The sequence below is a fragment of the Hippoglossus hippoglossus genome, chromosome 15, assembly GCF_009819705.1.
Source record: "Hippoglossus hippoglossus isolate fHipHip1 chromosome 15, fHipHip1.pri, whole genome shotgun sequence".
Taxonomy (NCBI): domain Eukaryota; kingdom Metazoa; phylum Chordata; class Actinopteri; order Pleuronectiformes; family Pleuronectidae; genus Hippoglossus; species Hippoglossus hippoglossus.
The window spans coordinates 6307146-6366077 of record NC_047165.1 but is presented as its reverse complement, the minus strand read 5'-3'; the positions used below and the strand labels follow the sequence as shown (position 1 = coordinate 6366077).

The 58932-nt window shown below is 41.6% G+C and overlaps 4 protein-coding genes across 5 annotated transcripts; all 4 read right to left on the bottom strand.

The window, feature by feature from the left end:
- Positions 1-9271: 9271 nt before the first annotated feature.
- Positions 9272-21400, bottom strand: tnfaip3 (tumor necrosis factor, alpha-induced protein 3). 2 transcript variants are annotated; one of them, XM_034608168.1, is made up of 9 exons: positions 21057-21400; positions 19027-19441; positions 15247-15437; positions 14892-15033; positions 14355-14525; positions 13917-14097; positions 12748-13745; positions 12414-12619; positions 9272-12218 (listed from the first exon to the last, which is right to left on the bottom strand). In XM_034608168.1, the coding sequence occupies exons 2-9, from the start codon at positions 19331-19333 to the stop codon at positions 11943-11945; spliced, it is 2472 nt and encodes an 823-aa protein (XP_034464059.1). In that variant the 5' UTR covers positions 19334-19441; positions 21057-21400; the 3' UTR covers positions 9272-11942. The 2 variants fall into 2 exon arrangements, with proteins under 2 accessions (XP_034464059.1, XP_034464060.1); XM_034608169.1 differs by lacking the exon at positions 21057-21400 and adding an exon at positions 20743-21001.
- Positions 21401-29933: 8533 nt separating this feature from the next.
- Positions 29934-38689, bottom strand: perp (p53 apoptosis effector related to pmp22). The gene is made up of 3 exons (XM_034608195.1): positions 38345-38689; positions 31465-31605; positions 29934-30281 (listed from the first exon to the last, which is right to left on the bottom strand). The coding sequence occupies exons 1-3, from the start codon at positions 38550-38552 to the stop codon at positions 30070-30072; spliced, it is 561 nt and encodes a 186-aa protein (XP_034464086.1). The 5' UTR covers positions 38553-38689; the 3' UTR covers positions 29934-30069.
- A 3418-nt stretch (positions 38690-42107) lies between these two features.
- Positions 42108-46524, bottom strand: LOC117775236 (transmembrane protein 26-like). Its single transcript, XM_034608196.1, has 6 exons — positions 46334-46524; positions 45099-45210; positions 44828-44896; positions 43862-44070; positions 43576-43655; positions 42108-42663 (listed from the first exon to the last, which is right to left on the bottom strand). Exons 1-6 carry the CDS (start codon positions 46522-46524, stop codon positions 42374-42376), a joined length of 951 nt encoding a protein of 316 aa, XP_034464087.1. The 3' UTR covers positions 42108-42373.
- A 3692-nt stretch (positions 46525-50216) lies between these two features.
- Positions 50217-56092, bottom strand: LOC117775595 (transmembrane protein 26-like). Its single transcript, XM_034608913.1, has 6 exons — positions 55816-56092; positions 54551-54692; positions 54304-54378; positions 53345-53562; positions 53059-53138; positions 50217-51307 (listed from the first exon to the last, which is right to left on the bottom strand). The coding sequence occupies exons 1-6, from the start codon at positions 56004-56006 to the stop codon at positions 51018-51020; spliced, it is 996 nt and encodes a 331-aa protein (XP_034464804.1). The 5' UTR covers positions 56007-56092; the 3' UTR covers positions 50217-51017.
- Positions 56093-58932: the final 2840 nt, after the last annotated feature.

Sequence of the window (58932 nt, the reverse complement as noted above, 5' to 3'; positions counted from 1 at the left end):
GAAGAGAAAACACAAGCAGTGAAGAACTGGCCCACCCCCAGTTCTGGACAGGACCTAAAGAGCTTCCTCGGCCTGTCCTCCTACTACAGGAGGTTTGTGAAAGGGTTCTCCTTCACAGCTGCCCCCTTGTTCTGCCTGCTAAAAAAGGGGAGGCGTTCTGATGGACAGACAAGTGTCCGGCAGCATTCACTTGGCTGCAGAAAGCCCTGCTGGAGGCACCGATCCTCTCCCCTGAGTGACACCTGGGGGAGAAAGAGTGGTGGCGTACTACAGCAGGACATTCAACAAGGCTGAACGTCGCTACTGTGTCACCAGGCGGTAACCGCTCGCTGTGGTCAGCGCCATCCGGCACTTCAAATGTTACCTTGGGGGCCTCCACTTCACCGTCGGGACTGATCACTCCACTTTAAACTGGTTGATGTCCTTCAGGGAGCCTGAAGGCCAGCTGGCACGCTGGATCGAGGAACTACAGGCATATGATTTCACAGTGGTGAACAGACCAGATCAGTGTTTGAAACCCTGCGCCTGTTTGATGGGGTGCAACAAAGCGGGTGGAAAGAACCAGCTACAGGAGAGACACGGTGGCACGTGGTTGTACCAGGGGCTCTGAAGGAGACTGGACTCCGGGCGGTACATGGAGCTCCTGGATCTGGTCACTCTGGGGTCTCTAAGACTCTCTGCCGCCTCCAACAAGGATTCTACTGGAGCCAGCGAAGAGCAGAGTTTTCCAGCTGTCTGATGTTCTTGATCTTGAGCTTGCTGAGCTCTATCTCTGCCTCTAGACCAATGGCTGTGTGGTTGTGTGAGACGGCCGGCTCTCATTGGGGTGCGAGTGTGAAGAGACTAGTGTTACACGTGACGAGTGTCGGAGCGATACGAGTGTTGCATGTTCTTTAGACGACGTCCCGTTTTGTCTCTAAAGCTGGGACGCTACAATACTTTTTTAAACCAATTTAAGTAGTTCCCCTTTTTAAAGGATTTAAGTCTGAGGGTTAACTTTCTTCTTTTCTGCATATTGAAGTACAGTTCAGTATTTCAAAGTAAGCTGAACTTTGAATTGGATTAACATCCTTCTTTCTCTATTCACATAAGAAAATTAGTGGGTAGGATTTACTGTCTCTTTCTGAGTGCCTTTCTCTTTGGCCTGAGCCAGACTCTGCTTCAGGACGTTCACCTCTCGTTTCAGCTGTTGGCTCCTTCATTATTTGCATGATAACTATGTGCAACCTAAGTTCCAATGACATCTAAGGCTACATGTTGACTCAATGCTTTCTTGCACACATACTGTACCGTGGCATTGTCTTTGTCCTGGTCAATAATATGGGGACAAGCATTTTCCAGCTGATTGGTCAGCGAGCTCTTGTCTCTTTGAGCTCTGCCCAGCTGCCCTTCCAACTCTGCAACACGCTGGTGGAGGACACATGGTACACACAGTGTTATATTCATATTTCATTGAACAGGAAAATGCATGACCAGCATTAAACACAACAAAGGGGTTTTAATTTTTGGGGGGAAAATGTCCCTGAACTAAATACAGAATGTTATAATACTGATCTATTTGGCTACTTTTACCATAGTAATTATACATCAACCATGTTTAACTATGGAACAGAAACTAAACCGGATTCATACATTCATACACTGTGTAGTACCTTTATTTTTACTATTACAACTTATCATAAACAAAAAAATAAAAGCACTTAATGGTATTGATATAAGTATGTGGCCAAGAAATAATAAATCAGGGTCCACTATGGAACAGAAACTAAACCTGATATTGATCCGTTTTTTTTTGTCACAACACTTCTGCAGGGTATCAGATTTGCTGAAACGCAACAGCTGAACATCAGTCTTTCAGTTAAATCCAAATATCAAAACTTATTTATGTATTATGTATGTTGAATTACCTGTGAAATCTTGACGTCGATGAAACTTTGCTACCATCCAGTGGATTTACAGGGCCATTACAAGTAGACAACACTAACTGCATCTGAGTATCAGGGGTGATCTTTACCCCTGTTCCTTCAGACTGATAGCCATCATTTTTAGGTGCTGGTCTAGCAGCATTTCAACCTCTCACTTCAGCTGTATTTTACCAAAATACTAAATTACTAAATCTGAATGATGTTAATTCAAACTACTCAGTGGAAACCCTAATACAGTTTAAAGCAATAAATGGTAAATATCTTTGTTATTTGTACAATTCAATCCAATAACTAAATTATATTTCATACTTTGTTTAAACAATTTAAGTAGTTCCCCTTTTTAAAGGATTTAAGTATGAGGGTTAACTTTCTTCTTTTTTGCATATTGAAGTACAGTTCAGTATTTCAAAGTAAGCTGAACTTTGAATTGGATTAACATCCTTCTTTCTATATTCACATAAGAAAATTAGTGGGTAGGATTTACTGTCTGTGCCAGCTCCTCTTTCTGAGTGCCTTCCTCTTTGGCCTGAGCCAGACTCTGCTTCAGGACGTTCACTTCTCCTTCCAGCTGTAGCCCCCGTCGAGCTAGACTCCTTAACAGCAGCTCACGCTGCTGCACCACCTGCATGCACACAATCAGATACAAAAGGGTTGAAAGAGGTAACCAGCCACAGTAGAAAGAGGAAACACATGTTTATAGTGCAACCTAAGAGGAATTTTTTTCGTTATTGAAAGAGCTCTACAAATAAAAAATGCTGTTTAAGCGAGCACAGCAGCAGATTTGCGTGGTCTCCCATCTCCTCAGCCTTTATGACCTTGAGATTTGCATTTTCCATACCGTCCCAACTTTTTCTGAGTTGGGGTTGTAATACAAGCAGGTGATCCTATTAAAAATTAACTCATTTAGAGCTTATGTTTATTAGATTATCAACACCTATTTAGGCAAGTTTACATTCCCTTTAAATCACTTTACAATGCAATGCTGAACATTTACTTAGTTGTTTACTTACCTCAACAGCTTCCAGTAGCTTTTCCTCATTAATCAAATCAGCACACAGTTGAAAGGGCTGCAAATATAAACACACAGACACATATATATACATTGTGCACATACCTTGCAGAGTCTGACCTCAGCCTCTAGGAGCCGAATATAGTCTGATTGATTGTGAAGCATTCGGACTAAATCCTGAAAGGCACCGGACCGTCCCTCCTGTTGCACTGTCATTAGAAATTGCGAAACAGGAGTTCTCCATCAGGGTTCAGCGGTTCCAGAAAACGTACAAATTAGAATGAGAATAATAGAAGCGGTGCACGGGCAAAAATACTTGCCCGTCACCCAACCAATATTTACGCCTTTTTCGCTCAGCTTTAAAATAAAAGACTTGTATTTAATCACCCTATCAAATGAAAATGAATAACAAGTAAACAAAACAGTATCTCAGACTATTACCGATACCAACCGAGCCAAAACGCTCTGCATCCTCCGCTGAAGTAAATGTTGTCGTCTTTCCATTATGCTCAACGTGCAGCTTATCAGGGAAGCGGAATATGAAAACTACTCTCCACCTGTCACCGTACTTTAACTGGTGCAGTGCCTGTTCGAACATTACTGTTTGGAATGGGCTGTGTGCTTGATCTGCGGTAATAATGGTTACAGCTTTCTTTCTGAAACAGTAAAAGTGAACTGCAGTAACTGAGCAGCAGCAAGTGAAGACCTGCTGCTGGACTGAAACTGTGCGGCTGTTACAAAAAGAGCCGTTCACCTGTTTATTCAAAATTCAGTGAAGCTCCACTCAGTGTGCAGATCCCTGAACTGGAGAAAACTGCTGCTGCTACAGAACACTGTCTGTTTCTTCAGTTTACTAATATTTAAAGTATTGTGTGTCCAAATCCACTCTGCACTTCCTCGGGCCTAAACAACACAGCAATTGTGAAGCCAATACGATGAATAAAGATATGTGAGCCACAGAGAGACAGACAGACATTTCAATTATTAGCAGAGAGAAGAAGGTCATGCATGGTGGGCCCAACAAATGTTTAGCCCCAAGGCCTCCTGGGAGTTTAATCCAGCCATGGATACTTTATAGCAACAGTTGTACTTTGCATACCATGAAAACTTTGAATGTCTGATGTTTCTCCAGTTTTACACAAACATATTGACAAAAATGTGCAGGGCATCTGATAAGAATAATAACAATAGCTGTTGTTCTGCCTTACTGTCACTTTACTTGGTGCCCAGCTTTTAATAATATTTCTAAAGAAATGATAAGGAAATGTTAGCTGCTGTTTCATGAAGGTGTATTTGTCTACATGGAAACGAGCTGGTTCATTTCTACCAGGATGATTCTGACAGGAGAGTCAGCAACAGGTGGCAGTGACACTTTATCTTCTCAATAATAGCAAACACTAACACTACAGCTCCAGGTATAACTGGCATATTCACTGTTTTAGTCACTGGCTCTAACACAACTAGGTGCATGTTATTTACCATTGAGCTTCTGTTCTGTGTGAAGTACCTGAAGTTATCTTATGTATCATATTCAAACTTACTTCTCAGTTGTTTCTGGTAGACAGTCAGCTGCTCCAGGTCATCCTCGTCTAAGTGGAACTGTGTCATTGCTGCATAAACTTTCCTTAATTCACGTTAATTTACCAACTAAACATGCTAAGCTAATCTCACACAGTAAGGGCTAGCTCAAATCGTAGCAGTGGAGGCACTTCCGGTGGCAACAGAAACTGCCTTTGATGTCCCCCTGAACGAAGACTGTCTTTGTTCAGGGGGACATCAGAGATAAAACTTAAAACATGATAAAACATGTCTTAAACTTTACGACATGTCCACCTCAAGGCCCGAGGGCCACTTCCGGCCCGTGGTACAATTATATCCGGCCCGCGATAAAATGTCATACGTCTATCCTAACTGTCCCGCATCGTGAACGATCAACTGAACGAATCAGTTTTCATATATGATGAACGTTAATTTTTTTAAATCATCATCGTATCAGGCCATCATGTCAAATACCAGCAGGGGGCGAGTGTGTGTGTGTGTGTGTCATTTCCACAAAGTGCCTGTGTCTGAAGTGCGGTGATATACTGAAGGTCTCGTTGGCCTTCACGTGTGTGACCGAGCCCTGAATCTGAGGGGAAATTAAATGATTAATGGTAAATAAAAGAATATCAGGAAATAGGACATTTGGTCAAATTGTGGAGATTTCACATTTGGACCTTGGTCCTTTTTTAATTCGTCCATGGCTGCTTTTTGATTGGAAAAACCTAAATACTAATGTGTCTTATTTATAAACAGCTAAAGTATCAAAAACTAAAAATTGTTTCTCTTTGTTATTGTGTTGCCATGTGAAACAGGTTTGACAGACACATGTCACCAGCTCCACCTTAAGAATATAAAGGGCATGGTGTCTCAGGAATGTTTCTTGGGAGTTTCTGTGCCGCCCAGTGGTCACAATTATCTCACTGCAGCTTGGAGACAAAGAATCAAAACACAAATAAATAGCTGACGTGTAATTATTTAAAACAACTTGGTCATTTGTATTCTTTGTATATTAGATTTGATAAAAGTGCTGGGGATCCCCATGAGGGAAGTACTGCTGCAACAGAGAATATTATGCTGACGATAAAAACATCTAGAGTTACTGTTGCAATAAAACTAGTTGCTGCATAAGAAAACTGCAGAAAGGAAAGAGCCGTGTAGCTACAGGGTCAAATATCACCTGATGCGCTGAACTCTGGCTTCTGTCACTTTCATTTCTCTTTTCATTTCATCACCTGTCACCACCAACACTCCCACATGCATGTTGCAGGATTGGACAGAATTATTTTGAAATCATAAATAGTCATTTGGTTGTGAAATTGTGGACATTTCACAAGAAGACATGAGAACGAAAAAAGAAAAGAAACAAACTACAAGTATAATACTTGTAGTCATAACACACTATAATGTATTTGGAAGCAATTTTAAAGACTTTAAAAAGTTATACTAAGAACTTAATGAATTATTATAACTCCTCTTTAAGGGTATCAACTGTTTGAAGAGATAATGAATGACTGACAATGAATAATATAATGTAACAGTTGTAATCATCTACGTTCATGTATATTAAAATATTCCATTCTTTTTTATGACATTTATATATTATCTGTGTGTTATATTGATAAATATTCCTTTATTTAGAAATACTATTACAACTGAGCAAATCTCTCTCCTGACGAAGGCCACAAGATGTGACTGAAAGTCTAGAAGGAATCTAGTAAGTGGACTTTGAGTTAATAAGTTAGATACTACCTGTACTTGTACTGCTCAATAATCATTCTTCATGCTAAACATGTCTTAATGACTTATCAACACATCCATACAGTTTTAAATTGGTTAATGTGTAATTATTAAATATTGTTACTGGCTTACTAACAATATTAAGCGATTCCTTAATTGTTAATTAATTCATTAATTCGGTTAAACACCACTTATTGATATGATTATAAAAACTGACAATTATTGCAAGTACCTGAAATTTGCTCAGTCTAGATGATAAGGTTTGATCATATTTCATTTAGTGGAAAATGTTAATAATCTAAGATCTGAGACACACTGTGTATATGGAGGCTATTAATTTCCACCTTAAGGTGAAAGTTCCCTGCAGAAATGTCACAGACTTAGTGTGTATTACTGTTCAGTGGAAGGTTTTATCTCACCTCTATGTTTGTTGCTGCTTGCAAATACGGCTAGAAATGGTAACCATGGATACACCCTCTTCCTATTGCACAACAACAGACTTCCTTTCCAATGACTCTCCCCAGTGCTTTTGATTTTTGCGACATTTAAGTTTTCAACAGACGTGAGTCAGACTTCAATGGGCTCATTCATAAATAGACACTGTGTTGAAATCCAGATTTGACATTTTCATTGGCAGTTTAAAGTGACGGCTCAAACAGACTCTGGGTCGTATGGATTTTTGTCTCTCTGTGTAAATTTGAGTTTAATGTCTTTAAACTATTCCACAGACATTATGGTGAACGCTTTACTGTACAACTCACCACGTCACAGCATTGATAGAGATGACGTATTCCTCTCATCAAGGCTGCAGTACAAACCAAGCAAAGAATACCTAGAATACCACACCAGCCCCAACACTCTACATTGAAGAAAAAAAAGGTAAACGACTGAACTACCAGTGGGGGAAGTACATGAAGTCGTATACTCAGAAGTCAGAGGGAAACGTTTTTCTATTTACAGCACTACATTTACCTAACAACTGTTGCTACGGTACTTTGCTGATCGTGATCAGCAAAGTATTTACTTTGCTGATCGTGATCAGCAAAGTACTGATAACTGCTGATTTCAGATTAAATGAAGAAACACTACATAAAAAGTTCGCACAACTAATGATGTATAATATTTTACATTAACATGAGCCATTTTCCTGCATTATTACTTTTGATACTAAGCAGTGGCAGATCCAGGGATAAGGGGGGCCACTGGTACCATGCAGCTAAAATCGGATTGGCCCCTGAAGTGGGCCCCTGATATAGAAAAATCTGAAGTCCGCCACTGATATGAAGTACTGATACTTTTACTCTGAAATCATTTTTGAACAGCAGACTTTTACTCTTACTCTTTTATTCTTACTTTTAGAATAATTTTTCCACACTGTGGTTTTGATACTTACACCTTTCACTGTTGTAAAGTACAATATTAACAAAGGTGGCTCCTGTTTAATTACTTAATCTTCTCATATTGAGCCTGTGTGCTGCTGCAGTTGTGTTCAACCACAAATTACCACACACTGTGGCACACAGCCTATTTCTCAAGAATACGCCATTTATAATCTTTTGTCTAAATTAATAACAGCCATGGCCGCCCATATAAAGGTATATAGATCATGTGATCTTTCTACACGTCTGTTATTAAAATTACTGAGGAGTAGATTAAAGATTTCTGGCTCAACTTTACCCCCTTCTCAGGTTGATGGTAATGGGATGTGAGAAGTGAGGAGGTCAAAACTCCACTCCAGGGTCAAAACGTTTCAACGGTTTGAAATCTTCAGTCCAAATTTCCTGACTTCAAACAAACTGAATTTAGAAAAGTGAGAATTAAATTAATGATATTTTTGTTGTATTTTTTGCATCAGATTTATTACATTTGATATTTATTTAGTTTGATCTTGCAAAACAGTTTCCACCATGAATTAAAAAAAAAAGCATTGTTAATGTTTTCATTCATAATGGTGATTTCCACCACATCTCCCATACAGCTTTTAGATAATGCATCTTTTCTTGGACACACACTTCTGTATTTGTTATTTTAAAGAACAGCATTTCTTATAACTGTTAGATATCTGCGACCTTTTTAACCACAGATCTTTAGTGATGAAAATAGGTCACGTCAGTGAAGCTGTCACACGTCAAGCCAATCTGCGCTTGTCTGCAGAGGAGCAGTTGGGGTGTTTGGGGAGTGTTTGCAAACTGGGGTATTTCCAGGAAACCACATCAGCCTACCAATCTGACTGTGGTAGCTGCCCACGCACGCACAAACCTGCAGCCCCACGCATGTTAAATGTCACCTCTGCCCTGCCACATGTATTTATATTTATATATATAAAACCCCCTCCCACTGCATGATGCACTCCTCCTGAGTAAACTGGTTGAGGGTGGGGGTTCACATTTATTTTATTTTTAAAAACAGGACACTCTAATAAAAGCCTGGAAAGAACAGATTAGAGAGAAAAGAAAGCACCTAAGAAAAAACCTCTTTGAACTTTCTGTTGTGGAAATGTGAAACAATTAAAAAGTAAATACTAGGTAGAGAGAGAACAAAAGAAAAAAACCTGCTAACCCAGTTAAGCAGAGGAAAATGGTGCACGCTGCACATCTAAACCAGGCCTGTGATCTGTACCTGCTACACTGGTGATGAATTTGGTGCCAAAGGTGAGCGGCTGCTTTTCAGCAATAACCGATTTATGCAATACACAGCACAGCAGAGAGGCAATGCTGTAATAAGAGTGCAATGTTGAAATCTGACAAAAACAAACATACACACAAGCAAACTGTATGTGCAAGTGCTTGCCTGTGTGTGTCCCATATACACACAGGTTTGTGCAGGTATACTTTTTAAGACTTTCTTTCATTGTGGACAGCCCAATCAAAACCATATCCCTTAACTTACCCTCAACCAAGTCATGCACTGTATGAACAGGTGAATGGTGCTGTACTGTCAAGACTAGAAACATACAGACCACCTTTACAAGGTCAGTGTTTGTATTGGACCGGGTCCTAAAGAGGTGACAAATGCAAGTACACACAAAACAACAGAGACAAGAACCACAGGAGACAGATTTCAGATTTCTTAATAAAAATAATTCATTTCAGGACGACATATAAATAATTATTGAATCACACAATACAGATATCTTGATATGAATAAATACTTAACAAATAAAATCAGGCTTTTTTTTCATACAATACCCTATTGAAAGGTCACACAAAGAAACTTCCACACCGTTTGCATGTTTTTGTTACACCTTCTGCTCTTACGCGGATGCTCCTCCTACTGTTGGAATGTCCCTAAGCGAGTCGGAGTACCATTCCTAAATGCCTCAGCAGCTTACACAAGTCATGTGCAACTTACGTGATCATCTCCCAGTCGAGCTCGGCCAGAGCCCCGAAACCTTATTAAGGGGTACTGATGAGCCGACCACTAATTGGCCTTTAATTGATTAAGGTTTGTCTAGAGGTGATTAAAGCACACAGAGATCTACGTACAGGCTGTCAACACGTGGGCCGGCTTGACAGCTTTAGATACAGTTGAATGAAAAGGCAGACCGAGAGCCTGTTTGTCTACGCTTATCTAACTAGAGCCACAGATGGACATCTGCCTATTGCAGCTGAGTTCTTCAGCAGACGTATGAGGGGAATAACTCTTCAACGTCACATTGCATTTGATTAACTTTTTATAGAAAGGTTATCTCTGTAGGTAAATATGTCTTCATATTTAGATAAAATAGACACGGAAAGATGGGGGACTTCAGCATAAGCAAGCTTGATAAGCTCTAATCTGTGGTTACACAGGACTGGAGATGTCTATCTGTGGCACTCTTATTAGTTCAGAATGGTCCAGGCTGGCCATTTTTAAGGAGGTAACAACAACTGTTTGGTGATTGATGGCACATGTTTTTTTTGGCAGAAACAAAACCAAATGTATCAAAATACAATTAAAAATTTCCAAAAACAAATTAAAAACAAAAAAAAACAAACAGGAATGTCAGTTTTGCGTATTCCAGACGCACAAATGCGTGCACTATGTGTGTGTGTGTGTTGGAGATGAGGCATCGGGTTAGAGGGTCCTACAATGTGGACCAAGATCCATATTCACAAAAGCATTTAATAGGTGGGGGCACTGATCTAGGATCACTGATCAGGCCCCTCTGGTCCATATATTTTTTAATCACTACTTAAAGGCAAAACTTGTTGAGGATCAGCCCCAATACTGTGCTGTTGTAGCAGCAGCACAAAACACATTCAGATAAACAAGATTAGCCAAAGCAGGCGATGGGATTGCTCTCTGAAGTTTTAAACTTGTCGCCTTGGCCCATCCAGTGGAGCGGAGCCAGAGAGGGATGCATTCTGGGTTTGTTTACCGACACATCACCTCTGGCAGGGGTGGGGCGCATACAATCTCTCAGAGCTGTGTTTGCATGTGCAAATTGTGTGCGTGTGTGTTGGTAAGGTGAATAATCATCCAGACTGCACTGGTCATTGTGTTCTCAGTTGGCAATCCCCATTTACAAAGGACTGGAACCACAACATTTGCGTGTGTGGGTATGTGAGCGCATGTGTCTATTCTAGGTGCTCGAGTGGTCCGTAAACAGGAAAACAATGTCCAAGGCAACAGATCTGTTTTGGACATGAAGAGGGGGAAATAAGGAAGGGAAGCAGGAATAGAAAGAGAATGAGTCCTGTCTCCACTGTGTTCTCTGCCTTCTGTCCGCTGACGCCGCCAGCATGTTGGCTACAATGAGAGAGGCTTGTATTTCTGTACATGTAGCACCAGAACTAGCAGGGACCTGCCCTGTCTGTCTTGCACTGTTTGGACACATGATCTGTTCTTACTTTACATATCAAACAACTCACCATGATAACTTCATTTAACAGAGAAGTAACAATACTGAGGTCAATTGAACTCAAAATATAAACCAACACTGCTATTGATTGACTAATGGAAGAAAAATAATTCTTGAAAATTTTTACAATATTGATTGCAAGAGCCTTTTTTTTTGGCAAAACTACTGTGGAAGGACATAAATGGATGATTTTGGAGAAGTAAGCTAAACGGTGGTGACATGTTGTTTCATGTCTAGCACGTCACTTACTTTGCTTTTGCCCAGTTTGGCTCACTTCTGCTTACTACTTCCACAGCTTTGTTGCTGGGGTTCACCCAACTACTGCATCCCTCACTCTACAGAGCACATGCTAGACAGACAGGCAGACAGATACACAGATGGGTGAAGACGGACAGACAGTCGGACAGACAGTCGGACAGACATAGGGGTATAAATCCTTGGCTGTGGTCTAGAAAGCAATGTCAGATGCTTCTTGTTATGTCGACATACAATCATTTTGTCCGGCACGACCTCTAAATACATATTGTACACAAGAATTGAGTCAGTTGCTTTGACATGTAGCCAAACCTCTCACCGTGTCGGTGCGCAGGGCACATCAGATGATAATAATTGCACAAAGAGGTATTCTGGAGGCCATGTCTACTGCGAACACACACACACACACACACACTCACTCCCCCCCACGTACACACATTCTCTCTTCACATTCTACATGGGGGGTTTGATTTTCAGGCCATAAGGTTACTAGTTAGTCACTAGCTAGTTAGTTAGTTGGTTAGTTAGTATCAGAGGTGCATTGACTGGCATGGGGCGCCCAGAGCAGGGCAGCGGCTCTAGCGTGCTAGCAATGTGTGTCATCATCGTTGTTGCGTGCATGGGAATGTGGTCAACCGCGGTAGATCTGTTTGAAGTGGTCGCACTCGTTGCAGTAGCCCTGTTTCTCTTGGTTGGCGTAGTGGTCGCAGCCCTGCGTCCGACACCGCTGCTTGGACTTTTCCTTGGGCGCCTGCGCCCGCCTGCCCACCTCTCTGCCCTGGCCTCGTGTGTGGCACTCTGGGCAAAGGTCTGTGCAACCCGGGGACACGTTACTGCAGCCACTCCGCCGGCACTGAGTCTGGGTCTGGGATTGCTGCGAAGATCTGGGTTTAACTGCTCGGTCACGCTTTTTGTACAAAGACAAAGAGGAGGGAGCAAAGAGAAAGAGATGAGGGGTCAGTTGGCATCTGTGGATCAGCTGGAAATTGCAAAAGTTGAGAAAATAGGAGAGAATCACAGAAAACGACAGAAGCAAATAACAGAAAAAGATTAAGAAGAGTAGATCAAGAGAGACAGCAGGGCTGTGTGGATGATCCCCTACCATGACTAAAGGAGGCGAGTGTGGTGTGCGATGTGCCACTTGGTTGAGCCGTGTGCTTTGCTCTTTGACGTAGCACTTGTCGCAGTAGCCCTCCAGCATTGTCTTGCCAACCGCACCACACCCAGGCCCACGACACCTGGTGGCATTCTGGAAGCCTGCCTCCAAACCATGCCGGCTCTGGGCCGGGGCAGCGGGAGGTGTCATGTCTGAAACAGAGAGTGGCCCACATAAGCAAAGGAGAAATCCAATCGAAAATTACATAAACAAATTGGCGGACTTTCATAAACAATACACTTTATTTTCTGAAAACCCTTAACTTGATTTCAGGACTTACGGTGGTTGGTCTGATAGTCTACGTAGCAAATAGTGCAGAAACCCAACTTCTCTGGCGTCCCAAAGAACTGGCAACCAGATCTTTTACAAGGCCGTGCGAGAGGGGCCTGCCAGGCTGAGGTGTGTCCTGGTGTTATGGTGAGGCACGGCCGCTCAGCGTCCCTGGCCTGGCTCCAAGCTGAAGACGAGGCCTCAGTCCTGGGGTTGCTCTGCTGAGGCTCTCCCCTCTCTGGAGCCTGCTGTCTCTGCATGCAGGGTGGACACAGGCCATTGAATATCCTGAACGCCTCCTGTCTACACATGCTGCAGCGCTCTGTCTCTGTCTCAGAGCCCCCCCACTGGGTCCAGCCGGAGCCCTGGGCTGGGTGGGGAACTGTAGGCCCCCCATTGGGGCCTGGGAGTCCTGTGGCAGCAGTTCCAGCTCCAGGGGCTCCTTGGCTCTGCCTGGAGTTGAAGCAGCGCTCACAAAGTCCATCATGCTCTACGCTAAGAGTGAAGAGGCAGCCGGGTGTCTTGCACTTCATGGCATGAGTTTCACTGTACAGGCTGAGGCTGGGGGCGGTGGGTGGTGCTGAGCGGGGGCTAGAGATCACCACCCCTCTTCCAGACGAGGAGGACGGAGGGCTGCTGCTTCGAGCTCCTCTAGAGTTCACCTCGGTCTCTGATCCCACCATCACACCAACCCCACCTTGTACCCCTCCTCCCTTGGCCTGTATCACCCCTTCTATCCTTGCTCCTCCACCGGTGGTGACCTGTCGCTTCTCAAAGCATTCGTGGCAATGAGGCTGCGTGTCAACAGAGACGTAGAAGGTGCATCGTGGTGTGGCACAGCGGATTTCGATGAGGGAGAGCTGGGAGACAGAAAAGGGTGGTGGGCGCTGTGGCTGGGCAGCCCATGCCTGCTCCTTGTCCTCCTGCCAGCGCTGGTACTCGTGGTTGACGAGCTGCAGGTAGTCCTCCATCAGGTTCATGTCTTCAGGAAGATTGCCCTCGTCCAGCCTTCGGACAGAGACATACAAAGTGGTTCTTTATTATTATTATCACATAAATATATTAACAATATAAAGCTCTTGAAGCTTTTGACATTATGGCCTACATCTGGGACATTATTCTCTTGCTTTTTCTCTTCCATTGGTCAATTCATAGGCAGAGTTTACAGGCTTTACGTACCTTGCAGCGTTGATGATCCGTAAAACATCGTAGCCCAAGCCTATGACAGGGATCTCTATCAGGAACAGGTAGTCTTTGAGAAGCCTCTCTTTCTGCTGCTGCTCTTTCTCCATCAGGAAGTGAACCTTCAGCTCCTCGAAGTCCCCCCGTCCTGGGTTGATCAGCGGCACAGCACGGATCTCTGGGAAATACAGACCAAGACATGGCATTGAAATAAAAGTATGAGCAAACCTCATAACAAGGCTCTGTCTTTTTTTCCATTTGTCAGGTCAGCTACATAACACCAGTTTCCCCCTTTTCCACCCATTAACATCTGTTTTTTGTCTGCAATGGGAATGGACACAATCAGCACTCACTCCCGGGTCACATTGCTCCGCAGTGACGGAAGCAGGACACCTGGGTGAGCGCGCTAGTGAAAGAGGCATTAGTGCTTCCTACCTGGACCACTGTCTTTGATGGTGATGAGGGGTGCAAAGTGCTGGGAGTCATAGCCAAGCACTATTGGGTATTTGTAGCACTCTGTGGGTGGCCAGTGCAGCGGCAGATAAATCCCACCCACATTCAGAGGAGAGATGGAGGAGCCAGATTTCATACTTCTGACCACCTGGTCTGTTGGAAGAACAGAGATTGAAGTTATTTAAAGAAAGTCCAAGAACAACTTGTGTGTAATGCACATTTCATCGGATGTGTTTTGTGCATGTTCATTAACGAAATCAAACTTTAGAGGGTAAATACTTAATATAACTGAATATTCATCCTCCTTATATTTACTTTTCAACCACAATATCTACTCTACATCTGCACACCAGAGTTGATGGGAGGTGATGCAGTGGAATCAAACAACATGAAAACTACAAAACAAATAATAGAAAAATTGTTGTTGAGTAGATACTGTCTTTATTCTACATACAGGACCAGTGAGTCTTCAATGGCCAACAAGGAGCTATATACATAGAGAAGGTAGAAGGTGACTACCTGCAATGACGATGATGGGTCTGCGGAGAATGTTCGAGAGGACGAAGATGTGAATGTCCTCCAGAGAGTCAAACTGGAGGCCGTTGCTACTGGAGATGGGAGACGCCATCTTCACAATCTTTTCCCACTCGTCCTCCCAGTTCTGGGACGGTGCACACACATAAACGCACAAAAACTTAGGATACAAACTTGTACATACCTATGGAAGGATTTTACTCACATTTGTTTCATTAGACAAGATACTTTCTTGGTCGGAAAATAAAAAGAAATTTGTATGGGTACAAAATATATTTGCAGGTAATGATGCAAAGTAATGGAAAAGGCTTTTAACATGGAAGTTGTATAGTCTTCATACCATGGTGGTGTATCGGAGTCCGGTCTGGGTGAACTCCTGGGACTGGAGCAGCTCTGCCTGGAAGCGAGCTCTAAAGCCACCAGTGTCCGTCTCCTTCAAAACGCCATGGAGGGCTTTCCGAAGAACAAGGTCTGTGTCCTGAACGCCCAGCATGTACTGAGAGGCCGCGTGGAGCAAACAGTTCCCATCTCCTGTACACACAAAGGAGGAACACATACAATATTAGCACAACGAGTAGTTAGTTTTGTACATGCACGCAAACTTCTACAGTTGTGTAGCAGGACATGCATGTGAATGTGCAAATTTAATAGGTGCACAGCATACACAACAGACAATTGCAGTGTGCGCACACAAACACACAAGTGTAACAAAAGCAGGGGGATTTCCAGGCTGTTGGGCTGGTTGTCACACTATCTGGCATCTAGACTATTATATGACCCTCACATGTCTGAAAGTATGCACACACACAAAGCTCAACTTCTACCAAGCTGGCCTGAGAAATGTGGCCCTTAATTCACCTCAAAAACATTATTGAAATATGAAATGTTACTCCTTTAATATCCCTAATCTGCCTGGAGAATCTCCATAAATAGTGTTGTCTGGTCTCATGTCAAAGAAAAGTACCTCTTCTACATTCTACAAACCGTCCAGAGAGATAAAGAGTTGGTTTCTCAAAAGGCATTTGTGCGTAGGATAGGGTTATAGCGTGAGAGAGCATGAGTGACTAAAACCCCTGGAATTTCTTTATTCTCCTATGGCCGCTCCGGGTCTTTTTCTAGTTGAGAAACAGGAGAGCCCATGTTTGTCAATGTGTGCAGTGCTGAAAGAAAAAAAAAAACCTGCTGCACACTAACACAGGAATTTCCCTGTGCTAAGTTCTGCCTTTGTGCGTGTGTCCCCCCCCCCCCCCATGATCCCGATGCATCAGAGCTACTCAGATGGTCCTGGACTTTCCACAGGGGTGTGGCTTGGACAGGATGGAATGTTATCTTTTTAACTACGGCTATCAACACCCAATGAAAGCTGCGATTACGGAGCATTGAGATAACGCATGCAAAAAGTCTACAGTAATATGCACTCATGTGCAAAACGTTCTCTTTATCTTTATGATCTGCTGTTTCGTTCGCTGATGTTTACCCGGCAACGGTTCACATGCACCTAATGCAAACAGACCTTGCAGACCAAGATACCCCTAATCTAAGAGTTGTTCATGTTACAAGAAAGAACATTCATTATAACTTATATTAACAAGAATTCTAAGTAATGGTTGATGTCGTGACATTCACCAAACTGTGATTTCATCCCTCAGAATAACATCACCTGTGCTGCAAGGTGACCGTGATGTGATACACAGTTGTCATTCAGGAAATCCCACTGTACTTTGAGAAAAATAACACATGCACTTCTATTTAAGACCAGCTAGCTCTTGTTGCATTTCGGCACTCTTGCATCACTCTCAACAAAAAATATATTATATGCACGGCACTCTGGTGAGAAAAGGCAACAGAAATACACACGCACAGGTGTAAAAAGAAATAGGAACTAACACGCATGTGCAATCAGTTCCCTTTTGTGCACAAAAACACACTTTTGACCCTGAATTAAGCTGCCTGACGACTGAGGATGAAAGATGGTCTGCTGGTCCCATCAGTCTAAATATAGACGCTTCCTCTGTGGCAAGCTGGGACACTTCCTGAAAACACTAGCATAGGACCAGACATAATCCTCATCCGTTTGCCATCCAGGTGATGGAAGTTAGCAATGTTGTTTGTATTCCACGCTTTGTCTGAAAGCTGCGTATTAAAACAAGTCCTGGCCAAGACTAGCTTTGCTACTGCTCTGGAAAGAACCCGAGTGCATCTGGCCAAACAATCTGGATTCTACATGACCTGAAACATGAACTGGAGACAGTGTGTCCTCTCTGCGACTACAGTGTTGTAGACTCAGTGTATTGTAGCTGAACAACTCACTGCGTGTTGGGAACACATGACAGACATGGGATGCTGCTTGGGAAAAACCCTCACATGCATCTTCAACACAGATGACACACTGAATTTGAATTATGCATTTCTTCAGTGCGTGGAAAAGTTGAATGAAGCCAGAAAAAGGATGTGACCCAGTTACTTTTTCCAGGGAGAGAGTGTCTTAAAGAGGACGTCAGATTTTGGAAATGGATTGAAAAGCTGTTTTAATAATATTCATTCACGTAGATGAAGGGTTGAGGAAAAGATTTTGTGCTTAAGGTGGAATTTGTGTCCCAGATGATGTGTTAAGACTCGAAGCTTGATTAATATGACCTACAATCGCTGGACGTTCATGGATGGACTTCTGTTCTCTCACGTTCTGTGTGTGTGTGTGTGTGTGCGCTGAGAGCCAGTGACTCAGCAGCAGTCAGTCCTTTGTGTGTGTGCGTGTGTGTGTGTGTGTTATCCGTCCTATGCTCAAAGTCACGTCTGGGTCCTTCAGAGTTAGACAGTCCAGCTCTAAATTCTGTCTCATCTTTGTGACATCATCTCTGCGGGCCATGAAATTCCATCCAGGTTACTGGAAGCAGAAGTCAAAAGAGTTTGTGACCAGTTCAGGGGTCTTTTCTGAAGAGGAACCATGCTGAGAGTTACAGTAACTCCTACAGAAATGACTAACTTCAGAATCGGCAGGGCCCCTCGTTTCACTCTTTATGAAAGACATACATCAGGACATAGCACAAACCAGTTCCTCATCCATCCGGTTACTGTTGCTAATTACAGGATGTGATTGATGCAGGAATGTCTAACTGCTGAGTGTCAATCGCTTCTAATGAGAAAGAAAGATACTTTGGAAACTCACAGGTTTAAAACAAACTTAACACCACTTGATTTCTGCTTTCTTCTTCTGCTACGGCTGACGTTTCCCTTCAAACAACTGTTTTTTTCCGCTCGTCTAAAAAAGGACCCGAGTCTGATGTGCACACCACATGTGTTTAAACTCTTGCCATGTAGATGGCAGGAGACAATGAGACACAGTTGGATTTGGCCACATTGGATTTGACGAAGGCTTCTGGGCTGTGACACATCTCAGAGTCACAAAGGCAGCGACATAAACCTACATCAGTCTGGCAGGTAAAATGACTTGAGATGTTTTCAGATCCTCTGACATTCACACCTACACAGAACAAAGGTTGTAAAAATGAAAAACGGTGGAAAGAGCTGAGCCCGAAACATCCTTAACAGTAAATAATAGTCCCACGTGTGACGCCAGAGAATTTCCGAGTACAGAGCAGTATGATCAGAAGCAGTCAAGCCTGTGTCTAAATGTTTGCCCACTCCGGGATGTTCCAATGTTGCAACAGCCACGAAACAGAAAACATGACTTGGCAAAGGCCAAGACCTCAAACGCTCAGCTCAGTGAAATGAAAAGGGGGCTAAATGAATGTATGTGAAATGGAACCTGTGTCACTCGCTGGTTGTCACTTACGGTAACCCTGCCTGTGAGTAATAACATCTGAGAAGTTACAGAGCACATCTCCGCTGTTATAGAAAGTGAAACAAAACAACAAAAAAAAGACGTCTCCCCTGGGCAGATCACCATACTTGGTGAAATCAAGGAATTTAAGTTTGACATCAGCTCTGTGACCGGCTGTTGAATCTGTTGATGCCACCAGAGACAAACCACAAATCCCAAAACCTCACTTAAGTGCTCACAAACTTCCTGGAGTTTCACACCCAAGTAAGAAAACCAAAGAAATCTGGTTTACTGGAGACTTCAGACACCAGCTTACCATCAGTAAAAAATCGTTCTTACCATTGGTGCGTAAGGGCACCATCTTCTTCACCTCCCGACACCAGTTGAGCTTCTTCTCCTGCTCCAGGGAGGCCTGCATGGCTCGGTCCAGGATGGCAGCCTGCACCACCTCCCTGAAGGCCTGCGGGAAGTGGTTCATGGCGATCATCTCCAGAGTGTACCTGTGCATGCCCCGCAGGTGGTGCATCAGGCCGCCGCTGGCCGCCGGCTTCACCACGTCGTTGGGCACTCGCTGACGGATCTTCACCGCCTTCAGCAGGTTGGAGACAAACAGGAATTTGGGGAGGAAGTTCTGACCCTGCGACATGGCGGATGGGTGGCCCGGTGGATGGAAGGAGGGGGACGAAGAGGAACGAGGAACAAGGAGAAGGAGGAGGAGGTGGCGCCAACCGCCGATGGCCGCACAACGTGGAAACTGGATGGAGAGAAGGGGAGAAGGGGATATTTTATTTCAAAGTAGTGTACAGTAGAAAAGAACAGAGACGACTGGTGGGAAATTTTCAGCGGAGAGTCCCCGTCCTTATTAATTGAGACTCAAGACACAACTTAATTTACAGTTTGTCCGGGAAATCACCCAACGCACAGGATCATCCCACTGCGGAGGCTGCCGGGGAAGCTGGTGGGCCAAACACAATAAAGTACACAAAGAACCCTTTTCATCCTTGTTAGTTCTTTTAATTCTCTCTTTCGTCTTGACGGGGTTTGAGAGTTTCCCTGTGTCCCACTGAGCTCAAAGTCCTCGAACAACAAAGCTGGTGTTTTCCAGACTTCAACCCGAGGCCACCCAGGGCTTCCCAGGCTGCGATAAAGGTCACACCGACGGCCCCAAGGCCTCCTCCCTTTGCCCGCTCCTTCCTCTAGAAGGCAAAACTGTCTGGATTCAGTGTTTGTTAGAAATATAAGACAAGGCAGGGAATTGTTTGATCAATATTGATGTCTGTGCCGTAGCTAATACAAAAACAATACTGTCTCGATAACATTCTTTGAGGAGGATAGAAGTTTATTTTTTTAGCATCTAAAATAAAATCCTGTTCTATCCCATCTGAAAATATGTAACACATTCCAATTGACCGCTGTTTGAATGTTTTCTTTACACAAGCAGCTATTACATAACTTCAAACTCAAATATAAAGTTTCCTGGTTTGAGTTGTGAAGTTCAGATTGAACAATGAACTCCAAAGACAAAGAATATAATGTGTAACTTAACAATTTCAATACTTTGCACCCTACAGTAACCGTTCTTCTGGATGGCACTTAAGGGTATGAAGGTTCAGTGCCACTCCTTTTTTTAAAAAGGGCACATTTCACCCAAAACGAAGAGCCAGTCAGCACATTGACAGCTCACAGGAAGCAGAAAGTGATGGTCAGCATGCAGGCCTGGAGTTTTGCTGACTTTCTTCTTCTTTGACTTGCAGTAACATCCTCTCTGCAGACATTTATACCTGGATACTTGTCTTCCTGTGGCCTCTGAGCCTTTTACAACTCAAACAGCAGCAGCAGCAGCAGGTGCAGGTGCAACAGCAGACTTAGGCCATCAAGCTCCAGGGCTCCTCGGTCACATGAGGGACCGAAACACCTGGAGGAGCCACTGAAGGCCCCTGGTTTGGTTGGAAGTGCCACCGGAGGAGTTTAGATGGTGGCGGCTGCACACACACACACACACACACACACACAATAACAGCGCACGTCCAGTTACGTAACTCCAATGACAACTACCTCCGAGACAATGTGGCGACGAAGCGCGTCTCGCACCGCGGGGACCGACACGGCGGCGGCGTTACCCGACGCTGCACTCGGCTGTCGGGGGGTGGTGGTGGTGGGGGGGCCGATCCGCCGGAGGGTGACGTCTTTGTAAACAATGGCTGTCGTGAAGGGAGGCTCCGAGCTTCCTCCACGTCCCCCGGCCACACGTTACATTCAAGGCCCCGGACGACGTTGGCAGCCGCCGAGTCTCAGCCTCCGTGTTTTCACGGTGTCCACATGTGGAGGAGAGAGAGGGGGGGTGGGAGGAGGGAGGACGGCCGCCTTACCTGTGTAATATGTCGGGGTAATAACAAAGCCCTCCCGGATGCTCGGGCTAGTCCTCCACTTCACTCTGCCTCACCGCTGCGGTCCACGGCGCCATTCAACCCGCTCGTCCCCTCGGTACCAGCTCGAGCCCGGAGCCCTCGCAGGTTGCGAAGCGTTTCAGAGCAGCACGCATGTCCGCCACCGATAGTTTTTCTTTTTTAAGCAAACAATCATAAGGGGATTTCCACACGGGGACTTTCCGTCCACCCATTCCCCCCCCCTCTCTCTCGCTCTCGCGCACTCTCTCTCTCTCTCTCTCTCTCTTTCTCTGTCTCTGTCTCTCTCTCTCTTTCTCTCTCTCTATCTCTCAATTTTTTCTATTCAATTCAAAGGAGCTTTATTGGCATGGGAAACAGACGTTGACATTGCCAAAGCAAGTGTAGAAACAACAGACATGTACTTGACTGTGCTGTGAGAAATATATACATATAAGTTAAAAAATAGCTTAAAACAAAATAGAAAAATGTGGATTTTCTGTTTGAAATACACAACTGTAAATACAAGTAAGTTAGAGCTATATAAACTTAAACACTTGCTGTAAATGAATGTATTTACAGCAAGTGTGTCTATGTACAGATATCAGCACAGTGCAAATGGTCAGAGAACACACAGGTGATTGACAGTCATTGATGCACTCCTCTGGTCACAACAGCTATTGTGCTGCTGTGTTTGCACATTGCTATAATAGTTTTCTTTTTGTTTTTCTTATAATTTGGTTTAATCTAATTGGGGTTTTGTTGCTTTGTTGAAGTTACCTGTGGTGCTGATGTTTAGGCCGAGGTACATATAGGTTTTTGTTTGTTCTAGAGCAATAGTATATATAAACAATTTGTATTTGTGGTGTTGGAGGCTGGGTCTTTTTTGGAATATCATAATTCTCTCTCTCTCTCTCTCTCTCTCTCTCTCTCCCTCTGTGTCAGAACCGGTGTAGTTGCAGCCCCCCGCCGCCAGGGGGGTGTCTTCTAACCGTCTGAGCATTTCCCACCTGCTGTGCACAAAGCAGCGTCACAGACAGGTCGCGTCATCCTCTGTTTCATGATTCAGAAACAAACCATCATCCTGCAGCAGGCATCATCTCCGAGGGGATAAAAACCCACTCAACCCAGAAACACTCCGTCTTTAGCAGAGTCTGACTGTACTTCAGAGTTCATGCTGGTGTGTTTTCACTGTGGGGAAATTCTCCTGTCAAACCCACTTTCTGGTGTCTGGCTCAAGGGCACCTCAGAAGCAGATGTGGACTCTGTTGCAAAGCTGGATGCAGAGGTGCAAGATTCCTTTATCTGCTTCTCACTCGCTTATTTCTAATTATTTCCCCAAGTTATTTTAGTGTATAAAATTATTTGATTTACGTTTCACTGGTGAAACATGTCAGACAACCTGTAGAACAAAAGATTCCACCTGTGAAGCAATTTACTTCAGGCGATTGATAAGCAATAGATGCAGCTAATAATAAATAAAGATAATGATAGAATAAAGTTAAGGTAGTAAAAGATATATCAATATATAAAAAGGCAGTATAACAACCATGAAAAATATCAAAGTACTTCATAAAATAATTTAGACTAGGATAGTAAAAGGCCAATAACATGAAATGTTTTGTAAAATAAAATTACAAATGATAAATGTTGAAAAAGTAACTACAAATAATAAACCATAAAATTACAAAACGCCAAAAACCAGATTTAATAGGTGTGTAAAAATATCAAATTTCCCTCAAAGGCTTTTCCAGCGACTCAGAGCGTGAGAGACTTTTTTTTTTACTGTCAAACCAGAAAACTCTCCTGGAAAAGTGCATTCATTCTCCTAAATAACACTCAAACCTTCAGGTTTCCATAGCTCATGGAAACGTACCTGAACAGCCCACATAGAAATCTCAGACTTTTGGTCACATTCTGTTTCGCGTATGATGCAATTCAGTGATTTTTCTTTGTTTAAGTTCACACTACTATTAAAGACAAAATGCACAACATCCAACATCCATTTCATGTGTCAAGTCCCAAATGCCCTTGTGGCCCTCGATGGTTATCATGGTGTGTTATCAGTGACACTGTTGTGTGTTAACGTGTCCCAGCTGTTTTCTGTGGTCTACCAGCATAGAGGCTGTTTCTGTGTCAACTGTCACGTCTGACATGTGACTGCTGTTGCATGACAGGTGTTACATTTAGCTGGAAAGAACATTACGGTCAGGGATAAGAAGTTGGTTAGTTCACAATGAATGGAAGTCAATGCAAAGTCCTAATAAGGATATCTGTACAAACCCAGTGCCTGAGTTGTGGTCTTCAAACTGCCTGATCAACAGTTTAAAACCCCAAAGTTATTCAGTTCACAGTGAGTTAATGTTCCCATCAGGAAACGAAGAATGAAGAACTTCAGTAATTGTTAATTAACACAGGAAATCTGTCATCTATAGTTTTTCCGAACAGATTAATCAGTCAATCCATTTGTCTTTTCTTTGATAAGAATGTTACTTTCACACAGACAAAAACAATAATCCTCCACATAATCTTTTCAAACTAAACTTAAACGGTAATTTGTTTACCAAGAATCTATCTTTCCATTCAAGAAAATCGTACGAAACCCACTGACCTGGTTCACTCTGAGCTTCTATTTTCTAAGAATCCTCATAAGGTGTTAGTTTCCGACCTGCTCATGTGAAGAACAGAAAACGATAATCACCTGACGGCTGGATTCATGAGGGAAGAGATCACTCAGTCACTTTTACCTTTCAAAGTTCGAAACAGGAACAAGGCCCTCGACCTACAGTTGACTTTTAGACTTTTAGCATATACTATCACATGTACAGTTTTCACATATGCCATCATGACTCATCATTCGATAAGATCTCGTGACTTCTTTGCATTCACTCTTCGCACATTGTTAACTACTGATGAGGCTGTTATTAAAGAGGCCGATGATTTAACCGTGCAAACTTGCTACCTGCTCCTCACAGGATCACATGCTGCTGACTCACAGGTCGGGATGGTCAGTTCGAGCTGGTTGTGGAAGCGATGAAAGTAAAACACCGCAGCCACACACGGGAAAACCCAGAACTAATTTATTCACTCGCTTCATTGTTCCAAATCAGCAGGTGGTTAAACATGAGCAGCGGTGGTTTGCTGTTCGAATCTTTCACAACATTACTGCACATGAGAAGGACACACACAAGGCAAAGAATATCACCTGTCCTCATTACAGGCCCTTTATCTGACCTACACCCCACACTACAGCCGTCCGGCCTGTCTGGCTGACACTGTGAATGTCCTTAGAAACTCTGAACACATTTAAAATCAGTTGGATAGATTAAATAGTTCTAAGTTTCCCTTTAACACAGTAGAACAGCCCCTGACAAGCCAATCTGTTTTATTTGTAACTGTGGCGCAAGATTCTTATTTTTTAAATCGATGTAACAAAGTACATTTACTGTTTTATTCATACCACACATAATAGGAGAAAACACACGTGTAGATGTATACGTCTCAACTCACCAACACAACCTGTCTACTTGTATGTTTAATGTTAACCAGCCTCCGTCATGTTGATGTTATTTGTCCGTTTATTATCTAGAAAGGAAAGCTGAGGTTACGGCCAAGTTGTTTGGAAACTTGTTGAAACACGAGTTGAGGAAGAAATACAATAAAAAGTGACATCAGCGTGTTTCCTGAGTAGTAGTGGTGGGCTTTACTCAGAAAAGTGGCAGTGACCTTGTGACTCAGTTAGTGTGAATATGACATGCTTGAATCTAGAACGGGATGGTTGTCACTCGTCGTCCTTTATCCTCCTCAAGTCTTTTTCTCTACATATAGTGTACTCTACAAAAGTGTGTGAGCTCTATTAACAGTATCTCACGTTGACAGCACTTTCTCCTCCTTTGATAAAAAAAAAAACAAACACATGGGACAATTGGAGTTCATGGTTTTCTACTGGTAACCCAGGTACTTAACATTCACGTACAGGCCTCAGAATACATAACCTCCCGACTCATCCGTCTCTCGTGTTCTGACGGTGTGGCCAGTCCCTCGGAGTGACTTCTGAACCCAGCTCGTTCCGCCAGAGCCCCAAAAGCCTTGGGGCCGCGTCCCGATATGAGGTGGCAGAACAGTGGGGAGAACCCTGAAGAGAACTGTTCGAGCTCTTCTTCTCAGTGGAAAGCACCTCGGAGGCGGATCGAAACCAACCCCCACTGACAGTCACTTGACACAGCTCTGTGTAGGGGTGAGGGCTGACTCTAACTTTACATTGTTCAATCAACAGGTTTGTCTTTATCCGGGGGGGTCAAAGGTGTAGTTGACCTGGAGAGAGGAGGGTGGGTTAAGGCTCTGGAGCACCAGGCGCCAGTGTACTACCAGTCAAGCCTGAACCCTAGTGGCATTCATGTGGAAGTACACCGACAAAGCACATTTACTCAAGTATTGTGTGTAAGTGGAATTTTAAGGTATATTTTTCAACGTTTTCTGTCATTTTCTGCTTCTATTTTACAAATGAAGACGGAAATATGGAACTTCTTACTTCACTACATTTATTTAATAACTTTTGTTACTTTTCTGATTCAGATTAATAATGTAAAGAAATAATCAACAAAGGAATTCTGATCTTTTGTAGATTAAAACTAAATATATGTAATGTGGAAAATGGTCCACTTTGCATAATAAGTACTTTTGTTTATGACAATAAACTCTTGAATCTTGAATCTTGTTTTTAGTATTTTAGGAATATTATTGATGTTATATAATTGAAAAGGTTTTGGAGTCTGTCCATCTCCCAATAACAAAATCAGTTGTATGAAGAATCAAACATCTTCATCCAACGCATAACTCTAAAAATGTAGAAACATGTCTATATCCTGAAAAATCTATTTTGTCCAGTTGTGCTTTTCATTATTTCATATAATTCAGAAAATTCATGCAAAACCTTCTAGTTTATATTCAGTGATCAAATAAATGACATATTGTTCCCATCAACTAGCTCAAGGTGTAAGGGTCACTCATTACTCATTAATCAAATCAAACCTCCGGCCTCCTGAACTTTTACTTTGAAGGTGAGCTGTCTCTCTGTCCCCCTCTGGATTTCCTCATTCAAGTTTAGCTCCTCAGGTGGACTCGCACTTCATGCACAGACCAGGTGAGGCCTCACTCCTGCACGAAGCTACAACAACAACAACAAATAACCTGGATCTTTGCTGCTTAATTTCAGCAAGTCTGCTGCTGCTTGTTTCCATGTGATGTCCTGAGGCTGCCCTCTGCTGGCTGCTGGGTTCCTCTGCTGCAGATCGTCAGGTGTCCACTGCTGCTCTTGCTTGGTTTGCTGCTGCTTGTGATTATCTGAAGTTGTCAAGTCAAAAAAATCTTTATTATCCTTCTAGGGCAATTTGATGTACAACCAGCCAATCACTGCACGACAAAAATAAACCAATATATACAATGTAAATAAACACAATATAAAAACCCCATAGACTAATTTAAAAGACCAATGGTAGCAGGGAAATTAATTGATTAGTCGACCAACAGAAAATGTATTATTTAGATAGTCTAGAAACATTTCATTCTACTTTTAAAGGAAAAATTCCCAATGTTTGCTGGACCCATTTTCTCAAAGGTGCTGATTTGACACTTTTCTCAGTCACAGTTTAAACTCTTGGTTGGACAAAACAATCACTTCAGGCTAAAAGTAACATATGATTATAATCAACATTGTCCATCATTTTTAACAAGATGTTAAAGATTAATGCAGAAAATACTCAGATTAATCAAAAGTGAAAATCGTATTTAGTTCAAATTAGCTTAGAGGAGGCAAATATCCCATTATTCTTATAGTTGGAGTTATTTAGACTTTCCTCCTCTCCATGTTTCTTGTTTTATTTCTTTCCCTTCTCTCTCTCTCCATCTATCTGCCCTCCTCTCCCATTCACAGTATTTCTCACCCTCGTGTCATTGTCCCTCCCTCTTCGTCACCCCCTGCTCTCTTTCTCTCCCTCACAGAGAAACCAGATATGTCAGGACACGCTGAGCAAAGTCCAACCCTCAGCAGGCCTGTCCCAGGGTGTGTCTCTCTGGGTGTGTGCGCTGACTCATAAATCATGACTCACATCTGTGGATCTGTGTATTGTTTGTGAACAACATGAGTGTGGTGACGATCCCTTCGAGTATTGGAACACACAATTCAACTTCATCAGAATTGGGTGGGAGACACTGTAGGATTGGGTCCTAATATTTTAGGGGAAATTCTTCGCAGCCCACTGTATCTTCCAGTTTGCTGTTTGTCAGAGGCCTTCACTGGAACTGCCTCCAGCTTTTTTTCTTCTTGTGGAGTCTTCAGCTCATTCAAACTCACGTCACGTGATTGACTTGACTTTTCAGAGGATATTTTAACTCTTTGGTTGCTATGTTCATGTTTATGATCATCGTCCTGTTGATTTATGAAACTTTTGTCACGTGGGTTTTGATGCATGTGAGCACATAGAGAGCTCCTGTGTGTGTCTCTACATTCATCCTGTGGTGGAATCATGTATAAATGCCAGTTCCATAAGCAGCCACATACGTCCAAATCATAACAGAGCCGCCATGATGTCGGCTTTGGTCTTGAGCACCTCCTGCTTTTTGTTTCTCTTCTCCCCGCCTTTCTCCAGACTGCAGCCCTTCTCTCTTTGAGCTTTACCAAACGTTTGCATCTTGCAGTGAAGTCCTCACTTGACCGTTAACGAGGAAACACACGCCTACACCCTGAGGATCATTGTTGTGAAATGTATTTATCATTCTTAACCCACTGTGCTTTTGTAAAAGGTGTTTTCCACACAACCTGTTCTCTTATCTACCAGGCTATTTGCCATTATTTACTGTTTACAACCATGCACCTATTGTTTTAGAACATTCTTGACTTTGCCAAAGCAACACTTTTGATATCTGATAGATTTTTTGCTTTTTTATTGAGCCTCATTATAGTCTTCTTCACTGACATGTTAATTTCTTCCCTGCTCCTATTGACAGACAACTCCACCTCGATTTATAAGGCAACTGCCAACTCTCACTCGTCTTTTTTGTTCACTGACTAAATTGAAACAGTCCTATAAACATTAAAGTGCCGAGTGTCCTTCTATGTCTCACACAGGCCTTTCGATACTGATGCAAACCTACTTCAAATAAAATAAAGACAAGGTACTTTAATGTTACAAATACTTGTATTTCAAATTAAATGTTATACCCATGAGAATCTTAATTGTTTTGTCCCTCTGTAGAGAAAAGATAACATTTGCACACATACATATTCACACAACCCCTTTCCGTTTTCTCCAACTTCTCCCCAATCATAGACATGCACAGTGTCAGTATCTAATAAAATAATAATAATCAAGTAAACTCTTCAAAATACTGTAATTCTTTATTGAATAAAAATATACAGACTACCAAAAATAATCAGTTCATACTACAGCAGAAAATAGCTGGGAGATTTCTAGAAGTGGATGAAAGTGACAGTTTTTACCCAAACTGAGGATTTTTTTGTTTTTTAAAGTCGGAGCTGGAAACAGATTCACTCCTGTAGATAAAAGTTAGTTTGAGACACACAGACGGAGTTTCTTCAAGTGTAGACCTGCCTGAATCCACTCTCACTCTAATGCTTATCGTAAATCAGTCACAGATCTTCCCTTTGTACGCTCATGTAACGAAACAATATTATTTGGTCGTGTTCAGGCAGAAAACTGGTCTGAGCAAAAATGTAACTGTGAACAAGTGAGAGTCAGTGAAACCAGACTGACGAGTTTGATAATACATTCGACACAGCAGAAGAAGAAGCCTGAGGATTTTATACCTCTGTCTCATAGTCTCATCAAACCAGACAATGGCATCAAAACATGAATACTTTTAGTGTTTTTTTTTCCCAAGGGACTCAATTGAAAAATATTTTGGTCTTTTCTCTAAATGCACCCCCTTTGAAGCAAAGACATGGAAAACACAGGATGAGAGTTCATATTGTTCCCATACATTTGGACCGTTATTGCAGTATTGTACAAATTCTACATGAACTGAACCCTTGAGGGAATTATAAGAGGGGGGGAAGTAAAATCGTGGTCAGGTAAACAGATTCATTCTCAAGTTCAATTGAAACTGAATCTAAATTTGCTTCCAGCTAAAAATGACAGAAACAACAACTGCGGCCAAGTCAGAAAATTCACACGTCTCCTCCTCGCTAGCATATCAAGCATCACACCTCCGCGCCGACGCATGAAGAATGAAAATAATAGTGTTCAAAACAGGGACGAAGACAGCACAGCAAACTCCACAGTGATACCCCTTTGGTAATAAGTCAGTAAGAATTCAAAAAACCTGGAGACAGCAAACGAGAATTATAGAAAAATGCATAAAAAAGGTGCAAACGAGCTAAAACTACATATATTAGCATATGTATAGATTACATTCAGCTGCTGAGTCTAGGCCTTTGCATCCTTACGCACAGCAAAGACACACTGAAGAATGAGAAACTCATTTTAGCGCACAAAAACAAATGATGATTAACGATTTCTTTAGTATTCTGAGCAGAATTTTTAGCCTCGATTGCTCTTTTATCAAAGTTTTTATGAGCACTAAGATAAATCAGGAGAAAACGAAGCTTTACACTTGAAGACGTCCCCTCAGGTTAAGTGCACTTGGGTGATCTTGCATTGACGACTACAGGTAAAAAGTGAGCAATATGTTGAATGTGTAAAAAAATAGCATGGTTAAAAAACATTAATGACGCTGACTTAATCTAGTACATTAAAGCGGTTGAAGCATCCAATCACAGTCCACTTCCGCTAAGAATCACGCCTGACTTCTGACTTCACTCTCGGATGGTAGATGAGGTTTTTTTCCACCGCTGAACTGATTTTAACTGCAGCATCGTGGATGTATGATGAAATTGTACATGTTTAATGGCCGGGACAACATCCAGCTCAGAGTGTTAAGCGGACGCGGCTGCGACTGGGCGGGTGTGCAGGAAATGTCTCTAAGCGGAGGTGTAGAGGTATTTGGTCTTGGCCGTGCCGGCCAGCTCGTCCTCATAGCGCGGCAGGCAGCAGAAGAGGATGGAGCAGCCGATGCAGAGGATGGTGGCGCCCCAGCCGAAGCCGTAGGCCCAGGTGTAGTAGTAGTGGCCCTCGAAGATCTGCTCGTTGAACTTGACGGGGTAGACGATGAGAGCGATGACCTGGAGGATCACTGCAGGGAGACACGGATGGAAAAGGTCAGTGGCAAACTTCTCTGTGCAGCTCCGAGCGCTACGAGTTATGGTCATTGCAAATAGCAAACACACTTTCTTTATTATTTTTGTTGGCCGCACCCGATTTAAATTTAAATGTTTTTCCTTTTTTTTTTATTCTCTGCCCATGAAGAAGAATTGAAAACTACAACCTTCACTCTGGAGCACAAATCAGCCTTTAAACTGAATGATAATCTGACATTTATTGTGATAATTATCGATATCGACTGATATGAAAATCTATCTAAAAAATGAACAAGAAATATCTACAATATTTTAATATAATTTTGTTTAGTTCTTGGGTTTAAACATTACATCCAACGTAAACATTATATAACCGTGATATAAGGATGTTGGTTTGATTTCTATGATCCACAGAACAAACATTATTATTTCTAATAACTGGTGAGTGGAAAGAACCACAGACAGATACTGTCAGTGGGGTTATGATCTCAGTTTTATTTGTTAATATTCTCCCGTCAGGTTTCTGATTGATACACAAGTCATTTATTGGAGGCAGAGTGAGGTGAACTCTCTTCAGCCCATTGACACAGACACTGACACATCACTGTCTGTTTCACCTGTCCGTCTTCCAGTGAAGAGCTGTGTGTGTGTGTGTGTGTGTGTGTGAGATGAGTCAGTCAGATTAACAGACAGAGCCAGCTGTTCCCATGGTAACGTCACACCAAAACCCCTCCCTTCCATCGAAAACTGCTGACGCACTTTCTGCTTTATCCACTTCCTTTCCCTCGCACGTCTTCTATTGGTGTCAGACGTTCACACATCATCGTGTTCGTCGCTTTTACTTCCACATTTTTCACCCCTATGACCCTGTTAACCTCCATCTCTGTTTGACCTTGATGACTCTGGGGAAACCCCAACACACACACACATTACTAAACCACCACAACAGTGAAACCTACTGCTCCCTTTTAGTAATATTTATTTTTCATTTAATGAAAACCAGCTTATTCTGACACAACACCATCTTTTAAATGGTTTTTAGAAGTCAGAAAAATAAAGTTGGGTTCACTGAATCACAAGGATTAGATGTGAATTGTGGTGGGCAGGTTAAGCATGAGTTAGGCATGGTTAGGTTTTGGTTAGTGTGTGTGTGTGTGTGTGTGTGTGTGTGTCTCTTACCGACAACAATCAACATTACTGCTATGACGGGCAGAAGAGAGATGTTGAGCGAGCAGCACAGAGCCACGCAGGAGAGGATGAAGGCGACGATGAGGATGAGGAGGCCGATGATCATCAGGGCAGCCACTGCTCTGGCCCAAGCTGGAGTCCAACACAAACAACACAACAAATTAGTCACATGTTCGAGTGTAGTGTGTAGTTTACATGCATTTTATGTTCTGTTATGTCCTTTAGGCCTCTATAAACATTTCATCAATAGTTATGGCTTTTTCTTCCTGAAGTCTCTGAAGTCTCGCACACTGAAGCTCCAGTGATGACTCGGCCCTGCGCTGCGTGTCCTGCCTCGTTCTCTCTCTCCCCGTTTCACGCTTATTGTCATGTCAATACAGGCGAAAACTAAATACTGGGTGTTTGTTATGGAAACTAAAGGCAACATGTCTTCGTGCTCTGTTCTCATTTCTGCAGCTCGCGTGATCTCGCTCTCTCTAGCCCTACGACGTTTATACATGACGGCACATTCCTCAAGCGTGCGAGCTTCGAGCCGATATCGACAGAGAGGGAGAGGAGCCGCCACACCCTTCACAGCACATTCGCTCTCTGTCACTCCTCGACTCTCTGCAGACATGGCCTCTTTAATTACAGAGAAACGATAGAGTTTAAAGCAAACAAACTGCAACCAAGAGAGGATGTGGATCTTTAGATATTAAAGGATTCCATATGAAGGGATTAAAAAAAAAAAAGAGGCTTTTTACCATGTCGGCCGTAGTGATTTTTGCCTTCATGCTTCTAAAAACAGATATTTTGAGTGTTGATTTTCTACTGAACAGGTTTAACATGACCTCTGTGATTAACATAAAAACCCTCTTTCACATTAGTCGTCACCTAAACATGCAGGTTGAGTTTTCTCAATATAAACCTGATGATAGTTAAACTGGTGCAGATAATCCTAACACGTGTCTTCTTGTGGTTGACTGAAGCCAAACCCACCGTGTAGATTTTCATCAAACTGTTACACCCAGTTCACTGTTACTGAATCAGCCAACACCCTAAATTATTCACACCTGTATGAGGGTGTGTGTCTGTGTGTGTGTGTGTGTGTGTATTCAAGAAACTCGCCTCCTACCTCAGCCTGAGGCACTCCTCTTATCATGCTCATGCGCGCACACACACACAAATACTAGTTCGACAGGTTCAATCCTCTCTTTTACTCATAATAATGTTAAGTGGCGTTCAAGCTCGCAAACAATTTCACTCCAGCGGTCACATGGACTCTGCAACACTTTCACGTCAAATTCTGTTAAACAAATTCAGGCTCAACCTGAGCTTCAACATGATGAAACCCACTAGTACAGTGTTTAAGTAGAAGCTATTCAAACACAATGATTATTAAACATGTGAAAAATAATGATATGTTTCTGTTTTGGTTTGAAATTAATCTGGTCATTAATTAATGTTTTTAGCTCGATGATTTAATGAATAATGAATTACATGATCACAAAAACAATGAGTGCAATATCGTCTCTAGAGTAGATGTCGTTATTAAAGCACAGCCAGACACCCACACACCAAACCCTGATTTAAATAGACAAACTGCAGCCACCATCACTGTTTCCTTTATTTATCCCTGTTCCAGATAACACTGTCCAGCAACATAACATTGCTGATGATTTCGGCTGCACAGCAAATCTCGGACTCTCCCACATAACATTTATATAACAATCACATAACTGCAGAAATCCGCTTGCTACAACGAAAGCATCAAGAAACTCGTACCGAATGTTCTGTCTGAGCATTTCTGTGGAAAAAATAACCTTGTTCTCCCAAAAAGGAACACGATGATAAAAACTAGTTCTAGCTCAGCATTCCAACTGAGGTTTTGAGAGTTATATCTTGCAATGTGGTGGAGGTAAAAACATTTTAATCTAACAAAGATGTGCACTGCGCTGTTTGAGGTCATAAACTAGAAGCATTTTTAAAATTGCATTCCTAGAAGTTCATGTCCAGTTTGTTTGTAAACAGGATTACGCAAAAACTACCGGACCGATTAGCACAAAACTTGGTCGGACGTGTTATGCGACAGGGAAGAACCCATTACATTTCAGTAAGGATCCAGATTGGCGGCAGATTCAGGACTTTCTTTTTCTGCGTTACTAAATAGGGAGTTTTTCACGATTTTTGTTAATTTCTGAAAGAAAAGTAAAAGGATGGAGCTTAATGAAAAAAATCATACATGTTCAGTGGACTGATATCTAATCTATCTAATTTGGTGCAGATCCACATACAAATTGGGATCTAGTGAAATTAAATGTGGTTTCCTAAGAGGACTGTTGCTCGACTGAGTCACATTCTAGTTTTATAATAGTTTTTTTTTTTATTCCTACAACTTAGCATTGTGTCCTCATGCCTGTGCCTGTTTCCATTGTAAGCCTGGGAATGTTCTGTATACGGTGTAAATGAGTTCATGTCTGGGTGTGTGCGCCTGCATGTGTCACAGGTGAACACTCAAACTGCCAGTCTCGATCACGCTTACATCACATCATCCAGTTGTTTCGGCTTCTGTTTCCCTCCTCTGATCAAAACTAAGGATATCCAGCTGCATTCAACACAATCAGTACAATTACTACAAGGTTTTTTTGGGGTTCCACAAATGCAAACACACTCTGACTCACACACAAATCTCAGCGCTGAGAAATGTGTCATATCTTCCATGTCTGGGGAACCTTCGGCCGTGGTCTTACAATCAAGGCTAATGTTTATCAAACGTGGATAATGATTTCCTATGGGCAGCAGGAATAAACTCAGCTCACTGTCCTCAGAACAAGTTCTAAGGCGAAACCCGCTCGCAAACCACATTCACAATCCTGAAGAAACTAATCTCTAAAATTGTATGAGACATGGTGTGCCCCTCCCACTGAACAGCCAACCATCAGCCAAACTTTAAACACTTAGAAAGTGTGGGAACTTGGAATAAACACAGAAGAGGAGGATATCAAGGGATTGTTTAAACGTAGTCGTTACATGAGGTTGTGGCTCTTTACCCATTCATTCAAATATTAGCCTGGTTTTGTTATCCTTAACTAACTCCCCGAAGCTGTTGCAAAGATGGCTGCCAACTGGTTTCAGTCTCTCAAATATCAGTATAATAAAAATATAAATAACCTATCAGATAAAAAAAAAAGGGAATTTCAATTTGACGTCCGCCTTGAGCTCTAGAAAAACGAAGCTGGGTAATTTGGAACAAAAAGAAAAATTTGAGAAAATGGTCAAAAGATTTACCAACGATGAAAATACTGGTTCATTGAGTAATTTGAAAGTGTCACACTGATTTGTGAAATAGTAAATTTATATAAGAATGCAATTTCTGTTATTTGGCTGATCGGATGTCAGTCAAATTATTTGTTTCATCACATTGGAGCAAAGACCAAATGCTGCCATGAAGTTTTCAGCCGATATATCAGTATTAGTATCCTTAGTATCGATATCGGCATCAATCCCCAAAATAACACATGGGTTGGAAGTTATAAGATCCAGTGATGATCTACTTTCCACATGTTTTCTCCATGATGCACTCATGCCAACACATGAACATTCCCATTGTTCCCATCTGGAGCCTGAACACAGCGACATGTAGTCTGTTTGGTGCCAACACTCACTACGTCCTACATCCGCACACCATCAATTGTGCTGCTCATGTTTGTTTCCTCGGTTTTTTAGCTCAGAACATAGAAACCTTCGCAACTATTCAGGACAGAGCGCTGATACAAGAATTCTCAGGGGAGCTTCAGAGCCAAAATGTTTCACAGATCCAGCCAATGGCCTTTTGGCAGCTGAGGCCGTCTTTTGTTCAACTGCTTCAGTCGTGCTGAGACCAAAACGGCAGCAGCTCACACAAAGAAAACATCTTGATCTACGACTTCAAGCGAGACCAGAGAATTCCTGAAAAACAATGTGTAGTCCCACACGCTAACAGGAAGTAAAGCCCTGCCTCCACAACAGTTTACATTGGGAACTGTGTGTTTGGAGTTCACGCTGATAATCTCTAATAGGATTCTCTACTGCTGAGGAGAGTGGAGCAAAAGAACAGTAATCTATCGAGATTATTGTTTTATTTATCGATTCCAGTTTGGCCAATTTAATGGAAACAAAAATCTAAGTTTCTCCCACAATCGAAACCCTAAAGATATTCAATATAAATGATATGAAACCGAGATGGGAGAAGAAATTCCTCCCTCCAGATGTTAAGAAGACAGTTTGGTACGTTCGCAAAATAACTAAAACAATAAAATTATTTTCAAACTGATTATTTCCTATTCAGCTCTAATTTTTAGGTCTTATCAATAACCAAAGGAACACATGCGTTGTAACAGCTACACTCACACATTTTTACATCTTGATACCATTTTTAAAGGTTTTCTATATTAACAACAATTATGGCTGCAGTCTTACGTATATGGACACATAGTGAACTTTGCACACAACGCTGCACCAACTATTTTCATTATCCACTGATGTGACGATTATTTTCTCAATGAATCCTTTAGAATATACAATGTGATAAAATACACATCACCATGTATTAGAGGACAAGGTGACGCCATTAAAGACCAAGAAAAACAACCAACTCTCGTGCATTACAACCTAGAAATATTTGAAATTTTAGCTTGAAAAGGATCTTTGACTATCAATCAATTATCAATATACCCTACACCGCGAGTTGTTAACAGCCATGAATCTCAAAACCGATAATCTTTACTACTATTGGGAATATTAGGCGATCAGAGCTTTGATTGAGGACTCTCCAGAAGCACTGACACCATTAACCTGTAACACGGAGTGAGCAAACTGGAGAAAATCATCAGATAAAAAGAACGACTGGTCTCGTTGACGTGTTCTGCAGATCATAAAATGGATGGAGGTGCTACGAGCTCAGTGACTTCCACAGCGTCCGATAAGAGCAACAACAGAGGCGTCTTTGTTTGGTGACTTTGGCTGTGGAACAACTCAAATACAACATGAGAGGGAGAGAGAATGAAAACAGACGTCGTTTCAGTTCAGGGCGAGAGATCTTTTATTTTTAATGCCCCTTTCGGTTTAGTCGTTTTATTTTAATTTCTCCTTAATGCTGTATCAGCACCACTACCAGTGTTGACGTGTTGATATCTGCCTGAAAGGTTTGTACTCAATTCCTATAATAAAACTTTAAAATTAAAGTTGAAGACCTTTTTCAGCATCTTAAACACAAGCGTTACTTATATATATCTATATACATATAGATATATATACTTATAGATACAGCTGTGTTTACGTATCATATCATGTCAAAATCGCTGCTGTGAAAAGAATCTATTGTTAAACGAAGCTCAGTTTATTGTTTGGACGACACTGAAGGAAAAACTCACAACAGTTATAAATAGTCTCATCTGCGTTACCATGTCAGACATGCAGCCAACTCTGCTTCTCATCGTCTCTCTGTAGGGTGTAGATCACAAAACTATTTAAAATATTCAAAGTCTGCCTGAGGTGTTCGGCTAAATGCTCCTCTAAAAAGAAAAATGTGTTTCTCGAGTGGTGTTTTTACAATAATCCGTCGACTGTAACCTCCAACATGGAGGTTGTGTTTTCACCCCTGTCCGATTGTTTGGTTTGTTGGTCTGGTTTGAAGCAAGATTACACAAAAACAACTGAGCGGATTTCCACGATACTTGGATGAAGGATGTGATTCGGGTCGGGAAAGAACCCGTTTAATTTTGGAATTTCACTTCACTTTCTTTGACGTTGTGAAATAGGGTGAATTTCAAATAGGTGACCACTTTCCAAGGGTATTAATGGATCTTGATGAAAATAATCTGGTAAATTTAGGGAACTGATAACTTTAAAATGGAAACGAGTGAGAGTGGAAATAAGTTGGTATCTGGATCCTTTTCTTGTCAAAATTTGAGATAAAAAAAACAGGTGTCAAACTTTAAGATAAAATAAATAACTCATCCCTTTCTGTGTTTTAACTTCACTTCTTTGAATAAGCCCACAAACATCTGGTCATTCCCCACAGTAAAGGATAATAATGAGGGGGTAACTCCATATGAATTAGTTGTGGGAAGTTGTTCCTTGTTGTACACATGATGTTGTGAACCTGTAAAGCCAACAGACACACTTTACAGCCTTGGTAAGTTGATATTGCGATTTGGGAAACAGTGCATTCACACAGACTTGGAATGTGTTCGTGTTTGGCTCAATCCTACGACGTAAATCAAGCTACTTCTTCTGTCACATTTCGCAACCTTGCAAAATCTCTTAGTCTCGAGGAACCATAAACAATGATCACAACTCGGTTTTAAACTTTTCTTCTGTTGACTTTTGCCTGTAAAGCCCAGTCCTTTCCTACCATGAAGGATATACGGTCATATGGGGAGGAGGTAACTCTGTCTGACTTAGTTGTGGGAAGTTGTTCCTTGTTGGAACCATCGACGTTGAGGATTTGTAGTGAAACTGAAACACTCTGAGCCAAACAGATACAAACACTGGACATGAAATGAGGCAGAATCCCAGTCACGTAGGCTGCGTGAATCCAGCCTCATACAGACAGTGAAGACCAAAGTTCAGTCAGAGAGCTGCAGGCCTCTCTCTCTCTCTCTCTCTCTCTCTCTCCTCAGCCCGGAGTTTCTGTTTGTGGACAGAGGTCGAATCCCTCCAGTTTTACAGAGTGTGAATGTTGAATGTAACATCCCAGTGAGACCTGTACTGGTTCAGCTGGTTTGATCAGCTCCATTAAAACATGCATCCCTCTCTGTTGTCATGCTACTCTCTCTCTCTCTGTGTTGTGTTGTGTTGTGTTGTGTGTGTGTGTGTTTGTTTGTATCCCACAGTGCAATCCGACACTTACAGAACTCGTCCGTGAGCGACATGCAGTGCCAGATGTCGTTCCTGCCCCGGCACTGCTCCCACATGCTGGCGTAGTGGGACTCGGCGTCCTCGTCCTCCACCCATCCGGAGGTGGCGGCGATGGCGATGATGTCGAAAATAATGGCGAAGAGCAGCAGCAGGGGGACGATCCACCTGCAGCGGGGGTAGGCGATCCCGCAGCGGAACATAGCGACGGGCGAGTGGCGGCGTGTGGAAACCGAGACAAGCGGAGGAAGGTGATCACCGTCGAGTGAGCTGCTCCGTCCGAGTTGCTGTGCGTCTTTGCGCGGGTGGAGTTAGTGGGGTGTGTGTGTGTGTGAGCTGGAAGGACAAGAGCCCCACCCGTGTGTGCTGTGCAACCTGTTCCGGGACCTGAAAGAAGGGCCGGGCTAGTCTGCTGGTGGAAGCCGAGGGAGGTCAGGCCCAGCCCCCCCCCCCCCGTGTCATATTACAACCGGGAGGAACCAGCAGGCTGGAGCCGCGGGAGGAAGCCGCGCGTGGGTTCTTCTCCTGTGAGAATACCAATCAGAAAGTCTCACTGGGATTAATTACTTATTATAACAACCAGTCGGACACAGTTTAAACATGACAATTACTCTCTCCCCCCATTTGTCTGTGCTCACCCCAACCGGACGAGGCACATACCATATAGATTTGACCCACATTCAGCCCACATATACCTTTGGCACTTGGGTAATCCACTCCTATTTGCCGGATCCGGGCCACAAGTGGGCCAAAGCAATACCCCATGTCAACCAAAGGTGGCCCGAGTTAGTATTGTACTATTTGGGCCATATTCCCTATTTACCATATGGGCCACTTTAGGTTCACATCCATTTTGTTAAGGTCACATCACTGCCTGAAGTGGCCCACATCTGTATGTTATCTGGATCCACATTAATATTGTACAAAGATGACATATTATTATTATTTTAGCTAATATGACGTAATTTCTTTACGTCATAATTATTTTTTTCTGATACCCTAAAGTGTTTATAGCATTTGTAAGCTATTCAAAGTTAAATAACATTTTTGTGAAAGGTTGTAGCTGCTGAGGCGCCTGTTTAAAACTCTTAAAAAGTGATCTTGATGGTAAACGTGATCATTTCTAAATTGGGGGATACAACAGGTAGATACAGGCTGAGCTGTGAGAGTGAGAGAAGGAAAGGTAGAAGAGGAGAGATAAAGGAGGGAGAGATTCAGGATCAGTGATTCAGGACGTTCAGGACTCATCTTGCAGCAAAGAGCCGTAATTATAGCTAAAGCCATAATTATAGTATTTCTCCAGCATTGTTCATCTGTCTGCTGTAAATGTCTATAGGTATTTGCAAAGATTCTAAAATGGAACAAAAAACAACTTTAGTTTTAGGTGGAAAGAGTAATTGTTGTTTATGGGAAATAGAATCCTTTTATACGTTTGATAAATTTGTTTTATTTCTGATGGTTTAATTTGGAGTGGTTTTATTCTCCATATCATTCTTGATTTATACACATTGTATTTGATGTATGGATTTGATGATATGGGATATTAAAGCATTGCAGCTAGCAACACTAATTTCTTTATATACAGTATATAGAAGACCACAATGGGAGAGGGCCTTGGATTTTATCTTTGACATTCTGCTTCAAGCACAACTTTCGCAGAGTCAGAAAACATTAATACCTCAAGGTTACATGTAAGTTTAGTGTTTGCACCAACAGGCTTGTCGATGATTGTGGTTGTGATGGTGTAGGTTCAAATTTCCTATTTCAAATGTTGGTGTTAAAGAAACCGTTTTCATACAGTTGGGTCACAGACGGCGTCTCTACGCCTGAACATCAGAGGTGAGGCGATACAGACAATAACACCTGGGTGCAACCTGAGGCTGCTATAGTCTGTCAATATGCAAATACATCTGATTCTGATTGAGTCACTGTGAAAAACTCAAATTCAACTGCTGATACTCTGATGTCCACAGTGGGGAGCCAGTGCAACAGGTTTGTAACACAAGAGTCAAATGGTTCAATGGGAATTCTCATATAAAACTGATTTTGTATTAAACCTTGAGAGAAGCAGATACTGTGAGATGATCCCTTATCATATTAACTAAATAAACAAATATGCTCAGAGGATATTTGTGTTTATCTATATTTATGTTAATGTATGTCACAGTAAGGGGTAGAATAAATACATGTTAATACAAAATAGTGCAAGGTGTGCCACAGAATACTTCATTATAAAGTATTCTCATCTCCATGAAATCACTGCCTGTGTAAAAGACATATTTTTTGAAAGAATGAAAAATAAAGGTTTTTACTGTTTTATTTAGGTTTTGTCAAGTCAGCCACTTTTAAAGTGAAGTATAACTTCCCTTATGAAGTCAGTGATTAACATTATAAGGGGCTGACCCTCATTTACAGTAATAGTGAACAGCAATATAAATGACTTAAAAGATACAAAACTTTAAAAGATGCACAATTATTTTAAAGTAGTTTAAAAAATACAGTTAATTAAAAACAAAAAGTTACACATAGAATAAAACAGGTAAAAAAAGGTGATACAAAATGATAGTAAATAATACATTTTATTACACCTTTCAAAATACAGTTACAAGGGTGGGGATTAAAGATTCAATAATTGAAGGCAAACAATAGGAAACAGTTCAAAAGTAATTTGAAGGTCGCACAGCATTAGAGCAGAGAAACAGAAATAAAAATGAGTAAAAATATGATAATATAAAACATTATAAAAAAGAAATAATGATTAGAAAAGACACTTGTAAAATGTGTTTTTCAGAGAGATTTCAAAGAGGATAAAGAGTTTTTCAGACAGATCTCCTCAGGGGAAATTGTTCCAAAGAGTGGGAGCCCTGACAGAAAAGGCCCAGTCACCTTTGGTCCTCAGCCAGGACTGTGGAATGGAGGTTTGATCATAATAAAAACCAAAGATCATCACAGAAGCAACATAAGAAGGAAGAATCCCAATGGGAGCTTTGTTAATAAAAAGATATAAAAGCCAATCGAGTCAGGAGGAGACCACCCAACTTTAACACACAGGATGTAATGATGAGTATAAACATCACAAGGGCAGAGTGACAAGGTTCAGGCATAGAAACGCAAACCTGTAAATCACATCATCAGGAAAGGAGGACAGGAAAGTACTTTGTCATAAACTCCGGATGAGTTTGTCAAGTAGCCAAAGGTATTCATTATACTCTGTAACATTTTCAATAACGGATTAAAAGCAGAAACATGCCAGTATTTTTCTTTCATTACTTTATAACCTTGGTTTTATGTGTGTCCAATACAAGTATAAGATCTTTTAGTAAAGTTTAGTGAAGGTCGGAGCACTAATTTCTGTGTGTGAAGGGAAGTAAACAGTTTTTCGACAGCGCGGCGTATACGTTACATCGCGTTGAGCTGAATTTGCTGAGTGGACTCGTGGAATGTGTTTCATTGTGGACTGTTATTTATCTGTGCTGATGTAAATACACAGTAAATAAATGGGACAGGAAAACTGTTCTCCCATCTCAGTCTCTGTCAACAGCCAGACAGCATTAGTCATTCAGTATACTGTATCTCTCTGTCTCTGAGACTACTTTCAAACACTGTATCGTGCTGGCTGCTTTAGTAATGTGCATAATCTGTTTACATGTAAACGTATCAGGGTATCTCTCACACCCTTTTCCTGTTATGCTCTGCTTCTCTCTCCTCCTTTCCTTTCTTGCCCCCCTGCCGGAGATTTCTTTAATTTCAGTGTCTCATCAGTTTGTCTGTCAAAGCAGCTACATTAGAATTTAGAGGGTAAATGACGTGTAGTATGAGCTTCAAGTTGAGTCAAGTCAAGTGTGGAGTTTGAACTTGACAGCTTCATCCCCTCGCAAGTGTAAGACAATTGTTCTCTGCTCGCAACAGCGTTAATTATTCACAGCTTTTCACATCCTCTGCGCTTATTTCCTGTGAACTGTGACTGCAAAACTTTAGGTGTAACATGTCTCCGTCCCGTCTTCCCCTTGATCTCATTGCAGACTCACAGGAGATCGGTGTCCCTGCTGCTGCTGGAGGGTCTGGAGCCCTGGCATATCACAACCAGCCTGTACAGGTTCAGTATGACCACCAGGAAGTTCTTGATGGCGAAGAAACCCAACATCTGGTGGAAGACTTTGTAGTACATCATGACGATGAGCCTGACCACCAGAAAGGGCCCGTCCTGGATGAACAAGGCCTCCACGATGCTCCACACGTCTCTGCTGTGTTTGGCCAAGAGGGAAGTCTCCTGGACGCCCTGCTCATTGTCGCTGTCTGGCTTAGAGGTCACCACTTTTAAAAATAAAGAGAACACAACACAAGATGATGAGGGTGGAAGGAAACTGAGAGCAGAAGTAATGTGTTACACTCTGCACCCCAGCTTTTCCTGCTATTTTTGGATGGAAAACAACTGCTTTATACAACTGCTTTCAAGATAACATTAAGTGTATGTGGAAAAATGTGTCTGTCATTTGGGTAAAGTTAACTTAACTTAACTTAACTTAACTTAACTTATCTTATCTTAAGTTATCTTATCTTATCTTATGTTATTCTATCAATGATTATCTTTCTTGTATTTAAATTCTAAAAATCGTTTTTGTTCCACATGCAGAATGTGAATAAACGTTCAAGAGCACAACCTTAACACAAGGTCCATTTAGTAACTGGCTTTCTGTCATATCACATGATCTTCATCGGGAATCAAGAACACACTGTGAAAGACGAGAGGTGCCTTTAAATGCTCAGAATTTTTTTTTCACATCTAAACATCTCAGTTCCGTGATAACAGGGCTCAACTCCATCAACTAATGAAGAACATGTGATATGATCGCGAGTGATTTCGGTTGAAAAGTAGATGAAACTCGGACGTGTGAACACACTGTATGTGACCAACAAAAGGACTTACACCCACTTATGAAGATACAAATACCAACACACATGGTATGCAGTCTCTCTCCCCCAATGTGTGTGGGGGATAATAAGTGGACTTGGCCACAGATAGAAAAGCACCTAAACTAACTCTCAGTGTTTACTTTACTTACAGCGCTGGTGTGGAAACTGTTGACTTTTTGGGATGTTTTGCCAATTTCTAAACATGTTGTTGAGATTGTCCCACAGTGGGAATGGGATGCGTACAACAATAAACAGCTGTAACCGCTTAATACGCACCAAAGTTAGTGGATTACCAGAATGAAGAGCACTCACCGGCCAAATGTAAGGGGAACTGCAACATGCTCCAAGTCCATACACCTAAAATAATGTAGACCATCTGAGAACTAGTCTCTCTGCACACGGAAACGTAAAAGTTTGTAGTTTCAGTAAACTTTGCAGATATGACATGTGGGCACAGATTGGGTAACTTCATTTAAAACCTGCTTGAGTTCTACGGTGTACACATAAGTGTGAACGTACTCATGCACAGGGTGAGTGTGGACGCCCATAAAACTATGAAACATGTATGTGAAGTAAGAGCAGTAAGATGGCCACCCACTTGATGTCCGAGACCGTCTCACTCGTAAATTCAAGGATGTCCGCCGCCGTGCCGATGAAGATCAGGAGAAGCTGCGAGAGTTCGTCGCGGGTAACTCCGCCCCCCAGGGGGAGCAACCACTTCCCCACGATGAGGAGGATGAGCAGGATCTGATGGAGAGCCAGGGTCCATACGTTGGAGCAGAAAGATGACAACGTCTCGTTTATACGCTGTCGGTGTAAAAGAGACATTCAGTTATTTCTTTGTTGACACTTTATTCCCATGAACTCCAACGGTTGCCCGCACCTTTCACACATGCATGACACAGCAGGAGATTCTCCGCTCCGACACATAATGGAAATCGTTGGAGCAGCAGGCAGAGGCAGGATACAACATGTTACTGGAATTCCTCTGCATGGATCACATGTCTTTGTTTAAAGCCCTTATCACCAAAAGTTCTAAGCATTGTCATCAACGTCTTCTACGTGCATGGCACCGCTTTTTTCGTCCTGAGATACTTGTATTGTATTTATTATATTGTATTTGTTTGGCAGAATGTTTGGAGGAATGTTTGGAGGCTCTCACTGGGACATTTGCGTTTTCCGGAGAATGTCTGGAGATCACGTTAAATATTTGTTTGTTTGAGCCACGCAAAGCCAAGAGTTATAATGTCAATGTGTGTTTCTTTATTGGAGGTCACATGCATGATTATTTCTGTGCCAGGGAGTGGGAGACTTCCTGGAGTCTGAGTGCCTGGCAGCCTCAAGGTGATGACGTGACACTGTTCCTTGGAACAGTTCATTGGTTTCACTACCCCTATATCTCCAAACTACCGTGTAAGAGGTTTCCCAGAAATTCACTGTGAGAAAAAAACAACTGAAAATCGTTCTTTTCACTTTCTGTGCTTTGCAGGTGTATCATCCTAACAGAGAACATATTCTACTATAAAAGCGAAGTGAAGAGAAACAATCTTTTTTTTTTTTTTACCTTCATGTAGTCCAGGTGTGAGGAGTGTCTGAGTGCGTCGAGCACGCTGTCAGAGTCAACGTTTTTGCACTGGAAAGAGACGAAGGAGGAAAACGCTCATACTTCTCTCTTGGTGCAGCTAACAATTTAAAATTAAGAATCAATTATCAACTGCAACTTTATGTTAGCGCCCGCCAACATCTGTTATTAGATTAGGTTTGGAAGACATGAGAACTGCTGTTTTGAAGTGTTACACGCTGACTAAGAGTTTTTTGTTTCTGTTGTGGAGAACCTGAGTCTCGCTGGCATTGTGCGGTTGGTGGTGGAGCTGTTGGTGGTGGAGCTCCAGGAGCCAGATGGATGGAATGATACTGATGAGGAACATAAAGATCGGAGGAGAGAACCTGCAAGACAACCAGCAGAGATTCATCAACAAAACGTCATAAGGACGCATGGAATTAACGATGAATAATGAATATGCAACACCTTTGATAAATGAGGAATTGTCAGCTGGGGATGTGAAGATTTCCTGCTTGGTAGATGAAATATATTTGGGTTTTGTGGATCTGACAGAACGAGTCAACTTAAAATTGACATGAGCAGTGGTTGAATGCAACTAAGTACAATTTCTTCATTACTCCCCTACACACAGTATATCAGCAAATATCGGTGCTCTCTACTCAATAACGAGAGGGGAACTGATCCGCTGATCCAGACTCAGCCGTGGAGATGTCGGAGATGGTTGCATTATAGGGAAGAGGATATACTCACAAGTACTTTTACTTTACTTTACTTTAAGTACATTTGAGTAACGTACGATTAATAGTTTAACCATGTGTTTATTCTGTATTCTGTACATTTTTTATTTTCATTCTTTATATTTCATCTATTTAATGTGGAACTTCTACTTTTACTCGAGTACTTTTTTGTCAATTTATGTGTACTTTTACTCAAATGTTTGAGTACTTTCCTCTGGTGACCAGCTGTTTTGGACTCATCTTACTTATTTAACAACAGAGAAAATAATTTCATCGATAAGAAAAGTGACCAGTATTCACAGCCACACAGCTGCAAATCTCATTGCTTTTACTTTGAAACATCTGTTTCTTGTAAATGTTTCATGAATGGGCGTGTGCTTCTCAAACGCACACTTCATCATGCTGCATCACACTGTTTATTTCTTATTATATGTTATATTTAAATTAGACTTGAAAAATAACTGTAGGTTACATGTCAAGAAAATGAATTTCATTCATGGAGGAAGACGATTGGGGGAAAGTTGAGTTCCAGGAATAAAAGTTAAGGGGCATGACCCGTCCTCAGTGTCCCCGGGGGAGGTTAGACAATAGCTGCAGAGGGACGAGCAGGATGCAGGGTCCCTCCAGGGTGGGGGGTGGGGGACGACTGAGGGTATTAATGCATTCCATCATGTACAAATACAACAGTTACACAAAATGTGATAACTTTCCTCATGCATCCTCAGTTACAGGCTGCTGTTTATTCAAATACCACAACACTGCATCTCACCATTTGTAGTCTTCTCCCCTCCGCCTCTTCAGGGTGATGATCATTTCCAGGACGAGCGGCAGAAAGAGGAAAGTCAGGAGCCAGTAGTTTGGATCTTTCTTCACCGATGTCACCCTCCATACTCCGGCCAGGGAGACGAGGACGAACAAGCCCCTGGTAATGATCGCACATGGGAACTTACACAGTCCCATCACTCAGGCCGGTTCCAGATCAGCTCTACCCAACTCCGGCTCTGCACCTGAATAATATACCGGAGTCTGCAGAGAGAGAGAGAGAGAGAGAGAGAGAGAGAGAGAGAGAGAGAGAGAGAGAGGGAGAGAGAGAGAGAGAGAGAGAGAGAGAGAGAGAGAGAGAGAGAGAGAGAGAGAGAGAGAGAGAGAGAGAGAGAGATAGAGAGAGAGGGAGAGAGAGGGAGAGAGAGGGAGAGGGGGAGAGAGAGAGAGAGAGAGGGAGAGAGAGAGGGAGAGGGAGAGGGGGAGAGAGAGAGAGAGAGAGAGAGAGAGAGAGAGAGATTTCGTACAAAGTCCCCAAAGTTGAAGCTCCTCCCACAGAAAGAGTATTTTTCCTGACAGTTAATTTCTACATTTCCAAACTTTTGTTAAATCTGTAAGTTCTTATAATGAAGAAACATTTTCAAAATAATAACTTACGAACTCTCAATGATGACCCCAACTTAGTATCTCAAAAACAATGAGTCAATAACCTATCTTGAAATAAACTATTGATATCTTTAAATTAATTATCTAAAAATAATGACAAAATACAGTATTTACTGTAAAACTAATGACATACTAACTCAATATAATGACTTATTACCTCAAAGAAATAACTCAGTTTCTCAAAATAATGACTTAATATCTCAAAAATAATAAATTACTTTCTCAAAATGATAAGATAATGATTTTTAAAAAATCTTATCATAATAATTCATCATTGTAATTTGCTAACATAGCATCCGTCTCTTTTTCTTTAACCGGCAGAAATGGGTAAGAGAGGTGCTTGATATATCAGGACTCTATCGGCCGCTGTTAGTGAAAAGTTTTAGAAAAGTCTTAGAAAAGCTCATTCACGTTTATTCAGTGATTAACAACTGAATCCACGAGAGCAGCTCAGACTCTGCCGAGTGCACAGGAGAGGGCAGTATCACGTCATCTATTCATTCACAAGGACAAACATGATGGAGAGCATTTCCTGTGAAGCTCTAACAGCAGCCGACTGTAATTTATAACCTGGACCTGAAATAGAACAATAGAAGCTGATAAGGGGCAGATTTCCCCAGTTAAATTACACGAAGCCAGTGAGGGAAGGAGTGAAGAGAACCGGTCGACAGCAATAAGTATAAACTATTAATCTTACGTTAGTAAAAGTACACAGGCATTATCAGGGAAATGTATTAAATTTACTATTACAAATACACCAACATAAAAGCAGCTGTATTCGCTTTACTTTTAGGTAGTTTAATGAATCCTGTTATTGTAGGAGGAGCATACAATCCATATAGGCTTTAAACCTTTAATCTGAAAAGTATATACAGTAACAGTAGCCTAACTTGCAGTATAACAAATCATATTTTACTCACAAATGCAAAAAGATTTAATAAAAGTACTTTAAACTTGTATTTTCATTCAGTACTCAAGTAAATGTACATAGTTACTTTCTACCAATGCAGGGTTGAATCCTTACTTTCAAACATATTTGTAATAATTGCATATTGTAAAGTTTCTTATTGAGATTCAGGATCAGTGATTCAGGACGTTCAGGACTCATCTTGCAGCAAAGAGCCGTAATTATAGCTAAAGCCATAATTATAGTATTTCTCCAGCATTGTTCATCTGTCTGCTGTAAATGTCTATAGGTGTTTGCAAAGATTCTAAAATGGAACAAAAAACAACAGTTTTAGGTGGAAAGAGTAATTGTTGTTTATGGGAAATAGAATCCTTTTATACGTTTGATAAATTTGTTTTATTTCTGATGGTTTAATTTGGAGTGGTTTTATTCTCCATATCATTCTTGATTTATACACATTGTATTTGCTGTATGGATTTGATGATATGGGATATTAAAGCATTGCAGCTAGCAACACTAATTTCTTTATATACAGTATATAGAAGACCACAATGGGAGAGGGCCTTGGATTTTATCTTTGACATTCTGCTTCAAGCACAACTTTCGCAGAGTCAGAAAACATTAATACCTCAAGGTTACATGTAAGTTTAGTGTTTGCACCAACAGGCTTGTCGATGATTGTGGTTGTGATGATGTAGGTTCAAATTTCCTATTTCAAATGTTAGTGTTAAAGAAACCGTTTTCATACAGTTGGGTCACAGACGGCGTCTCTACGCCTGAACATCAGAGGTGAGGCGATACAGACAATAACACCTGGGTGCAACCTGAGGCTGCTATAGTCTGTCAATATGCAAATACATCTGATTCTGATGCAATATTGAGCCTACACAGTCTGTGATTGAGTCACTGTGAAAAACTCAAATTCAACTGCTGATACTCTGATGTCCACAGTGGGGAGCCAGTGCAACAGGTTTGTAACACAAGATTCAAATGGTTCAATGGGAATTCTCATATAAAACTGATTTTGTATTAAACCTTGAGAGAAGCAGATACTGTGAGATGATCCCTTATCATATTAACTAAATAAACAAATATGCTCAGAGGATATTTGTGTTTATCTATATTTATGTTAATGTATGTCACAGTAAGGGGTAGAATAAATACATGTTAATACAAAATAGTGCAAGGTGTGCCACAGAATACTTCATTATAAAGTATTCTCATCTCCATGAAATCACTGCCTGTGTAAAAGACATATTTTTTGAAAGAATGAAAAATAAAGGTTTTTACTGTTTTATTTAGGTTTTGTCAAGTCAGCCACTTTTAAAGTGAAGTATAACTTCCCTTATGAAGTCAGTGATTAACATTATAAGGGGCTGACCCTCATTTACAGTAATAGTGAGCAGCAATATAAATGACTTAAAAGATACAAAACATTAAAAGATGCACAATTATTTTAAAGTAGTTTAAAAAATACAGTTAATTAAAAACAAAAAGTTAAACATAGAATAAAACAGGTAAAAAATGGTGATACAAAATGATAGTAAATAATACATTTTATTACACCTTTCAAAATACAGTTACAAGGGTGGGGATTAAAGATTCAATAATTGAAGGCAAACAATAGGAAACAGTTCAAAAGTAATTTGAAGGTCGCACAGCATTAGAGCAGAGAAACAGAAATAAAAATGAGTAAAAATATGATAATATAAAACATTATAAAAAAGAAATAATGATTAGAAAAGACACTTGTAAAATGTGTTTTTCAGAGAGATTTCAAAGAGGATAAAGAGTTTTTCAGACAGATCTCCTCAGGGGAAATTGTTCCAAAGAGTGGGAGCCCTGACAGAAAAGGCCCAGTCACCTTTGGTCCTCAGCCAGGACTGTGGAATGGAGGTTTGATCATAATAAAAACCAAAGATCATCACAGAAGCAACATAAGAAGGAAGAATCCCAATGGGAGCTTTGTTAATAAAAAGATATAAAAGCCAATCGAGTCAGGAGGAGACCACCCAACTTTAACACACAGGATGTAATGATGAGTATAAACATCACAAGGGCAGAGTGACAAGGTTCAGGCATAGAAACGCAAACCTGTAAATCACATCATCAGGAAAGGAGGACAGGAAAGTACTTTGTCATAAACTCCGGATGAGTTTGTCAAGTAGCCAAAGGTATTCATTATACTCTGTAACATTTTCAATAACGGATTAAAAGCAGAAACATGCCAGTATTTTTCTTTCATTACTTTATAACCTTAGTTTTATGTGTGTCCAATACAAGTATAATATCTTTTAGTACAGTTTAGTGAAGGTCGGAGCACTAATTTCTGTGTGTGAAGGGAAGTAAACAGTTTTTCGACAGCGCGGCGTATACGTTACATCGCGTTGAGCTGAATTTGCTGAGTGGACTCGTGGAATGTGTTTCATTGTGGACTGTTATTTATCTGTGCTAATGTAAATACACAGTAAATAAATGGGACAGGAAAACTGTTCTCCCATCTCAGTCTCTGTCAACAGCCAGACAGCATTAGTCATTCAGTATACTGTATCTCTCTGTCCTCCCCTCTTCCTGTCCTCTGGGCATCACACAGTGAGAAATTTGGCCAGTCCTTGTCCGAGCAGCAGTTTGGCTTCACTTACTGGAAGTGCTGCGTTAATAAGCAGACTGTTGTGCTCTGAGACTACTTTCAAACACTGTATCGTGCTGGCTGCTTTAGTAATGTGCATAATCTGTTTACATGTAAACGTATCAGGGTATCTCTCACACCCTTTTCCTGTTATGCTCTGCTTCTCTCTCCTCCTTTCCTTTCTTGCCCCCCTGCCGGAGATTTCTTTAATTTCAATGTCTCATCAGTTTGTCTGTCAAAGCAGCTACATTAGAATTTAGAGGGTAAATGACGTGTAGTATGAGCTTCAAGTTGAGTCAAGTCAAGTGTGGAGTTTGAACTTGACAGCTTCATCCCCTCGCAAGTGTAAGACAATTGTTCTCTGCTCGCAACAGCGTTAATTATTCACAGCTTTTCACATCCTCTGCGCTTATTTCCTGTGAACTGTGACTGCAAAACTTTAGGTGTAACATGTCTCCGTCCCGTCTTCCCCTTGATCTCATCGCAGACTCACGGGAGATCGGTGTCCCTGCTGCTGCTGGAGGGTCTGGAGTCCTGGCATATCACAACCAGCCTGTACAGGTTCAGTATGACCACCAGGAAGTTCTTGATGGCGAAGAAACCCAACATCTGGTGGAAGACTTTGTAGTACATCATGACGATGAGCCTGACCACCAGAAAGGGCCCGTCCTGGATGAACAAGGCCTCCACGATGCTCCACACGTCTCTGCTGTGTTTGGCCAAGAGGGAAGTCTCCTGGACGCCCTGCTCATTGTCGCTGTCTGGCTTAGAGGCCACCACTTTTAAAAATAAAGAGAACACAACACAAGATGATGAGGGTGGAAGGAAACTGAGAGCAGGATTAATGTGTTACACTCTGCACCCCAGCTTTTCCTGCTATTTTTGGATGGAAAACAACTGCTTTATACAACTGCTTTCAAGATAACATTAAGTGTATGTGGAAAAATGTGTCTGTCATTTGGGTAAACTTAACTTAACTTAACTTAACTTAACTTAACTTAACTTAACTTATCTTATCTTAAGTTATCTTATCTTATGTTATTCTATCAATGATTATCTTTCTTGTATTTAAATTCTAAAAATCGTTTTTGTTCCACATGCAGAATGTGAATAAACGTTAAAGAGCACAACCTTAACACAAGGTCCATTTAGTAACATCTAAACATCTCAGTTCCGTGATAACAGGGCTCAACTCCATCAACTAATGAAGAACATGTGATATGATCGCGAGTGATTTCGGTTGAAAAGTAGATGAAACTCGGACGTGTGAACACACTGTATGTGACCAACAAAAGGACTTACACCCACTTATGAAGATACAAATACCAACACATATGGTATGCAGTCTCTCTCCCCCAATGTGTGTGTGCATATGTGTGTGTGTGTGTGTGTGTGTGTGTGTGTGTGTGTGTGTGTGTGTGTGTTCTGGAACCGGAGCAGTTTTCCGGCTGTGTCCCATCCTGTGAAGGAGACTTTTACTAAAACCAAAACGAAATTTAGCTCGTTGCCTGAACCCTTGCATAACCCGCTCTCCTCTTCCTTTCCTCTTCCTCTTCCCCCGTCTCCAGCCCTTCGTCCTGTCAACCCTGCTCCTCTGCCCCTGGACCCCGCTTGGCTCAGCTTCCTTCTCCCTGGACACTTTGCTTGGCTCAGCCCAAGCTTTTCCCCTATACTCAGCATAGGGGGAAGAGCTGGGGCCCCCTGCCCTGCTCAAATCCCATTCCTTTAACCCTGCAAGAAATATTCCTCTAACCATCCTCAGCCTCCTCAACTCTGTGGGTTTTAAACTTGGGTTCACTGGCCTTCAGAGAACACAATGAAAGGAAGAGTAGCTTCATTTATAAACTGCAGTGTGCATTCAAACACTAAGTGCTCTGTGCATTATGAAGGTAGACTGATAGATAAGAATCTCAACATCTATTTGTGAATTATTCAAGTCCAGGTTATGAATAATGGGGAACATTAGTGTGAGTCGTCTTTTCCGAGAACTGTTTCTGATCAGACTAAACTCCTTCTTCCTTCTTTCATGAAACCTTCAGAAAAACCTCAAACGAAATGACCAACTCTCTTTGGGCCTTTGACTGATAATTATTTCCTCTAATCGTCCAAAGATAAGAAGTGGACACAGAATGTAATAAACATGTGAGCCTGGATTTCCTTTTTAAGACTTCTTGCATTTATAAAAAACTCCTGGAGTCTCCCGGCCTTTCCTGTTGCCCATTTCTGTTTTGAGAACTATAGGTCGCTAAGTAGGACCTTCCCATATCTCTCAAAGGACGTGTTTTATTCAAAGCTGGGGGATAATAAGTGGACTTGGCCACAGATAGAAAAGCACCTAAACTAACTCTCAGTGTTTACTTTACTTACAGCGCTGGTGTGGAAACTGTTGACTTTTTGGGATGTTTTGCCAATTTCTAAACATGTTGTTGAGATTGTCCCACAGTGGGAATGGGATGCGTACAACAATAAACAGCTGTAACCGCTTAATACGCACCAAAGTTAGTGGATTACCAGAATGAAGAGCACTCACCGGCCAAATGTAAGGGGAACTGCAACATGCTCCAAGTCCATACACCTAAAATAATGTAGACCATCTGAGAACTAGTCTCTCTGCACACGGAAACGTAAAAGTTTGTAGTTTCAGTAAACTTTGCAGATATGACATGTGGGCACAGATTGGGTAACTTCATTTAAAACCTGCTTGAGTTCTACGGTGTACACATAAGTGTGAACGTACTCATGCACAGGGTGAGTGTGGACGCCCATAAAACTATGAAACATGTATGTGAAGTAAGAGCAGTAAGATGGCCACCCACTTGATGTCCGAGACCGTCTCACTCGTAAATTCAAGGATGTCCGCCGCCGTGCCGATGAAGATCAGGAGAAGCTGCGAGAGTTCGTCGCGGGTAACTCCGCCCCCCAGGGGGAGCAACCACTTCCCCACGATGAGGAGGATGAGCAGGATCTGATGGAGAGCCAGGATCCATACGTTGGAGCAGAAAGATGACATAAACGACAACGTCTCGTTTATACGCTGTCGGTGTAAAAGAGACATTCAGTTATTTCTTTGTTGACACTTTATTCCCATGAACTCCAACGGTTGCCCGCACCTTTCACACATGCATGACACAGCAGGAGATTCTCCGCTCCGACACATAATGGAAATCGTTGGAGCAGCAGGCAGAGGCAGGATACAACATGTTACTGGAATTCCTCTGCATGGATCACATGTCTTTGTTTAAAGCCCTTATCACCAAAAGTTCTAAGCATTGTCATCAACGTCTTCTACGTGCATGGCACCGCTTTTTTCGTCCTGAGATACTTGTATTGTATTTATTATATTGTATTTGTTTGGAGGAATGTTTGGAGGAATGTTTGGAGGCTCTCACTGGGACATTTGCGTTTTCCGGAGAATGTCTGGAGATCACGTTAAATATTGTTTGTTTGAGCCACGCAAAGCCAAGAGTTATAATGTCAATGTGTGTTTCTTTATTGGAGGTCACATGCATGATTATTTCTGTGTCTTCCTGGAGTCTGAGTGCCCGGCAGCCTCAAGGTGATGACGTGACACTGTTTCTTGGAACGGTTCATTGGTTTCACTACCCCTATATCTCCAAACTACCGTGTAAGAGGTTTCCCAGAAATTCACTGTGAGAAAAAAACAACTGAAAATTGTTCTTTTCACTTTCTGTGCTTTGCAGGTGTATCATCCTAACAGAGAACATATTCTACTATAAAAGCGAAGTGAAGAGAAACAATCTTTTTTTTTTTTTACCTTCATGTAGTCCAGGTGTGAGGAGTTTCCGAGAGAGTCGTTCATCATGAATGCTTCATAGTCAATGTTTTTGCACTGGAAAGAGACGAAGGAGGAAAACGCTCATACTTCTCTCTTGGTGCAGCTAACAATTTAAAATTAAGAATCAATTATCAACTGCAACTTTATGTTAGCGCCCGCCAACATCTGTTATTAGATTAGGTTTGGAAGACATGAGAACTGCTGTTTTGAAGTGTTACACGCTGACTAAGAGTTTTTTGTTTCTGTTGTGGAGAACCTGAGTCTCGCTGGCATTGTGCGGTTGGTGGTGGAGCTGTTGGTGGTGGAGCTCCAGGAGCCAGATGGATGGAATGATACTGATGAGGAACATAAAGATCGGAGGAGAGAACCTGCAAGACAACCAGCAGAGATTCATCAACAAAACGTCATAAGGACGCATGGAATTAACGATGAATAATGAATATGCAACACCTTTGATAAATGAGGAATTGTCAGCTGGGGATGTGAAGATTTCCTGCTTGGTAGATGAAATATATTTGGGTTTTGTGGATCTGACAGAACGAGTCAACTTAAAATTGACATGAGCAGTGGTTGAATGCAACTAAGTACAATTTCTTCATTACTCCCCTACACACAGTATATCAGCAAATATCGGTGCTCTCTACTCAATAACGAGAGGGGAACTGATCCGCTGATCCAGACTCAGCCGTGGAGATGTCGGAGATGGTTGCATTATAGGGAAGAGGATATACTCACAAGTACTTTTACTTTACTTTACTTTAAGTACATTTGAGTAACGTACGATTAATAGTTTAACCATGTGTTTATTCTGTATTCTGTACATTTTTTATTTTCATTCTTTATATTTCATCTATTTAATGTGGAACTTCTACTTTTACTCGAGTACTTTTTTGTCAATTTATGTGTACTTTTACTCAAATGTTTGAGTACTTTCCTCTGGTGACCAGCTGTTTTGGACTCATCTTACTTATTTAACAACAGAGAAAATAATTTCATCGATAAGAAAAGTGACCAGTATTCACAGCCACACAGCTGCAAATCTCATTGCTTTTACTTTGAAACATCTGTTTCTTGTAAATGTTTCATGAATGGGCGTGTGCTTCTCAAACGCACACTTCATCATGCTGCATCACACTGTTTATTTCTTATTATATGTTATATTTAAATTAGACTTGAAAAATAACTGTAGGTTACATGTCAAGAAAATGAATTTCATTCATGGAGGAAGACGATTGCGGGAAAGTTGAGTTCCAGGAATAAAAGTTAAGGGGTATGACCCGTCCTCAGTGTCCCCGGGGGAGGTTAGACAATAGCTGCAGAGGGACGAGCAGGATGCAGGGTCCCTCCAGGGTGGGGGGTGGGGGACGACTGAGGGTATTAATGCATTCCATCATGTACAAATACAACAGTTACACAAAATGTGATAACTTTCCTCATGCATCCTCAGTTACAGGCTGCTGTTTATTCAAATACCACAACACTGCATCTCACCATTTGTAGTCTTCTCCCCTCCGCCTCTTCAGGGTGATGATCATTTCCAGGACGAGCGGCAGAAAGAGGAAAGTCAGGAGCCAGTAGTTTGGATCTTTCTTCACCCATGTCACCCTCCACACTCCGGCCAGGGAGACGAGGACGAACAAGCCCCTGGTAATGATCGCACATGTGAACTTACACAGTCCCATCACTCAGGCCGGTTCCAGATCAGCTCTACCCAACTCCGGCTCTGCACCCGAATAATATACCGGAGTCTGCAGAGAGAGAGAGAGAGAGAGAGAGAGAGAGATAGAGAGAGAGGGAGAGAGAGGGAGAGGGAGAGGGAGAGAGAGAGAGAGAGAGAGAGGGCGAGAGGGAGAGAGGGAGAGAGAGAGAGAGAGGCCTGGCGGGGGAGAGGGAGAGGGGGAGAGAGAGAGAGAGAGAGAGAGAGAGAGAGAGAGAGAGAGAGAGAGAGAGAGAGAGAGAGGGGGAGAGAGAGAGAGATTTCGTACAAAGTCCCCAAAGTTGAAGCTCCATCACAGAAAGAGTATTTTTCCTGACAGTTAATTTCTACATTTCCAAACTTTTGTTAAATCTGTAAGTTCTTATAATGAAGAAACATTTTCAAAATAATAACTTACGAACTCTCAATGATGACCCCAACTTAGTATCTCAAAAACAATGAGTCAATAACCTATCTTGAAATAAACTATTGATATCTTTAAATTAATTATCTAAAAATAATGACAAAATACAGTATTTACTGTAAAACTAATGACATACTAACTCAATATAATGACTTATTACCTCAAAGAAATAACTCAGTTTCTCAAAATAATGACTTAATATCTCAAAAATAATAAATTACTTTCTCAAAATGATAAGATAATGATTTTAAAAAAATCTTATCATAATAATTCATCATTGTAATTTGCTAACATAGCATCCGTCTCTTTTTCTTTAACCAGCAGAAATGGGTAAGAGAGGTGCTTGATATATCAGGACTCTATCGGCCGCTGTTAGTGAAAAGTATTAGAAAAGTCTTAGAAAAGCTCATTCACGTTTATTCAGTGATTAACAACTGAATCCACGAGAGCAGCTCAGACTCTGCCGAGTGCACAGGAGAGGGCAGTATCACGTCATCTATTCTTTCACAAGGACAAACATGATGGAGAGCATTTCCTGTGAAGCTCTAACAGCAGCCGACTGTAATTTATAACCTGGACCTGAAATAGAACAATAGAAGCTGATAAGGGGCAGATTTCCCCAGTTAAATTACACGAAGCCAGTGAGGGAAGGAGTGAAGAGAACCGGTCGACAGCAATAAGTATAAACTATTAATCTTACGTTAGTAAAAGTACACAGGGAAATGTATTAAATTTACTATTACAAATACACCAACATAAAAGCAGCTGTATTCTCTTTACTTTTAGGTAGTTTAATGAATCCTGTTATTGTAGGAGGAGCATACAATCCATATAGGCTTTAAACCTTTAATCTGAAAAGTATATACAGTAACAGTAGCCTAACTTGCAGTATAACAAATCATATTTTACTCACAAATGCAAAAAGATTTAATAAAAGTACTTTAAACTTGTATTTTCATTCAGTACTCAAGTAAATGTACTTAGTTACTTTCTACCAATGCAGGGTTGAATCCTTACTTTCAAACATATTTGTAATAATTGCATATTGTAAAGTTTCTTATTGTACATATGACATACAGTTAATATTTACATACAAGCTCACCAAAAATACTTACAGTAAAACACACATGACGTCCTTTGATGAATTATTAATCTGTTCTTTCCGGAATTTCTCCTCAGTCATGAAGGTTTGTTCAACATTAAACCGTGATCATGTAGTCGAATCACAAATCCTATTATCTCCCCATGCAGGAAATATCACATCACACCAAGTCCATGTCAGCTTTCTGATACACACACACACACACACACACACACACACACACACACACACACACACACACACACACACACACACACACACTTTGCCCTACTGAATGCTGAGTTGATTTCTATTCAAATCAATCGAGGGAGGGGGGGAGGAAACAGTAGACCGGCCTGTGACCTTGGAAGGGAGACAAGCTTTTCCTGTCTTTGTTCCAAATTGTCCATCATCATCATCATCATCATCATGCCCCGGTTTGCATCACGTGGAATCACAATGAGGATTTCAGACAAAGCCGCGCGCAGGAAAAGAGTTATGTTACATCCTGCACCGCAAAAAGAATAACATTGTGGCTCGAGTTTTTGAAGAAACCACCGATGTGTTTTTGTGTTTATCCAGTTTGCCTCTTGCCAAACTACTGAAACAAGCAGGAGTGAAAGAAAATCAAAGCAGTGTTAGTAACGAATGCGCTCATGAAAACACTGACTGATTCTGTGAGAGAGATAAAAAAGAGACAAACGCTGCTCTGTTGACCGAGACAGGAAAGTGATCCGAAGTCAATCCTCCCCCCCCAGGCCTGGTGTCACCCAGTGATTCTGTGTGAAGGTGCTGTTCAACACCCTGCACCCTGACAGAAATGGCCGAGAAATGCCCTTGCTGCAAAACTCATGTAGCTGCACTGATTTCTGTGTCAGCACAAAAAAATAACAGTCTTCTCCGTGAAGAATAAAATGCAGCATTATTCTGCATCAGTGTGGGAAATATTGCTGGTTTTAAAAAGGAACTGAAAAATAAAAATCAGATGAAGACACTCACGGGGGGGGTAGCGATGCTTGATTCCACAGTTGCATTACCAGAATATATCTAAACACTGCACAGCACAGTTTCTGACTTTGAGACGCGTGAAGGTGCAGAGCAGCACGAGCAGCACAACACAAGCACAACAAAACATTTTCAGCTCTGTCGCCTTCCTGGGCTCTGAGGTGACTGCGGTTGACATCTGAGGAAAACAACCTCAGGAGGAATCCTGACGCAGGTGAGGTTGTGAAATGTTGGTTGGATGAAGGGTTGGTGCAGTGGAGATGTTTTTATTTTTGACGGCACTCATACGGCAACATCCTTCAAAGGGAAATTTTGTTATATTGATATTATTCTGGAATATTTTTATATTGTGTGTGGCTACAATTTTGTCACGTCTGACTGAAATAAAACACTGGATCACAA

Excerpts from the sequence above, each read along its gene's own strand:
- tnfaip3 (XM_034608168.1), bottom strand. The coding sequence starts at position 19,333 with ATGTCGCAGGGTCAGAACTTCCTCCCCAAATTCCTGTTTGTCTCCAAC. Across the intron at positions 14,526-14,891 it reads ACCCATCATCGTCATTGCAG|ACCAGGTGGTCAGAAGTATG; the intron begins GTAGTCACCTTC and ends TTCTTCCAACAG. Across the intron at positions 12,219-12,413 it reads ACTCGCCTCCTTTAGTCATG|CGTGACCGAGCAGTTAAACC; the intron begins GTAGGGGATCAT and ends TTGTACAAAAAG.
- perp (XM_034608195.1), bottom strand. The coding sequence starts at position 38,552 with ATGTTCCGCTGCGGGATCGCCTACCCCCGCTGCAGGTGGATCGTCCCC. Across the intron at positions 31,606-38,344 it reads GTCGCTCACGGACGAGTTCT|CTTGGGCCAGAGCAGTGGCT; the intron begins GTAAGTGTCGGA and ends GTTGGACTCCAG. Across the intron at positions 30,282-31,464 it reads AGTAATGTTGATTGTTGTCG|TGATCCTCCAGGTCATCGCT; the intron begins GTAAGAGACACA and ends GTCTCCCTGCAG.
- LOC117775236 (XM_034608196.1), bottom strand. The coding sequence starts at position 46,524 with ATGGGACTGTGTAAGTTCCCATGTGCGATCATTACCAGGGGCTTGTTC. Across the intron at positions 44,897-45,098 it reads ACAATGCCAGCGAGACTCAG|TGCAAAAACGTTGACTCTGA; the intron begins GTTCTCCACAAC and ends GTCTCTTTCCAG. Across the intron at positions 44,071-44,827 it reads CACACCTGGACTACATGAAG|CGTATAAACGAGACGTTGTC; the intron begins GTAAAAAAAAAA and ends TTACACCGACAG.
- LOC117775595 (XM_034608913.1), bottom strand. The coding sequence starts at position 56,006 with ATGGGACTGTGTAAGTTCACATGTGCGATCATTACCAGGGGCTTGTTC. Across the intron at positions 54,693-55,815 it reads AGGGGAGAAGACTACAAATG|GTTCTCTCCTCCGATCTTTA; the intron begins GTGAGATGCAGT and ends GTTGTCTTGCAG. Across the intron at positions 51,308-53,058 it reads GTTCCCCTTACATTTGGCCG|TGGTGGCCTCTAAGCCAGAC; the intron begins GTGAGTGCTCTT and ends TATTTTTAAAAG.